At 43.3% G+C, this 72,089-nt stretch overlaps 1 pseudogene; it reads left to right on the forward strand.

Annotated features, from left to right (window-relative positions):
* The first annotated feature begins 32,745 nt into the window (after positions 1–32,745).
* On the forward strand, positions 32,746–34,050 carry LOC144827990 (zinc finger MYM-type protein 1-like; annotated as a pseudogene).
* The last annotated feature ends 38,039 nt before the right edge of the window (positions 34,051–72,089 follow it).

The following is a 72,089-nucleotide window of genomic DNA, read 5'->3' on the forward strand; positions in this document are numbered from 1 at the left end:
CCGTCCTGCCCTCTTTTCTGTATTAGAGGGTCTAAAACTAACCTTGTACTTATGTATGGATCTTGTATCCACATTTTGGATTATGATCTGTAAGTGAAAAAATAATAGTAAAGTGAAAGATATATGTTTGTGTTTGCATAAAAAACATGTTGCTTTGTCACTCTAAATTTAAACAGTGCGTACAGTTAATTGCATGTATAACTAATACCCGCATGTTAGGAATAAATCTCCATAAATTATACAATTAGAATTCACCATTTAAAAACTCGGAATTCACCACCACGTCCATCTCCTACTCAGAGTGCCTTTATACTGAGGAAAACACTAGTGAAACCAGTCAATCTTACCGAGTTTCACTGCAGTATGTGCTCAAGAGGGCGTCGGAGTGAGGGCAGCCCCCTATAGTCACACAGTGATGTGAAATTAAAAGAATAATGCATAAGAGGTTAGGGACAAATCACATAAATAAAGTGTGAGATCAACTGTGCCAAAGATTTCCCCTCAACCTTACTCGCTTTTGTTGTTTGTTATTGGTGTGCGTAGTCTAATATGCAAACATTGGCCCAATCTTATCATCTTACTGTCTTACGCTATTGCAATAAATGTTATAAATGACAGAAGTTCCATTTGAGATGAGACATCCAGTGTGAGAGAGGGAAGCTGTGTATGTAAGTCAGAAGTGGAGTGTTAAGAAAGAAAAAATAGAAGAGGAGACTTAAGATATTGATAATGGGTGGAATAATAGGAAGATATGTCATATTTTTCCTGGATTTCAGAAAGATCTAGCAGAGAACCTTTGGAAAGTAAATGACCAATGGTTATAGTTCCTTTATTAAACCATTCTTTCCATGAGAGAACTCTATTATTTGATTGTAAGTACTTATTGTACTAAATAGGAGTTTGTGAGATAATATCAAAACGTGAGCTAGAGGAAGTAACTAAAAGTTTAACAATGGCTACAGAGTGAGTAAGTATAGGAGAGAAAAAAAACCTTGGGGGGACTGAGAGATGTAAACAGCCTCCCTTAAAGAAAATGGTATAAATTGAGCCACTTCCAACTGACCCCAAACTGTGGACACTTCATAAGCATTCACAGAAAAGGAAGTCCGGATGTGTTTCAATGTAAAGGCAGACGGTGTAGGAAAATTAACTTCTCCTGTATCTTTGGTTTGCTGAAGACGGGCTTATGAAATTTGTGGATTGCATTTGTCATAAGAATTTAATCAAAGAACGGTTTATATTTTTAAAGAACGAGAGTGGAAGAGTAATCAGTAGCATGAACAAGTAGAAATTAACTATCGGTAACAGCATAATTTTAATCGTGGCTAATCTACTGCACCAGGACAGAAATAAAGGAGACCAACCCTCCACGAAAGTAAATTTTGTATTCATTTCATAAGGTTAATTTTATTAGTTTCTTTGATATGATTTGAATATAGAATACTTAAACATTAAATACTTTTTGAATTCCATGTAAACCCAGTTTCTTCAAACATATCTGAGAGGCAGTATTTATTTAAGGGCAAACCACGTATTTATCTAAATAAGCTTATAACCAGATACTATAGAGTAATCATTTAATAATGAAAAACACTCAGGTGATGATGTGTTTGGATTAGATTAATATAACACAATGCCATCTGTGTATGCTGTACATTTTATATTCATGTTCTTAAATTGGAAGCCTGAATGATTTGAAGATCGCCAATTTTTTTCAAAAAGGGTTCTAAAGATAAAATACATAAAACTGGAGAAAGAGGGCAACCCTGTCTTGTTCCTCTATTAAGAGCAAAGTAACTGGATTAATTACCATTGACCCAAATAGAGGTAGAGGGTTCAGAATATAAGAAATAAATATATTAAAGGATACGAGGACTGAAATTGTGCCATTTCAATGCTCCGAACATGAATTTCCAATTCTCCGATCGAAAGCCTTTTCAGCATCAAGAGTTAAAGCAGCTAAGGGGGAGTTCAATTCGGAAGCCAAATGAATGTTACTGAGAAAAGTTCTAGAATTGTCTGCAATAGAATGTCCTTTCACAAACCTGGACTGAGGCAGATCAACTTGATAAGGAATACCAAGTTTAATATGAAGTGCCTAAACGTTTGCCAAAATCTTACAATCTGTGTTGATCAGTGATATAGGTCTAGAGTTACTACAGTGAGATAGACCTTTACCTTTTTAAGGGATCAAACAAAGCATGGTCTCAGAGAGAGAGCCTTGTGTTTTCCCTAAATTTGGAGAAAGAGTAATGAGAAGTAACAACTTAGGAACTAAAAGATGCTTGAAATGAAGAACAAAAGGCACAGAAAAGCCATCAGGCCCAGGTTTTATCCTTTGGAAGGTGATTAATGGTATTTAAAATCTCTTGCTCAGAAATTGAGGTATCAAGAGGGGACGGATCTACAATGTTATCTGGGGGCTTAGGGATTGATTGAAAAAAAGAATCTATCTGTTCAGTTGAAGGAGAGGCTTTGGGGGTGAATAAATTAGTATAGTGTTCTGTGAAACACTAACCCCGGCAGTATCTGTTATAGCAACTATCTTAGACTTTTGCCTTTTTATTTTAAGATAATTAGCCAAAGATTTGCCAGCCTTATTCCAACCACCGTGCATTTTAGCATTAAACGTAAGCAAGCTACAGCAAGCATTGTTGCAGGATTGTTTATTATATTGTATTTTGCCCGTAATAAGTTTAGACAAAGTATCAGTGTGATTCGAAGAACAATATTCTTGTTCTAAGGATTAATTTGTTTTAAAGTTGCACCAAGCCTTTCATTGCCTTCCTCTTTTTTTGCGATAAAATCTATTATAAACCCCCAAGTCCAAATAAAATTCATATGCGTGTCTAAGGGAAGATTATTCTCGAAAAATTCATGTAAACACAATGTATATTGTTCTGTAAATTGTTTGTCAAGCAGATGGGCATTATTAAATCTCCATCTGCATGAAGAGGGTGGGATTATCCAAATCTACTATGGTAGGAGCATGATCTGAAATAAGTATTCAACCTATCTCAGCATGTGTCAGGTATTGAAGAAGGGAGAGAAAAATATATAATCTTTTCTAGGATGGGAGTTGTGAACAGGACAAAAAAAAGTGAATTCTATATCAGGTTAAGAAGTCCTCCAAACATCTATCAGCCCTCTAGAATAAATGGTTCTCCGAAAGGCTGTATGCACTTTATTGGAAATAAACTTGGTCTGAGATTTCCAACCCCTAAAAGGATCCATAGGTTGATTTCAATCGCTACCCACCATAATATTTTCTGATGCATGGGAAGATAATAGAGTGGAAAAATCATTTTGATATAATAAATCTACCCCATCAGGGCCATAAATATTGCATATAGAGAACTGGCTATCATTTATCTTATTATTTAACAAAAGCCATCTACAAACATCACTTTGAACCTCATTCAGCAATTGAATATATAGCGATTTATGAAACAGTATTATAACACCATTCTTATTATTTACAGCAGGAGAGCTAAAGACGTTTCCATACCACTGCCGAATAGGCTAAATCTTGTTCTTTATGATGCGTTTCTTGTAATAAAGCTATTTGACAGTTTAAGTTTGATAAATGATGCAACACCCTTTGCTTTTTAGCTTGAGTACGAAGAACCTTACAGTTCCAGATACACCACATAAGCTGCTCATCGAAGGGACTCATAAAGAGCCAATAAAAAACATTCAATAAGAAACCTAGAGTATACATAGTGCTTTACCAACCGTAGCAGGAAAGCTAAAGAATGGTGGAAGCCAGAATGAACAAAATTGCAGAAAAATAAGCTGTATTGAAAAGGAATATAAATAAAAAAATAAGAAAGAGGTAGAATTAAGGGTAAGAAAAAAGACAAGGAAAAAAGGTGAGCAAAATAACTCCCCAATATAAAAATAGAAGGAAGATGACAGAAAGCTGCAAGACTTTAGCCACTGGAGTAAAGAACAAAAAGGATAATGATGCTGAATGGAGGGAACAAGAAAATACAGAGGCCACTCTCAAGGAGGGGCACCGAGGGTAAGAGAATGTAATAAAAAACATACAATGGAGGAACAATGACTAGAGGAAACAAAATTATAATAAGACCTTTCCAACATAACACCCAAAGAACTTACCAAACATTACAGGAGACACTGTGAATAAACACAACAGGAACACTGGAAAATAGAGACATTAAGGAGAGGAGACAACTTGATCCATTAGACAAGGAAAGACTGGGAACATGCAAAAAAGAAAGAAAATAGGAAAATTAAATGTCAGAGAATGAATGAAGAACAATTATGGTTTACTAAGTTCCATATCTTCTCCTTTATGAATGTGCATGAATTTCTTAGGCTCAGCAGCATCTTTAAAAGTTGTTGATTTATCTTTGTATGTGACTTTGAAGAAGCAAGGATGAATAATGCCATAGCAAGCATTCATGGATCTAAGCATTGCTCTGAGGTCCAGAAATTCATTCTGACGATAAGCAATAGCCTTGAAGACATCCTAACTGAAGAAAATCTTTTGACCAGAACAAAGCATTTGTTTACGTTGTTTAGGTGCTTTAAGGACCATCATTAAATCCGAGTACTGAAGAAAGAAGGCAATGATCCCTCAAGGTTTATGTGAGGTTGGAGTTTGAGTCGGGCCAATCATATGCACCCTCTTAATATTGAGAAAAACAGATTTTTGTAGGCCAATTGTTTTAGGAAAATTAATCTTCAAAAAATGTATCATATAATGGCCTTCAGAACCTTCTGGCATGCCATATATGCGTAAGTTGTTGTGTATGTTATGATTTTTAAGATCCTCCACTAACCTTTTCAGCTGAGTCACCTCTTTAGTTAATATATCAAAGTTAGCAAACACATCTTGAGCATCACTAACTCTGTACTCAACCTCTGAAAGTCTAGAGTTAAAACAAGACTATTTTTACTCAATTCTTTAAGCGCTGCGCTGGTGTCCACCATAAACGGTCTCATGTTTCTCAGTTCATTCACTATGTCCTCCAGTGTCAGAGGCAATAGTGATTTATTAGGAGAGAAAGGATCTTTTTTAACCCTTTTATTTGGATTGTATCCAGACTCTTTGTGACAATTAGTGTTAGAGGCAATAGAAGCCTGTGCTTTTGAAGAATGCTCAGACTCCATATTTACTGAGAGTAGAATTAAAATGAGGTATGAGGTCTTTCTGTGAGCCCAGATGGAAACAAAGAAGGTAAAAACCAAGATGTGCCATTATAATTAAATGCCCTACTATATTGAAAAGATTGATTTAAAATTTGTAAGTAGAGTCATATAAATGGCTTGAAAGGTGCAAAGCAACAAATGTCAGCCTATTCGCCGTTCTGTCATCACCATGAAATACCGAGCCACCATTTAAAATGCTCATATATCTAGCCAAAGAAAATTAGCACAAAATAGTAGAGGGAGAATGTATTGATGAAGAAGTCATCAGTATGAAAAAATAAATTGCCTTTAGGTTGTTGCGGGCGGCGGTTGAGGTCCAAGCAGGTTTCTAGGCGGGGAGTCGCATCGGAGCAAATTGACCGAGCGTGAAGGTTTCCCCCCACCGCCAGTCCATGATGTTCGACAACGGACTTTGTAAAATTTTTTATCTCCCTGAATAAGGCGAGACTTCATGGAGACTCATCCATCATAGGAACTTTTATAATAATCAGGTTGTATTAGTCAAAAAAAATTCTCTCCTTTTCTACACCTTAGGCTAGGACACCTTAGTGAGTGCCCACCAAGGAGTATGAATGAGTGTTTTGGTCCTGACAAATGCTGAGCTGACTTTGGGCTCCTTAGCAGAAACATGTTGACCATCTTTGTTTATTTGTCACCATTGTGAGGACTTATTGGTTCAAGCTAACTCAACCAATCACCAGTCCATTGTTTTTCACTGTTTTTAATAGAGTTAGAGCTATCTTCTCAATAAAATTATTGTCTGATGAGTAGCCCACACTCTTTTTAAGCACCTTTTCAATCACCATTTCAGTTTCTTTTCCAACTTTTAGGGACCCAATGAAGACAACTGGCTACCGACTTTTTCAGTTGGTGCCTGAGGGTCCTTTTTCTACACTAAGCACGTGCACCCTATCTCTTTACTAAATTTCAGAACTCGCAGTCGGTGCAAATTTCTACACCGTCTATTTGCACAACTGGTCTTGTGGTTCATACTCTGTTGTTCATTTTTCATTTGTTTGACACTCTTATGTTGATTGCAATACATGAAAAAATAATGTGCCACCATGGCCCCATGGATGCAGGTCAAAAACAAAATGTGCGTCGTTTCCTGAGGGAGAAAACAAGCTGAGGCTTGCAAAATGGCAGCCTTACTTTAGAGCGTGACAAGAACAGCGGGGAAACGAACTCCACAAATGCAATAGACCAATTAAGGGTCTGTAGACCTACCCAGCTGCTCCCAGGAGCTTCCAATCCAATCGGGTATGATCATAGGAGCTGCAGCCTCGATGTAGCTGTTCTTTCAGGCAAAGGTTCCTCAATGTCACAGAAGGAGCGCTAAAGAGCAGCCATCTTGTCGCACCGCCGCTTGAGGTAGTGAGATGCTTTTGATTCAGATCTGGGCCACACTCTGTGGTTAAGAAAATAGCAAACTAAACTGCTCCTCATGAGGGCTTGAGCCTTTTATTGAAATGATGACGGATAGAGAGAAAAAGGGACAGGAATGCATTTACAAACATCAAATATAAATGCCCCTGCGCTCGTCTGCAACTAGACATTCAATTAACAGAGACACTGTTGAAAGACTGTGCACATACGGATGACAGCAGGCCTCAATTACAAAGAATTATTTACAAACATCAGAATGATGCAATGAAAAAATGTGAAGCTTTACAAAACTGACAAAGGATCCCAAAAAGAATTAGTTTACCTACAGGTTCAGGCTTGAAAAAAAGACTTTCCACAATACCTAATGAGCTACATTGGTAAGTAGCGTCGAGAAATGTAGTTGCTGGTATCTCCAGGGCAAGGTGAAGGGGTGGGAACAAACATGCAACGCAAATTGGGCGAACATCTGCGCGTTGTAGCCTGAGGGAAAAAACTAGCAAAGGCTCGCAAAATGGCGGCTGTTCTCCGGTGCGTGGCGGGGAAAAGAACTCAAAAATTGCTAATAGACCTGTTAAGGGTCTATAGACTTACCCCGCCACTTTTGGGAGCATTCCATGCAGGCCAACATGTACATACGAGCTGCACCCTCGATGTAAGCTTTCCTCCAGGCAAAAGGGTCCTCGGTGCCTCGTGAGGAGAGCAAAGAGCAGCTATCTTGTCTCGTGGCCGCTCACCACCTGTTAATAATGTTTTAAAATTTTATACATATGTTCAACATTTTTTGATTCATTCCCATTCATTTCTATTGGGAGATAGTCTTTTATTTAGCTTCATTTAGCGTCAATTTATTTCACCACTATCTTCTATTTTTAATCTGTTTGTTTTATTTTTAGTCTTTTGTCCTGGATTCAGGTCGCAGGTGCTGTTCGCTGGAACAGGTAATTCCTTTTTTGGGATCTTTTGAGGGTTTTTGAGGGTAGGGGAGTTGAAAGAGGGAGTATTAGAAGTTATGAGGGCCGATTACGAGTTTGGCGGACAGACCACCAGCCCACCGCAGCAGTGGTCGAGAAAACACCAACAAGCTGGCAGCATCCCAACCGCCGCATTACAATGTTCCTACAGGGCTGTTGGTGTGCGGGCAGTGCAGTCATGGTGGAGGCAAGCTTCGGCTCTGAGAAACGGTTGATCATAGTGGTGCCTCCAGCCAGTCAGGCACACTGTTTCCAGGCACCATGTTGTGCATGAAAAACAGAATGCCCATCAACATTGTTGGCATTGGAGGGCACAACTCGGCACCAGCCACATTACACACTGGCTTTTGCACCCTAGAGCCATTTTTTTAGCTCATTACCTGCTATTTTGCTGAGTTTTTCATGTCGATGTCACCACCATAAAAGGTCGGCAGAAAGGCAGGTCGTAATGTGGTCGGCGGTGCAAGAGCAGGGACTACCTACAATTTCCACCTCTACCTCTCCAGTTGCGGTAGCATGAATGGTGGCGAAGGCATCAGTCCCCAAGCCCTGCTCGTAATCTGGATGTCAGACCGTTAGGTATGAAGGCTTTCAGACTGTCAGAAAGCAGCGGCGGTTAACGGACCACCAGAGTCATAATCAGGCCCAAAGTGTTGTCTGTAGTATTGTTGTATATTTAGATATATTATTAGTAGTTATTTTCACTAGGTTGTAGGTTTGGGTTTTCGTACACTGTTTTAGTAATGTATTGTTATATTATGTTGAATTGTGTTATGTTAATTATAGCTTGATGATTAAGTGTGATGTATATATATTTTGGGAATGTACTGTGTTTTGTGGGTAGGTTTTCCCATTACTTACATGTTTTTATCTGCCAATGTTTTCTAGCGGGAATTGGGAGTTTCCATTTTTTTTTTAAGGAAGTAAATTTTGGTTTATTATAAACAATGCTTTTCACTTTGATTTAACTTTTTTCTGGTTTTCTGGAGCGTTTCTATTTGTAAACACTTTTTCTGGATTTTTAAGGTTCTCATATACTTTGGATTGCTTCTAGGGATCTTTATTGGATATGTTTTATTTTTGCATTTTTGGGGGGCTTATTGGATATTATTTTTCTGATTTTTGGTGGATTCATATTTCTGACTACGTGGATACAGAGGAAGATCTGCAGCTACACAACAGCAAGTCTTATTTATTTTGTTTCTTTTGGGTGTAAATGTTATTTTCATTGTTTAAGTAACATTTAAGTGATTGGTATTAGGAATTGTGTTTTAATAATTTTATGTGATCAATTGAGTTTGCTATTTAGTTTTTTACACCATGCTGGTAACATTTTTTGTTTAAATAATTACATCATGTATTTATATCAAACTTTTATTTAATTTGTTAGATTGATGTAATAAAATAATATATTTCTCGTTTACAAAATAAATATGATTTGTTATGTTGGTTTAGATTTTGTGATTTTTTGGGGCTTTGGTAGATTACTATTTCTTTTGTAATATGATTTTGGCTATCATTTCTAAGTAAGGTACTCCTTTTTTAGTTATAAAGAGTTTGAATTCAAATTGTAGCATGTTATATATTTTTTTGGTTTGCTTACTATGTTTATGGGAAATTTGGGTAACAGATTGCTCCATTCATAGTTGATGGTAGCTTTGCTCTTTTTGTAATGCATCTATACATTTTTAGAGAGTAGTTTGAGTTTTGAATAGTGTGGATTGGAAGGCATTGTGCCATCCTTCCACTGCATTGTTTGTGTTGGTTTCCTGTGCCAAGGTGCTATCATAGACATTCCACCATGGTATTTAGAATTTGAATTGTCGTCTGTGTCCGAAGCAATGCAGTCTACCAACCCAAGTGTCTTAGGGCCTTATTATACCCCGGCAGTCGGACCGCTGTATTACCATGTTGGCGGTGAGACCGCCAGAAGGCCTCCGCTAGTATCCAAGATCCCACAGTGGAGTTGGTCTGGAAAGGGACTGTATATGCTCGATGGTGCTGATGCCAGCACCGCTGAGTATATTACACCTGCATTTCCACTGCCCATTTCATGGCTGGGATCTCGCCATAAAAACAGTTGCAGAAATGCTGGTAAGGGTATCCTAACATGGCCCTCAGGTGATTCGTCCCATGGGGGTGTGTGCGGGGGGGGGCAGCTGTTGTGCCCACCTAGAATAACACCTGCATTGTAGCACTGTACGGCATGCATGACATAGTGCATGACACACCATGTATGAACACGCTGTAGGCACTGTCACAGCGGTGGTATGCTGTTTAAGCTTTCCTATGAGCCTAAAATTCCAGCCACCATGGCACAGCCGCAGCACCGCCCGCCCGCCCTGGATTCAACTTGTAACCCAGCAGATAAGTTCACCACAAGCTTCGCAGTTTTCTGGGACCACCCCGGTGGCAGTCCCAATCGAAGACCTGCAAAGTCGTAAAAAGGCCCTTAGAAATATTCATTAGGGAGATTAGTTTGTCTTCTTTCCTTTGGTAGAAATGGCTTTCTATTAGTAAATTGTAGAGGTTAGCTACCTCTGTGACAAGGATGTATGCTAATACTATCTCTTCTTTTTATTTTGAAGGTAATTTGACTGTTTGTAGAATATTCTACACGTATGCAGATTGTTGAAGATGTCGCCATATGCTTTTAAATTATAGTAAAGCCATGTATGTCTGTGTGGGTTTAAGTTTTTGAATAGTTTGAATCATAGTTTGCTTGAAGTCCTCGATTATGTTTTGGGGATAGTAGTTACTTCATGTTTAATGTGGTTTGAGAAGTTGTACTAAGTCCTGCTTTGCTTATTGGTAGTAGGGCATATATAAAAGGGATATTTGTATTTTGATATTCACCTTCTATGTTGTATATCTGAGTGAATGGATTGGTACACATCTTGAACATCCACACCATCTTCCAGGTTTGACAATGGCTTAGTTTTGGTGAGTTATTGTTTTGTAGAGAATATTAGGATTTTTTTCTCATTGTTTAGGTTGTCATGTAAAAGTAAAGGTTGCTCATTATTTGTTATTGTTGAATGTTCAGGTATTTCTATGTTGTGGTACCTTCCAAAGGCAGGTGGAGTATTCACTGGTGGCTTTTTTTGTTCACGCAATTTAACTTTTTAAAGTGGGTAAAGGTGGTAGTTGTTAATGGACATTAGGCAGAATATCTTTAGGCAGATTGGTTGTGGGTTCTTGGGAGCTAATGCTTGCCTTTCTTATATCCTACAGTACTACTCTTACTTCTATTTCTGTGACATTTCTATTCATTTGGAGGTGGTTATGCTCTCTTACATGAATTACATCATCATCTTTTGAAGATGCCCTCCAATAGCATGTATTAGAATGATATTTTGATGCATTTCCAGTTCATATTTTCTGTTGATGTACTTTCTTGACTGTAACTGTAGCCCATATGATTAAGTAACTCCTTTCCTTTCTGGAAGGTTATGGATTTTGCTGTGTCTGTATCTGGAAGTAGTGTAATAGTATAAATATATACAATATTTTAAAGTTTGTATGTTTGTTATTTACATGTAAAATTATGGACCTACTTCTATTTTGTATACTTACCTGTATTTTCTGTTTAGACGTCTCACACTGTTGTGCAGCTTTTCCGTTGGGGGTATTCCAATGTGGAGCAGGTGCTTTCTCTTCTGTTTGATGAAAAAATATACAGTAGTTTCATTTTAAATGTTAATTTGTTGGTAGTATGTAGAGATTGAGGTAGTTAGGTTTAGTTTTACTCCTTATTTGGGTGAGTTTATAGCTTTTTATTAATTTATTTATACTTACTTTCTTATATATATTTGCTGGTTGTTTTTTCTGGCAGTTTATCACTATTCCAAGTTAAAGGGCCTGATTTAGATCTTGACAGTCTTACCATGTCCCACCGCGGAGGTGGTCCAAAGTACTCCATCGAGCTGATGGCGGGCCGCCCGCCATATTTAGATATCCCAGCTAGAGACAGAAGACCATCTCAGCAGTATCTTCTCTGATGGCTAGCAGTACTCCATCGGTATCAGGCGGGTGGGATTTCACTGAGCTAATTAGATGTTACCGTTCTGCTGGCAATGTCCTGGTGATGTAGCCCTGATGGAGTGGGGCAATTGGGAATGGGGAGACAGGTAAGTACTACTTATTTATATCTCAAACACACATATAGGTTGTATATATGTCAATATGTATATGTATGTAATGATGCGCACTGGCCATTGCTCTTACATACAGCAATACAGACTAACAAAATACACACACCATTGACTGTACACGCACACTCATCACAAAAGCCTACCTTAGAATCCGGTGACGAAAGAGCGGCTAAGCATTGTGGTCAAGTAGCAGCAGCACAGCAAGGAACTAGACAATGGCATTAAAGACGGAATCAGTGTTGTGACCCCCATAAAAGGTGAGTTTTCACATATTTTTCTTCATTCACGCCAACCCGAGGTTGGACGTTTTCCCCGCACATTGGTCTCGATGGAGAGGTACTTCGTAATCTGGATGGCAGGAATCTCGGTGGGACTCCCTCCAACAGCCACTCCAGCATCTGACGATATCAACACAGGAGACAGATCCTGATAGAGTCGGAGGAAACGCATCGGTCTTCCTTCCAATGCCCAGCCAACATTTAAATCATGCGGGCGGACCTCCAAGGCGGCAGGCGGGAAGACCCCCAAAAGCGTGACGGCGGGACCAGTCCCGCCAAGTTCTTCAATCAAGCCCTTAGTGTTTTCTTTTAGTAACTCTTTGTAAAAAGATAGAAGTTGGAGAGTCTTTTATTGACTATTTGCTATTTTACAATTATAAGTTTATTAACAAATATGTTTTAATACATTTTAGTTTTACTAACTTGCTCAGGTAGTTGTCGAGATTTATATATTTCTTCTTTAATGGTCTGGTCAGAGAATCCAGCAGAGTTTCCTCATCTTGCAACGTTTGTCATTTTTTAAGTATTTAGTTGTTTAAATGTGGGTGCCTTTTATATTGTTGATTTAAATATTTGTCTGATTTTATTGGTTAAAGTTGTTTAAACTTTGATTTTATTGGTTAGTTTAGTTTAAGAGTGAATTTTTCCACCAGTACTCAATCGATATCAGGCTGGTTGGATTTCACTGAGACGATTTAGATGTTCCTGTTGTGCTGGCAATGTCCTGGTGGTGAAGTCCTGACGGAGTGGGGTAATTGTGATTGTCATTTTTGAAGTATTTTGTTGTTTTAATTTGGGTGCCATTTAAATTGTTGATTTAATTGTTTGTCTGATTTTATTGGTTAAAGTTGTTTAAACTTTGATTTTATTGGTTAGATTAGTTTTAGTGTGAATTGTGTTATCAGTTGGTAAACACTGTTAGGTTTTATTTATAATGTATGAGATATAGTTTGAATATAAATGTATTTATATATATTTATTAATATGTAGGTTGTTGCCTAAAAGTATGTATAGTTAATGGTGACAATATTTTTGTTGCCAATATTTGTGTTATTGATATAAGTAACAAATGATATTTTTAACTGCGATATTTGTGTTCTCAATATTAGTGGCTTTACCAGTTAAGTACAGGAAGTCGGTATTTTGTTATGAGTATATTACTGTTATCGGTAAATATTGTATGCATCGATATTATGTCAATGGTATGATCCTGGGCCAACAATATAACTCCTCCAACCTTTGGGTAATCGTACTTATGCCCAGGTGCTCCTCATGACACTATAAAATAATTTTCCTTCTCAGTACTACTGACAGTATCGATGTACATCACTGAGTTTATCACACAACTCTCAAAGCATTCTTAATTCAACCCTAGCTGCCTCTTTGTTCACCCATCCTTTTCTCGCATATTCTCTAGCTTTTGTCATCACTACATTTTTTCATATGCCTTTTCCCGTTCATTCTTGTAAATAATATTATTATCATTATCTTGTACACCCAGGACCTCGGCTGCACTGTACTTGGTCTACATATACTGATGAACTCTCTGATGTGTATTGGCATTCTGCTAAAAAAACTGCAGTCAGAGTTTTCGCTCCTGGCACACATTTAACATCATAAATAAATGTTGCAGTTGCATAGGTAGCTTTGGAATTCTCCTCCAGGCCCTCAATCAACCCTGAGTAGTCAACATATTTGACAGGCACATGTGATGGCTTCTTTAATGCATATTCCTTACCCCAAATGAATTTACATACATGTTACGTATCTGCCAAGGCTTCTCTCTTGATCACTGAATACCTTTCACCTGGTAGTGACAGTGAGAAAGAGGAAAAGCAAACACCATTTCCTTGTGTGAAAATTCCAACTGGGTAAGACCCTCTCCTAGATCGCTGTTATTGGCGTCGGTGATCAGAATGGCACCGGTCTCATAAGCCTACCGGGATGGTGCTTTGCAAATGATAAGGACAATATCTTATAAATCCTGTTAACAATAATGTAGGGGGAGACAAGGGATTTTTTTTTAAATAATGCAAACTCAGCCTCCCCCCAAATAATCTGGGATACATATAAAGCCTTTTTAAGAGGCTCCTTTACTGCGATATCATTCCTCCAGGCCAAAAAGGTGAAAGAGGAATCTAAAACATTAGAAGCGGATAGTCAGAATTTGCGGGAACAGCTAAAATATGATGAGGGGAACTTAATCCTTTTTAGAGAAATAAACATTGCGAAACATAAACTCGCAGATAATCTAGAAATTCAAATTACAAAAAAAGAGGGATGCCAGTAAACTATCACACCATGAGTATGGCGAGGGCTGCAGTAAACTCCTGACATGGAAAACCAAGGTAGACAAAACAAGAAACTGGATTAGGGACCTCCGATGTTTGAGTACTGGTAATATCATCTCGGAGGATTCCGAAATAGAAGATGCCCTCTTCCAGTTCTTTCAGAGTCTAGATACCAATGAGACCCTCTAGAGGAACCTAAAATGGAGGAATTCCTGTCCGGGATAGTACTTCCCTCCTTAAATAGAGAGGAAAAAGAACAACTTAATCTCCCCATATCTAAAGAAGAGATAATTCAATCGATCAGCTCTCTAACAAGGGGGAAAGCAGCCGGCCCAGATTCAATCCCCAATGAAGTTTACATCAGTTGAAGGGACGAATTGGTTCCGTTCCTTCTCCAGCTTATCAATTCCTGCTTTATTGAAGGTTTGAGCCCCCGGCCTCATGGGATGAGGCCACAATACTAATTTTATTAAAACCGGAAAAAAATCCTAGACTATGTGAGTCCTATAAACCCATTTCACTTTTAAATTGCGATCATAAGATCTATTCCCAGATAATCACTAAACGCCTGAATAAAGTAACGGGTAGCCTAATACACCCAGACCAAAAAGGGTTCATGAAAGGGAGGTAACTTAGCGAATTGATGCATGATTTAATTGCAGCGATAGACATGGCACAGAACTATAAACTACCTTTGGCAGCAATGACATTCAATGCTGCCAAAGCGTTTGATCGGGTCAACTGGGTTTTCCTGTTTAAAGTAATACAACATCTTAACTTAGGTAAAAATCTATTGTTAGCAATTAAAGCCATTTACAAAAACTCTACGGCTAAGATTCGTATTAATGGGAAATTAACCAGGTCGATACAAATAGGTAGGGGTACTAGGCAGGGGTGCCCCCTGTCCCCTTTACTTTTTAATATCTATATTGAGCCTCTAGCATGCTTGTTGAGAGAGTGCCAAAGCATCATTCCTTTCAGTTGTAACGGCTGGGTAAAAAAAATTGGGCTATACGCAGACGATCTTATAATCTACAACAGCGACCTAGAAAGATCTCTTCCAGGGATATGGTCCAATCTACAGAATTTTGGCAAGGTTTCTGGGTATAGCATCAACCAACAAAAAACTGAATTAAGGAAATGGAATATAAATTATAGGAGCACGTACATAAAAAAGAAATGAGATATTTGGGTATTCAAATAGTTCACAATATTGAAAAAATTGCAATGGTAAATTTGGAAAAAGTCACAAAAAAAGTTAGATCACAGTTGCAATCATGGGGGGCTATCACTTTCTCTACTGGACACCATAGCCCCTAAACAACTTAAAAGAATCCCTTCCAAATGTTCCAACCCCTGGTTCAACAGCGATCTTAACGAATAACTGCGGCTCCCTAGACTTTCTAAAAGAGCGTGGAGGCACACCCCCTCATTGGCCAACCTAAAATTCCTATGCCAAAGATGCAGCACCTACAATAGGCTCATTAGGAATTCCAAACCAACTTTCTTCCAAAATCTGCTAGACACTGCTACTAAGAGACCTAAGAAAATGTTCATAATTAACAGAAACCAATCTATCTGCAAAAGCGATCTTTTTTCCACAAACAACAAAGCACCCCCTAACTGTGAAACCTTTGCCTCTTTTTTTACCGAAAAACATCATTATACACTAGTGACATCCAGACCGCCCTCAATCTTCTTCCACCCCAACCCCTCCTCCACCCCTACACAGTGGCCCATATAGCTCACCCGTGTAACTGCCTCATCTCTCCAAAAAATGATGCCGCCTGGTCCAGCTTTATAACCCTCGATGAGATTGGCACTGTTAATCTTCTGACTGTCTTGAAATATTCTAACCACTTCATTGATCTCCCTCCCCTCCAAACTCCTAAATGAGTCTATTCACCTCTTAATCCTACCGTGGACTAAGATAAGTAATGCCTCTCTCACTCAAGGCTCCCTTCCCGACTGCCTCAAACTTTGTCAGGTTACCCCTATCCTAAAAACAAGGCTAACTCCGACCAGTCCAGTCCCAACAACTACCGCCCCATCTCCAACATCCCTACTCTAGCTAAACTCCGAGAAAAATCTGTGCACTCCACAATCATATTGAACAGTTGCAACTCATAGAACATTGTCAAACTGGCTTCCTATCGGGTCACAGCATGGAAACTGCTATGGTCTAGATTGTTGACAATGCCTTTCTCTTGCTTGACCTTAATGAACCTTACCTTGTGTTCCTACTGGATCTGTCAGTAGCCTTTGACACCATCAACCAAGCTACCATGCTCGACATTTTAGAACACAGGATGGGTCTCTCTGGCACAGTGCTAAAATGGTACTCCTCCTTTTTACACAACAGGTCACAGTGCTTCCTAATTATTCACACTCTATATGAGTAGGCTCCACTATCTCTGGGCATACCCAAAGGCTGTAATCTCTACCTGACATTGTTCAGCCTCTACCTGGAGCCCCTTACTGATATCCTCAAATGCTCTCACATCTCCTACCATATGTATGCTGACAACACCCATCTCTACATGAGAATAACATCCCACAACAACATTCACACCCATAATAACACCTTAAAATTAACACACAGTGGCTGACTCACTATCACCTCAAACTCAATGCCCTTAAAGTTGAATTCTTACTGATGGCACCACCCACCACCTCCTCTAACATCAAAGACTGGTGCCCCCTTCTTTTTGCCTTGAACTGCATCCCACACATCCTCGACTCTGCCAAATCACTAGCTATTACTTTAGACCGAGGTCTCTCCATGCAAAAACACATCAGCACCATCACTATCCTTAGGAAACTAAAACGTCTCCTCTCGCTGCTGACCTCACAACAGCGACTCATGCACTTGTGCTGTCGAAACTGAACTACTGTAGCACTACCCTTATGGGCCTCTCGAAAACCACATTTGCTCCTCTGAAGGCTACACTTTTTTTTTTTTTTTTTTTTTTTGTGCAAGACATTTATTGTGTAAAAAACAGAAAGGTTACACTGCGTCACGCCAACAACCCGGAGGCAGGCCGCGATATGGACAGGTGTCCCATAACCATAAGTAGTGTGCAAGGAGTCATACAACAGGGTTGGTAGCATTTCCACAAAAAAGACATCGACCCCTGTCATGAGCAAGGAGTGCAGCAGTGCAAGCATTACAAGGTAAATGGTCTCACATTTTTGTGTGCCGTAGACCATAAATGGATCTCACGTTCTCAGCCCTGCACCGCCACCACGACGAGTGTCAGAGCTTCAGCTCAGTAAAAGAACAAAGCAGATAAAACATGGCCACGTACACATTTTCACCCAATCCCCCACAACAATCGGAGGGAAACAACGAACTATGGTGCAGAGCAGCAACAACAATCATACATCACATCACACTTACGCATGGTCATGTGTTCAAGAACCAAGCAGCAATGGAAGGATGACAATCGATGGCAGGGGCAGGGGCAACGGTGGAATATGTCCAATGCATCACCCACGGGGCGTGGGCAGAGAGGGGGGGGGGAGGGGGAGGGGCAAGGCAAGACAGCGGGTCACCTGGCCAGAGAGGGGGACATTTCGCCAAGTCGGCCAAACACACAGCAAGCGCTTAGCTAGGTAGTTTTAGAATGCCACGCGGCCATCAAGCAACTCCAACAATCATGAACTATCCTGGCAAGGAAATGCATATTGGGGCCAAAGTCCTCACCCCATGTCATCTGAAACGCCCACGTCAGGGGAGTTCACAGAGGCGTCAGATCCCGCTCGCTCTCTAGTCCACTGAAGGAAGGGCTCCCAGATGTCGTTGGGTCTAGAAGCGGTCGGCATTGTCTCCCAGTAATGTGTGAGTTGTGACTGACCATATGTAACGTCTTTAACCCATGCGGCAAATGTAGGCAAGGCGCTGCGACCCCAGTGTATTGCTACCTGGCGTTTGGCGTAAAGGAGCAGCAGAGCGTGCAGTTTCCTATCACAGGGTGTGGTGTCTTTAACGTAACCCAGTAGGCCCAAGAGTGGGGTGGGTTCATCAGTTCTGTGTAGAATTTGGTTGATGGCCTCAAAAATGTTCGACCAGTATTCATTCAGCTTAGGGCACCCCCACGCCGCATGGAGAAAAGACGCATCAGTCCCACCGCATTTCCAGCATGACGCATCAGCGCGGATGCCCATGCGATGCAGCAGTATTGGTGTGCGATAGTACCGGTGTAGAAACTTAAAATGGACAAGCCGTAGCCTATAATTCGGGGACAGTGCCGTGAGTTGTTTACAGCAATATTCCCACATGTCATCTGTCAGGGATCCGTCTAGGTCAGCCGTCCAGGCACGTTTGGCCGTAGGCACAGTAATCGGGGCCTGTTCCTGCATGCAATTGTATAGTCTAGAGACCAGTTTCGCTGGGGAGGGTCGCGATAGAAGATTCTGGAGGGCATCAAGTTGCGGCGGCTCCTCTGGGAACTGGGGCCACATCCGTTTACATGACTCCCGGAGAGAGTGGTACAGAAGCGTGTCCGAGAACGAGACGGGTTGGCCGTCCCCGCTGACCCCCAAATCACCAAATGTCCCATCGGGATAGATGTCCGCGAAAGTGTGCACACGTCTCCCCCGAAGCATGATGGCGTCTCCCCTAGTGCACAGGCAGGGCAGCATCGGGTTGCTCCGCAATGGGATAGCCGGCGCATAAAGTAGGGGGAGTCCCGCCCTACGACGTAGTTCACGCCAGGACCAGCGGATCATTTCTACGGTGTCCACATCCCTCGAGGGGCGTGTAACTTTGCCATACAGCGCCACCCGAAGCGGTAACGGTGCAGCAGCAGCCAATTCCACCGCCACATGCGGCTGGTAAGGGGTGGGAAAAACCCAAAAGTGCAAGAATTGAGCTTGTGCACATAGCGAGTAGAGCTTCAGATCAGGCGCCCCGAGGCCACCCTGCCGCAACGGGAGCGTAAGCAGGGCCCAAGAGGTCCTCGCCTGTCCTCCAGCCCACACCAGATTCAGAAGCAAGGAGCGGACACGCGCATGGAAGCTTGCAGTCATAGGCAGCGGAATATTGACGAACAGATATAAAAATTTGGGGAGAACCACCATTTTCGCCAATGCTATTCTCGCAACTAGTGACAGAGGAAGCTTGTTCCATACCTCCACCTTTCGCTCCAGCCAGTCAACCGCCCTGCCAAAGTTGAGGGACCACAATTCCTGTGTATCCCTGCTGACCCATATTCCCAGGTACTTGACCGCGTCAGTTTCCCAACGCAGAGGGTAGTCCGAGGGAGGCTGAACGGTCGCGTCAGTTAGAGGGAATGCAACTGACTTGGACCAATTTATAGACACGCCCGCCAGTCCCTCGAAGCGTACGAACTCCCGTAGCAGCGGGCTCATATTGTCTGTAGGGTTGATGACGTAAAGGGTGACATCATCTGCATATAGGGATATCAGCAGACTGCGAGAGCTGAAGCCTATCCCTCTCGCCGTGTGGTGTTGTCGCACCCTAGCCGCCAGCGGCTCCATTGCAATAGCAAAAAGGAGAGGCGACAGTGGGCACCCCTGTCTTGTCCCTCTGGAGACGGCAAAGGGCTCGGACACTAGACCATTTACTCTCACCCGAGCTCTGGGCTTGTCATATAGCAGTTTGATAAGAGTGATGAAGTTTTGACTGAATCCCATCCTGCCCAGAATCCGGAATAGGTAAGGCCACTCCAATGAATCAAATGCCTTGGTTGCGTCCAAGAACACAACCGCAGCTTGGACGGAGGGGTGGAGATAATGCAGGACAGAGAAAAGAGTTCTGAGGTTATGTGAGGTGGCGCGTCCAGGAACAAACCCCGACTGGTCAGGGAGAGCGATGATTGGCAACAGCGGCTGTAGTTTGTCTGCAATGACCTTGGCAAAGATCTTTGCATCCACATTTATGAGGGAGAGGGGACGGTAGGAGTCGAGGAACAGGTCGTCCTTGTCGGGTTTCAAGAGGGTGACAATCAATGCTTCATGCATCGAGTCCGGGAGGGTGTTGAGTTCTAGCGCCTCAACGAACACCGAGTGTAGTTTCGGGGCCAGTTCCTCAGCATACGTCTTATAAAATGACGTTGTCAGGCCATCAGGGCCAGGAGCTTTGTTCGCTGGCATGCTCTTGATGACTTGAGCTATATCCTGGACCGTGACCGGGAGGTCCATGTACTGCCTATGGTTGTCGTTGAACCAGACGAGGGCGATAGTGTCAAGAAAACTGTCCAGGGAAGCAGGAGTAGCCGTCTGTCTAGACGTGTAAAGGGATGCATAAAAGTCAGTGAAGGCTTTCAGCACCGCCTCCTGGCCCATAACCAGGGACCCCTCACTATTGTGAATTGTGTGAATGTAGTGTGTGTGCGCCTGAGGGGTAATCAACCTGGCCAACGTCCTGCTTGGTCTGTCCCCCTCCCCATATCTGCGGGCCTCGGCTTGTCTCCCCAGGAACTTCACCTCCCTCTGCGCCTCCTCATTGAAGTCTAGCAGTTTGGTCTTAAGACAGCCAGCTAGCGCCAGCGTCGGGTCCCGACAGAAGGCCAAGTCCAGATCTCTTAGTTCACGTTCCAACTGGGCTAGTGTCCGTCGTATGGAATGTAATACCCCTGCTTGCCTAGCTATGCATTGGCCCCTGATCACCGCCTTAAAGGCGTCCCATACTATGGCCTCTGAGGAGGCTGAACCCTCGTTGTCCAGAAAATATCTGACAATATCTTCTCTAATGTCTTCAGTGAATACCTGATCGGTAAGTGCGTGAGGTGGTAGACGCCAGGAAAAAGCTTTAGAGGGTACATTGGGAACTCTCAGTTCTAGCATGCAGGGGGCGTGATCTGAAAGTGATCGAGCCTGGATGTCCACCTCCCCCACCCATGTCGCAACCTCAGGTGATACCAGCCAGAAGTCCAGGCGGGACCAGGCAGCATGATGACATGTGATACAGGTTCCTGCACTCTCCCCAGGATGACGAATTCTCCACACATCAGTCAACATCCCCTCTTCCATCACATCAAGTACCGCTTGTCTCGCTTTAGCATGCGTTGGTCTACTAACACCCCTACGGTCCAAGGCATCATCCAGCACAACATTGAAATCCCCTCCCACTACAATCAAGTGGCAATCCAGCAATGCAATTTGTGCCCAGACATTTCGAAAGAAATCTGGATCATCCACATTCGGGCCATAGATGGCAGCAAGTATCAGCGGTCTACCCTGCAACGAACCATGCACAATGACATATCGGCCGTCTTTATCCAGTACACAAGTGTGCTCCCGCCAATCCAACCCTCTCCGCACAAGGACAGCCACCCCCCTGGCATAATTAGAGTAAATTGCGGAGTAAACATGCGACCACCTGGAGTGCTTAAGTCTGGGCGAGGGGGTCATGTTAATGTGAGTTTCCTGCAAAAAACATATATCTACATTGTGTCTGACAAGTGTAGAATGCATCAATTTAGCTTTCTTATAGTCCCCAAGGCCCCGAATGTTCCAAGTCCACAATTTAACCCCCCCCATACCAGTAGTTTAACCGGAGCAACCGGGCCCCCACCCCGCCCACCCCCATCGCCCCATGAAGGCCCACATGCCGCACACACATTGACCTATGCAGTATAGAAGAAAAATGACAGATCACTTTGCACCGCACCAGAACAGGTAACCAAACTTTCAACAACCCCCACCGCCCCCCACCCACGTCAACCCCCCAATTAGGTTGCGATAAAACCCCATTCGTGCTTCGTACAGCACCAAAGTGAACTAGGAACAGAAATAGCGGGGGATACCCCATGGGGGCGAGGTGCTCCCAGCTAACACCCCTGAATTCACAGGGTGGCTGCACACTCAAGGATAGCAGCAACCCCCGAGAGGTGCCCGGCATCGCTAAACGGACACCAATGGAATTGCAACGAGAGAAAATTGTCACAGACCTGGGACGCAGCTCACTGTCAGGGTTGTCCCCAGGAAAGGCAGGCAGGTCAGGTCGCTGTAAGCAGTTTCTGCCGGCTCATGACCTACGAGAATCAACCAGACCAACAGTGACAAGCGGCAGAAAAAGGGGTAGCACGGTCCACCTGTTTTCAATTCTCTCAATCGTTGTCGCTCATCTGGGTAGCGTCCTCTTCCAGTCTCGGAGACTTACGTTTGGCGCCAGGGCCACAGATGTGCTTGGCAAATTTCAAGGCCGATTTGGCGTCCGTGAAAAAGTGCGCATCATGATCATGAAGTATTTTCAGTTTGGCCGGGTATAACAAGGAGTACTGGACACCGGCTTGCATCAGAAGTTTCTTCGCTGGTATGAACTCCTTTCTGGCCGCCTGGACAAGGGGAGTGAAATCCGGATAAAACGAGATATGGTTTCCCTTATGAGTGATCTTGCCTTTCTCCCGGGCCAGCTGCAAGATGCGATCTCTGTCCTGGAAGTTGAGTAGTTTGGCCAGTATAGGGCGAGGAGGGGCTCCCGTCGGCGGCTTCTTGCCCAGTGCCCTGTGTGCCCTCTCAACAGTGAATACCTGGGACAGGTCCGGGTCGAAGAGCTCGTGCAGAAGATCCGTAACAAACACCTCCATCTTCCCGGTGTTATCCGTCTCCGGAATGCCAGTAATTCTAATGTTGGATCTCCTGGACCTGGCTTCCAAGTCATCCGCCTTGGCACGCATGAGTTCAAGTTCACGTTCAATGTTAGTAATGTGCTGTTTAGTCTGCTGTTGGAACTCGCAGCATTCCGTGTTTCTGTTTTCCAGGCTGTCCAGCCTTGTCTCATGCGTGTCCACCTTGGACTTAACTGCCTCCAGCTGTGAGGACAGCGTATCCAGCTTGGTATCGATGCTTTTTAGGCTTGATCTGACCTCCAGCATTAAAGCGCCAAAATCAATGTCAGTAGCAGAGCTTTTCGGAGGGGGCGGTTCGGCCTCCGTGTCCATTGAGTGCTGTTTATTCTTCTGCTTTTGGTCAAATGTCAGCCTGGGCTGCTTCGCATCCTTCGTGCCCCCCATCGTGTATACTCGAAGAATTAGCCGCGCTGATCACGCTGTGGCGCTCTTACCGGCTCCCCCTGGATTCAGCCTCACGGGCCGAGCGGGATCAGCTCCAGGCGCCACGCAGCAGATCCGGGGGTCCAACAGTCCTCAAGCGCAGCCAAACTGACCAGCGCCACTCAGTGCTGACTTCAGGCTCAACTGGCAGCGTCCGGCGATTGGGCAGATCGGGGGCCGACTCCGAAGGAAGCAAGGTGAGGGCACCGGCCCGCTCCGGTGCCCGGGCTCGGACCGCTCGCCCTCGGGAAAGAACCTCCTCTCGCTGCTGGGACGGCTGGCCCCGGGGCCCCAGGGGATCACAAAGCAGGAGCGGGCCTCATGGATATTCGTAACATACCCCGGGTTAGCAGCGCTCAATATAGCGACAGCAACAAAATGGCGGCCTCGAGCTCAGTCACAGCCCCCTCCCCCTCCAGGGCCGGTACCTCGGATCTTAGTGTGCACTGCTCCCGATCGTGGGTAGTGAAGTCTTAGTGAAAGCGAATGTCGGCGGCGCTCGGCCAGAGGAAGAGGGCGCCGATGCAATCACTGCGCAGCCGATCAGCGACGGCCCAGTGATCCCCGGGGTCCAGTGGGTAGGCACCGCCGCCGCAGGCTCCACAGCCGAGGGCAGGCGCGGGCGCCCGGGCCGGCGCGAAACACCACCGCCAGATCTCGCCTCCCAGATGCCGATACCGCCGAGGATCCAGTCGATCGATCCCTAGGCCAAGCGCAGCTCATCCGTCAGCAAAACCGGTCCCCTCGGTAACGCTGTGAAGGATTAAACAGGATTTATTAGCGTGCAGCCGGCGGAGCTCGCTCACAGAGCGGCCATCTCGCTGCTCGGTTAGCCACGCCCCCCTGAAGGCTACACTTAATGCAGCAGCTAGGCTCATCACAGGATCTACAAAAAGTGATCACATCACCGCTGACCTTCGAGCTCTGAATTGTCTACTATTCGAGGCCAGAATGCACTTCAGAATGACTTGCATGTCTCATAAATTGCTGCACCATAATACCCCTTCCTACCTGTCCCAGAAACTGACCCTTTTGAGTGGAAACTGACCCTCCAGAATTACAAACTCCTTACTTTTCAAGCCACAAAAATTCAAGAAAAAGGAAACCTACAACCAATCCTTCTCTGGAAGGACCCCAAATATTTCGAACTCTTTCTCTTTGGAGATCAGATGCAACCCATTCACATTCCTCTTCAGGGAAGAAGTAAAAAAGTTTCTATCCAACAAATTCCTCTCTCACCTGGCCAAGGCCCCATTCCCTGTCTATACTCCGACTTCCTTTTGCCCGTTGCGTCTTTGCACTCCGTAAAATGCCTGTGTTTTAGGCCTTTCTTACACTACACTGTCGTGAAGGAAAGGAAGGAGCCAGGTAAGTGAACACGGCGTTTAATTTATCATCAACTGGACCATCAAGGTTGAGCAGCAGCAGCGACAGCAAACACCAACTGACACAGCTCTAACGCTCGGTATGGAGCTCTCACACAGTGAGGTTCCAAACTGAGCAACATTCTACAAGACAAGCATAGATTACTACATGGATCTTCCCTTAAAAAAACAATAAAAAGAAACATATGCAAAAGAAATGAGAAATTGAGAAACTGGGAAAACAAGAGAAAGATAAAGCACAAAGCGAGCTAGCAGGACCTGTAAAGGAAAAGAGAGTTAATACAAATAAAAACAACAGTATCTGAAGCAAAAGAGCTTCTAAAGAAAAAACATCAGACTCTGTAACGAGAACAAAGATTCCTAACCCGAGAACTGCGTCTCAAGCCAGGCTGGCCTGCACATGCAAAACTCCTCTCATCACCTATACTATCCGAATCTTCACCAAAAACACAGCATTTCACGAGAAAACACTTATTCAACCATTGTCCATTCACAAGTTTCACAGAATCGCCCTTAACTTCCACAACTCTAACCGAAGGACCAAACTTGGAACAACCCTTCCTCACATGGACAGGTTTCTTCACACGAACACAATTACCAATGACAATTTCCATCTCTTTCACGTTCTTCTTGCAATAAAAGTACCTCTTCTGCTTATCTTGAGTCATACTTACACAACTCCTCACATAGACATCAGACCACTGTAATACTTTGACACACTTGCTCATCCAACTAGGACAAAAAGTAGTGGTGGCTCTCCAACAATGTAACAACTCGAAAGGTGAGACACTCGTGGTTGAATGTGGAGTGGTATGATAAAACCAAAGCATGCTTTTCACAGAATTAGTAACGATACATCTGTTAGCAAGTGCCCACTGTATGCAATCCCCCAACAGCCTATCATGCGTTCAACTAAACCATTGGTTTGGGGGTGATACAGTGAACTTTTGAGAGGCTTGATTCCACAAATGTGAAGAAACTCCTCAGCCTCACTAGCAACAAACTGGGCACCATTATCAGTCACAAGAAACTCAGGGAAACCTTATTTCAAAAAGACGTCATTTAAAAATTCAACTACAGTCCTTGAGGTCACCTCCCTCACAAACCTGACCTCTGGCCACTTGGAGTAATAATACGTCAGGACCAACGCAAATCTTGAAGATGCATCAAGAGCATAATAAGGACCAACAATATCAAGCCCCAGCTTCACCCAAGGTGCAGAGGGCAACTCAATTGGAGAAAGGGGGGTGCACAACTTGGCAGTCTTATCACAGCTAAAACAAATCACAGATTACCTGACAATTTCATCCACGTCCCTGTCCATGGAGGGCCACCAAAAGGAGAGACGAACCCTTTTTCAGTCATAGTAACTCCCAAATTCTCCTCAGGAGCATGCCTAATTAAAGCAGCTCTCAAACAAAGAGGAGGGACAAGCTTATCAGCTCTCATCAACAAACCATTCTCAATGGACAAATCATCCGCCACTTGAAGATATGTTTAAACTCAAAACTCAGATTCCTCTCCCTAGGCCACCCCATCTCCACATACTTCATGACCATAGCCAAAGAAACATCAGCACAGAGAGCCTGATGCCAGGTACACTCAGAAACTGCACACAACTATGGAAGATCCACAGCCGCAACAATAAACCCCTCCTTGTCCTCCTCACCCAAGGCTTGCTCATCTTCTACAATGACAGAAGAACGTGAAAGGTAATCTGCACATCCATTCTTGCGTCCAGGAATGTACTCAGCACAAAAATCAAACTGTAGGAATTTAGAAGACAAACGTGCAATGCAAGGAGTAAAATCTCTGACATTCTTCCCACTCAGAATAAAAACTACAGGCTTGTGGTCATTTGGAGGCAAAACCTTCTCCCCCAAATGAAATTTCATCACTGTAAACCAGCATGCCAATAGTTCTTTCTCAATAACGGAATACTTTCTCTCAGCGGGACACAACACTGTGGGGGCAAACCCAATGGTTCTAAACTCCCCCCCTTTGTTCTGATACAACACAGCCCCCACACCAACATTGCTAGCATCCACTGTCAAAGTGCATGGCAGAGAAGGATGATAGTGCTTTAAAATTTTAGGTTACAATAGCTGTTGCTTCACCCACTCAAACACGTTTTGACATTCATCACTCCACTCAAATGCAACGTCCTTCATAAGCATTTGTGAAAGAGGCCTAAGCTTACTTGGGAAATCTTGTACAAAATGTGAATGAAATTTACACAGCCCAAGAAAGTCCTTCAGGCTAGCTTTATCAGAGTGAGCCTTTGATTTGATTATTGAGTCTACAAGACTAGACTTAGGGAGAATCCCTGTTAAGTAACTAAGTGCCCCAAGTATTCAACCGGTCTGGTCATGAAAACACATTTGTCTCTACGCAGCACCACATCATTGGACTGGAACCTAGACAACACTTCTTGAAGAATGGCGTCATAGACAACTCTATTGGGCGCAAAAACTAAAACATAATCTTGAAAAACAGATAACCCATCGATCCCCTTTAGCATGTTGTTCATTAACCGCTGAAAAACAGATGCGGCTGACGCAAGGCCAAACGGCATGCGGACGTACTGATAAGTGCCAAAAGGGGAGACAAATGCAGTGAGATGTCTAGATTCAGGAGCTAACTCTACCTAGTGGTAAGCAGAGGCCAAGTCCAACTTTGAAAAAAGAATTGCATCCTTCAAACCTGCCAAAAGTTCATTAATGTCTGGAGAGGATACTATTACACCCAGATCACCTTGTTTAAACAGCTGAGGTCAATACAAACCCTTAATTCTCCATTTTGTTTACGTGCAACTACCAAAAGGGATAACCACAGGGAGGAATCAATAGGTTCTATTATCCCTTTTGCACACAGGGAATTACGTTCATTCTCCAAATCTTGCCTAACACTAAAGGGAACATTCCTAAGCTTGTGTTTGATGGGTCTTGTGCCATCTTTCACTATAATTTTATGCTGATAGTATTTGATCTTCCCAAGCTCACCAGAAAATACGTGAGGAAATGTATTGACAATATCTTCGAGATCTGGATTGTACCTTACAGCAAGGACCAGGTCTAAGCAGCGGCGTCACTAGGGGGGTGCAGGGGGTGTGGACCGCACCGGGTGTCACCCCATCTGGGGGTGACACCAATCTACAAACACTGACTACGACGGCTGGGACAGACTACCTGCTAGTGCAAGAAGAAGCGCACCAGTCACACCACCTCGGCCTGATCGCACATCGTGCCAGCACCATGATCCATTCCGCCATCTGCACACACAGTCACACAAGCCAGGGCAGGGAAGGGTTTGCAATTCTGTGTGACGATTCGAAACCGAAGCCGAACCGAACCCAGTAATGCATTACCAAATACATTACCAGGCAATGGCATGAGCAGCGTTGTTGTTTGTTTTAATAGTTTTCCAGCATCAGTTTGGGTCCCAGGGCCGTCAATCTTAGCCCTACTACCAATGACGTGACGGCCCTGGGACAGCCCCCGCGTGCTGTGCGCAGTGCGGAACCTTAGCCGCTCTGACGCGTCACCGCGGTCACGCGCCCGCCAGGGAGAGTGCGTGCGCGCCTGCGCGGTGGTGCGTCGTGTCATGAGATGAGAATAAAGAAGAACAATTAAATATGACGACACGACATCAGAGAGACCACCGGCCCGACTCCGACACTATCTTTTGCTGTGTCTCTCCTTCAAATTTGGAACGGTGAGACGAGACTGCTGTGTGTTGTCACAGAGAGAAATATCATTTTAATTTATAATATACTGTATATGAATACTGTCTGACTGCATAGTACTACTAGTAAGTTAAACATGTGGCAGCGCAGTGGCACACAAATGAAAACACGGCCCTGAGAGGGCCCTCTTCGGGTGGGTCACGGGTGCACCACCAGCCAGGCTCAAGCTGGCTTTCTTCCTATGCCCACCACGGCACCACCACACATGCCCTTTTCGAGGCAGCCCAGCCCATCCCACCCTCCAGCACTTCCAGTGCCTGCTTTATTGCCAAATTTGCCAAGTCATTCATTGCATATTATATCCATCCAGTAAAGCGTGCGGCCGGTTTCGAGGATTTAACCCTTCAAAGGCAGGGATGGGTTTTTAATGAGCTGCTGGCTGCGTGCCTATTAAGCTCTAGGGAAAGGTTGGAAGCAGCGGACTGTATTGCAGGTGTGTTAATAGACACAATTCAATCTGTGAATACAGTGAATATTATTTGACAGGCACTGGTGTGCAGGCCTCGAGTGGGAACAAAACATTTCATGTCTTTTTTTTGGATATACCAACCAAAGGCCAAGAGCTCTGCCTAGAAGTTAGAACCTAGAGTGACGCCGGCCGCAGCTGCTAGACAATGACAGCCTGCTCCTGCTGCAGTGCTGCCTGATCGCGCAGACACCGGCAGTGATGCACGCCATAATTCTATTAGGCATTAAAAGGCTCGTACCTCCATCTCAAAAACACGGATCCCTGTGCGTCCTGAGACAGTCCAACCCCTGTACTGAGTCGAGAACAAAGGAGCAAGGTGACAGACGATCTCCATAGGAAAAAACCCGATACCCCTTGTTAAGGACTCAGTGCGTGAAATTGGAAATATTGAATTGCAGGCACAGGGCACTCACTAATTAGAGTACCTGAGAAGTGCCGGTGCTCTCCCATTAAATATGTTACAGCAGTGCTGCTGAGAGGTGCAGATACTCTACCCTTCACATTAAGGAAGTGCAGGCACGCAGTACCGGGTAGTATCTTCCCATTTAAAGCACTTTCCTTTTCTCTAACCACTTCACCGAGCCCCTAGAGAAGACTCCACCGAGTCCATCGCCCTGCCTTCTATTTATTCCCTGCGTAGCATGCCCCCCAGAGATGACCTCTGCCTTCTACTCCTGGCACAGCACTGCCCAGAAAAGAAGACGCCTTGCCTTCTACTGCCTGCATAGAGTCCCCCCTCGGAGATGACTCCTTGCCATCTACGCCTTGCATGGCATGGTGTGCCCAATGGGGGTGATGCTCTACAGAAAGACTATCAGATTTTGTGCACTTGATCCTCTTCAGATTAACGCAGTGGGCGTGTGTGGACAAATATACCTGGCTGGGTGGGAATATAACGATGCTCTCCAGTTGACAAAAAGGGCACCTTGGCACTGGCAGATCTTTCGAGTGAGTGTTGCCTGGGACTGCGCGGTAATGGCATTTTGTTTGCTTTGATACTTGCACAAGTGCCACCATTGCCTACGAACGTAACGTTTGTTCTTGTGCTCGAGTGTCTACCATATATTGCAGTATTATACGTACCTCTTCTAATTATACTTTGTTTTCTCTCGAGCAGACTTCTCTTTAAAATAGTTTATTGCAGGGGATTAGACTGTAGACACCTGGTTCAGAGAGATCTTTGTTTACCCAACAAATTCCAAAGCATTGTAGCTGTAAGATAACTTTGGTAGTGAATAATCTGTGTGCAGTCTAGTTACAGCCTTAGGCCGGCCTCACTCATACAAAATATAAAGAGACAGAGTTAAATGTGATGTCCCAGCTGCAAAGTGAAGCATGCACCATGCAGGTCACAGATTTGTATTTTATATAGGAAGCTCAGCGAGTTACTGCTTTCATTGCAGACATTCTTGAGTGAGATAGGTCTCAGGTTACCACCTTGTAATATACCTGCTTAGTGAATTATGAACCATCTTTAAGGAATTGCATGGATGGTAACTGCAAGGTATAAGTTTAGAAACAGTGCTTTTTGCTCAGTATTTAATTATTCAAATTTTTTACAAAAGTGTTCCTTTAGTAATAAAGACGCATTAGTAGTAATTGCTTTTATACACTGTTATTAGTTTAATTACTCGTGTAGATAATTCATCTAGCATTCAGTCAGTGGATGTGAAGCTCTTACATTCAGGGATTGGAAAATTCAAAACCTGCCTTCAGTCATCTTTTAAGGACTTGTGTAACCTGCACACATGTCACTTTTTCCTCCTGTAATGCACCGTGTGCAACCTCATGTATTTTGTTTGCTCACAATTGTCACTTTTGCCTCTTGTAACTTAACGTTTGCTTTTGTAATTTGTTCACTTGTAATTTTCTCCTTATGTTTCATTACTGTTCCTATTGTGAAGCGCTCTGACACCTTTGGGTAAAGTCTGCGCTATATAAAAACGCATAAATAAATAGAAGACCGGAAGACCCGGTCCGGCCCGCCCTTCCAGCCTCCTAGGCTAGTACTGACCCTAGCGGTGCATTGTGCTTGCAGTTGCACCCGGCCGGCTGCATGATTCATTGCTCAAGGCAGGCAGGGAGCAGGCCAGGCCTTTCCTTGAACTCGCCGTCACTTCACTTGCAGGTGGTTCACTTCACAGTTAGTTCGCTTCATACGTATACTATGAAGTGAACTGCTTAAGTTTGGCTGAAATATGCCTGCTTTGCTGGCCGGTCTTGATCCTGCTGCCTTATTCTCCATCCTGGCAGTGGCAGCTTTGAAAGATGAGAGAGGGACAGAAAAAAAGAGGTAGAGAAGGAGAGGTGTAGTAAGAAAGAAGTAAGACCGTGAGAGAGGTGAAGGGAAGAGTGGTAATTTTTAGGACAACACTCTGGAAATTGTTCCGACCAGCGCCACTGGCCTGGGTGCCCTCGTTTGACATTTTCATGTTTTATGGCATATGTGCCTTAGTGTGACGTTTCCATGTTTTATGGCCACGGTGCCTTTGTGTGACATTTCCATGCTTCCTGGTCTGAGACTAAGTACTCATTTGTGACATTTCCATGCTTTCTGACCTGAGGACATTTCCACGGTTAATGGCCTGGGCTGGGTGCCTATATGTAGCATTTCTACGGTTTATGGCATGGGTGCTTATGTGTGACATTTCCATGCTTTCTGGCATGCTTATGTCAGGTCATCATTTACGATTTACTCTGGTTTGAAAGTTAATACAGCTAAATATGTAATGGAAAATGTGTTGTGCACCATTTTGGTCTTTCTTATTTCTTGAGGAGACAACTCCCCCAACCCCCCAAACACCTCTAGCAGTCGTTAAGCACAGGGAAGGGGAACCTCCTATCAAAAACTCAATATGCGGCTGTAAGTCATTACAAAGCAACTCCCCAGTACCTTGACTGCCCTTCACCTCGGCCGGGGCCATTTAGTATTCCAATGCCACTCGTAGCTAGGGCCACTGGATTTATGCAGCAGAGCAGGGCCACATTAAGTGGAGGGTTGATTAAATTATGGAGAAGGAAAAGGGAAATCACCTGGCGTAATGTGGCACAATTCTTGATAGGGTGGTTCTATTCTGAGTATTTTACACACAGTATAACTGTCTGTTGGTAAAACTGTTAATTCATTAGAAACACTCTAACAACCAAACACAGTAATTTACAACTGAATGATGGCCAGTCCACCTCTACGGAGGGCCTTCTTCACTGGAGCACTTCTCACGCGTTTTTATTAACTTTTGATTTTCTTCACGAAAAGACAGAATTCTATTTTTACTAAAATCTACAGGGTATGCAGCAGGGCCACATTACACAAGGCTTGCAACAATGCCATGATTCCCAACTGTGGTTAACCAAGCAGAAATAATCATTCTACTGAATTCTATATTTTCATTTGCAGTGCCACTGCCTGTCTTTATTCTTAAACCGGCGTTCTACTTTATATTTTAACATTTTGCCAAGGAAGCTTATGAAGAAAATGCAATAATGAGCATGTTTGTTCAGCGGGTAATAATACTCAATCCCGGCTTCCGTCTTTTACAGGCTTATTATCGTCGATAACATAGATGACAAGTATAAAAACAAAAGAAATGAACAGCACAGGGCGACTCACAAAACGACCAAGATGAAAACCTCCCAAATCATTTGCACGAACCACTCGTACTACAGGTGACACTGACATCCTGCATTTGACTGGACCCACTGTTTCATCAGCCCATGCCCAGTACACGTGCTTAAAAACACACTTTGTTTTGGATATATTATATCAATCATGCCACATGGTATACATACATCAAAGAGGCCAAGTGGATGCCAGCAAAGAAAAGCAAAAAAGGAAAAAAATGAATCTGTCTCAACGCTACGTGGATCCATGCTTCAATATGTCAAGAGACCAGATGATGGCCAGGGTAAGAAGGCGGGTTCATCAAAAGACACAGATCCTCGGCCACCAATTGATAACGCTGATTCTGATGCTAGTATGCATTCTGCAGAAGAGGAAGGAGTTGAAGAAAAAGAAGAAGGAAAACAAGGAATGGAAATTCAAATGGATGAATTTGAAGCAGAAGACAGTACTGAAAATGACTCTGACCATGATACTGTAAATGAGACGATGAATGAGGTTTAAGGCGAAAATTGGAATATTTTACATGATGCTTCTTTTTGGAATATACCAGTTCCAGATCATTTGCGGGTTGAAATCATCAAAAGAGGAAGTGCTTCTTTCCAGAACAAAGATGGCCCTTTCAGAATTGCGACAAGGCAAGATCCAAAAGCAAAAGGAGATGTATGTTCGCCAGCTATCAAAAGAGTGGTTTCACAAGGTGTTGCCAAATGGCGAGAAAGTGTTGCGATCATGGATGGTTTACTCACTGGTCAGTGACAAATTATATTGTTTTTGCTGCCGACTCTTTGCCGCTAATCATGCCACAGACACAACATCCAAATTTGTGACTGGATTTCAGACGTGGTGGAAACTGAGCCCGAAAGTGCATAATCATGAGACATCCGAAGAGCACTTACATTGCCTTGAAAATGGAAAACATTAGCAGCAGGACTTAGACTGCACAAAACAATTGATGCCGAAAGTATTGCTTTGATGGACATAGAGAAGAAAAAGTGGCGAGACATTTTGCACAGGTTGCTTGATATCACATTGTTTCTTGCCAAGCAGAATCTGGCATTCCGGGGCCACAATGAAGATGAATCTTCATTGAATAAAGGAAACTTTCTTGAAATGGTTGAGATGCTTTCTAAATATGACCCAGTGCTGAAAGAGCACTTAATGAGATTAAAGCGAAGCACATGTAAACTCAAAGCATCAGTATCTTACCTTGCACCACAAACTCAGAATGAGTTCATACATGTCCTAGCAAATCATGTGAAGGAGAAGCTTGTCATGGATATAAAGTCTGCCAGGTATTTTGGGATCATGTTCGATAGCACACCTGACACATCACACACTGACCAAATGTCCGAAGTGATCAGATATGTGAAAATGCAAAATAGGAAAGTAAGAGAAGTGGTTCTGGGATTTTTCCCTTTAAAGGGGAAAAAAGCTGTTGACCTCAGTTCTGATATTCTTAAAAATCTGGAAAGTGATGGACTCGACATTATGATGTGCCGCGCTCAAGGTTACGATAATGCTGCCACTATGGCTGGAATCTGTGGTAAATAAAATATTACCCTGGCAGAATTTCTAGGCATTAACTAAATATCATGCATCAAATGAGAGACAGGATCCGTGGTGTCCAAGTTAAAATGGGCTTTATTCCAATAACTCGAGTCAAAGGGAGAATATGTTCCATCACCACTGAGGTTCAGGAAGAGTAATCTAACATTCAATAACAATGAACAGCATATATACAATTTTCTCCTTGTACATAGGAAGGAGCGCTCCAGGCCGAGCAAAAAAGAAAGAGATAAGAGCATGTGGGCGTACACTTTATGAGTCATAGGTAGATGATAGGTAGATGTCATAGGTGGGTGGGTACTTAGGGGAGGTGTTTGCATGACCAGCTGGAACTCTGCCCTAATTGTGCAACTTTGAGCATGGGGTGCAAATGACGTGTAAATGGGATGAACCTGACTTTTGGCTTAGCAGAGTAATCTCTTGTGTCAGGGCGACTTGAGCACGTCTGGTACAACTGATGTCTGGAGTCAGGGGATGTTTTATCTGAAACAGAGGTTCATCGCTAGAAATATAGAAAAAGCATATATTTCTCCGTTCATTGCATGGGGGCTGAGACAGAGAGCTAGGCCTTATCTGTCGCAAACGGGTTCTGTTTACATTTCCTCACCGGGCAAGGATGCCACTCTGTACAGCAAAACAGATAACTGTTATTCATAACACTGTCTTGGCAGAAGTTCAGAAAGTGGTTCAACCACAATAAAATAAAGGGCTCAGTACGATATTTATTTAAAATGCACAATGCAGAATGCAAAATACATGGGCCTTTATTTTAGCTTAACGTTTGGGAGACTTTGATGACGACTTGCAGGACATGTTTGCAGAGGCCTAGTGATTCAGGCCACTACGAGAAATATGCATGGGTGCCATGCACATGAATGTAACATAGGGTGTATGTAGTGGACATTATTTGGTCAGGCAAAATATCATTTTCCACAAATCCATGGGGGTGTACAAGCCATTTTGAAAAGAAAGAACAGGAAAGCTATTTTTAATGGATGTTTGGACCATTCGCTAAACTTGTGCGGCCAACACTCTTTTGCTGAAAATGCTTTGTGTGTGACTTTTTTTGGAACTCTTGAGACAATGTTTTCCTTCTTTGTTGCTTCCACTCACCGATGGGATGTTTTAATGGACCACACTGGAGTCTCAGTGAAAAGACTATCAACAACACGCTGGAGTGCTCATCATGCTGCAGTAAAGGCAGTGAAAGAAAAATTCAATGAATGTGTGGCGGCAATCGAAGCTCTATGTGATCCAGAGGAAAATTTAGACACAAGAGGTACAGCCCGAGATCTTTTGCCTGCTGTCTGCAATTTCACGTTTCTGTGCTACCTCTACTTTTGGTGTGATGTACTTGAAGAAGTTAATCTTACACAGCTGTACCTTCAGACTAAGGGCTTAACTCTTGACAAGGTGGTGAAAAAGCTAGAGACGCTAAGACTTTTTCTGTACGAGGAGCAGCGCAATCATCTAGTGGAGAAGGCAATTGAACATGCGCTTTTAAAATCAGACCAATATGGAATTTCAGTAGAGAGCAGACTCCGGTTCAAGAAGAGGATGCCAGGTGAGAAGACAAGAGATGCTGGACTAACTCTGCAAGAAGAAAACAAGAGGGCGATGCTTGAGTGTATTGATCGTTTCCATTCTGAACTCCAGATCAGATCAAGAGCCATCAATGAAGTAGCAGCCATGTTTGAGGCTGTTCAAGCCAAGAGTTTGATATCTGCCACTGAAGAAGAGTTACTGGTGTCCATTCCAAAATTGACCACTTTCTATGATGAGTTATCCGAGGGAGAGCTTTTACTAGAAATACCAAGGCTGAGAAGGCACCTGAAGGCAGCAGAGATTGATCTCGGAGAAGCCAAAGACTGGTCATTATTGGACGTTTTGAAATTCATAGCTGAATGGGACTTCCTAGAATCTCTCCCATATCTCTCATTGAGCCTACAACTATTTCTTACGATCCGTGTGTCTGTGGCTTCATGTGAAAGGAGTTTTTCAAAGCTGAAGTTTATAAAGAACTATTTGCGATCTACCATGGGACAGTCAAGGCTTTCTGATCTTGCAATATTATCAATAGAAAGTGATTTGGCGAAAGGAGTTGATTTTGATGAAGTAATTAACAAGTTTGCAGCTTTAAAGGCCAGGAAAGGAAAATTCTGATTAGTCTAGATTTAATGTGACATTGTAATTTGTACTGTTGCTTACTATTATGGCAGTTGCTGATTGTGCAAACCCAATGCAGAATGGTTACAACCTTATCTCCTGTAACAGTAAAATTTAAAGTTTAATGTTAACATAAAATTAAAAAAGACAGTAACATATTTTCTATGTAATTCTTAGTTCTTAACTTCTTCCAATCTTTTACCTCCGACCTTGTTGAATTAAATATTTCTTCAATGGCCTTTATAAATATAGGAACTACATTTACAAACGTTACTAAGGATTCTGTATGGTCCCGTTATTTGCCATCTGTGTCCACTGGCGGACTCGGAACGGAGGAGGTCCATGCAGTAAGTCGTGAGGGGGTGACACCATGAGTTACCCGCACCGGGTGACACCAACCCTTGTGACGCCACTGGGTCTACGTACCATGCCAAATAACCTTTGTTGAAACCAGCCTAGAATGTTTAAACCTTTGTGTGTAACAAACAATTTTCCTGCAATCCTACTTCCCCTGAACTCCATTATATTCTCAATGTACCCAGACAAATTGATCTCACAGCCTTCGTAAGAGACTGCCTAACGATCAGGGGGTAAGAGGGACCTTGAAGGCCAAGTCTTCTCAAAAAGTTCCTGCGTGATTATTGAAATACAAGCACAAGAGTCAACTAAAAGTTTCAGAACCTTGTACCCAACAAGGATCTTGACATAGTGATCAACACATAGCTCCGGATTGCCCACCCTGACCCCGTCATCTTGTACTACTAACAGCATGTCCCTAAGATCCTTAGTAACGAATTCTTCATCAACACCAAGCATGCTTTCATTGACAACACACTTGACTGATCAGGATTGTGGGGATGTCTTGCTCCTACCAGCTTGACACACTACAAATACTACAAGTCACAAACTTAGCTGGGCTTTTGCCACCTCTCATGTGTGACTTGTACCCTCATCTAAAACAAATGTTATGTTGAGAAAGAAAAGCATTTTGCTTTTCACCAAAACTGGGACGTGGTCTGTCAGAGGTTTCACAGTCTCTGTCCTTAAACTCCTTGACTTTTACAGCACAAACTCCCTCACTGTTTTGGTCTCCAGCTCCTTTGCCGATAATTGAGAAGTCTCAATGCTTTTTGCCACTCTAATAGTTTCATCCAAAGTTGGATTCCCCATTGAGAGAATGTTTTATCTGTACAATGACAAATACATTGATTTTGCACTAACTGGTCTGCAAAATTCTCAAATTGACATTCCGACACTAACATCCTCAAAGCAGTAATGTAATTATCAACATCTTCACCAGTGTTTTGTACATGTAAAAAAAAAATAATTGTGACGTAAGACAACTAGACTGGGTTGAACATCAAACCTTGTCTGAAGTCTTTTAACAGTGTCTCGGTACTCTTCGACAATGTTTTCTTCATCAATGAGAGATGGTGGAAGATGTTTCAAGATTGCTCTCCCTTCAAAACCCAAGGGATGCAGTAAAAGGTATTTCCTGCGCTCAGGTCTGAATAGAATCGCACCAATTGCCTCGAGTTATGTCTCTAACCCATTAAACCACTGTTTCCATTTGATGGGTGGGTCCCCAGGTGTCTCCAGAAACAGTGGAGGAGGTGTGACGGCTTGCATATTTGAAAAGACCCAAAAAAAACTGGTAAAAATGAAAACCACAAACAGATACATTTTGACAGAGTATTAAACTCTCAAAAGTGAAAGGCAAAATTGTCTCCAACGCAATGCGCACTCCCAAAAATGTTAACTTTGAAAGTCTCCAGCACAAGGCGCACCCCCAAAAATGTTAACTTTGACCAGATAAATCACTGTGCTTACCAACTTGTAACTAACCAGCATACAACAGTACTACACACTGGTTATACTTTGCTGCACACCAGTAGGTCACCATGAAAATTCTGTCTCTATGTAAACACTGCACTTTCTTACAACAGTACCTTACACTGGATGTACTTGCTGCACGCCTGTACACATACAAATTGCTGTCTCAGTGGTACTCCCAAGGCTTTGTGACGTTTCCAAACACCAAAACCCAGCAAATAGGCTGTGTGACGTTGCTTTCCTGCCGAGTAACAAAGAAAGCTTTGTGACGTAGGGACTCTCTAAACGTTCCCTATTCCTTGAAACTGGTGCGCTGGGAAGTGAAGTCCACATTCCAGACTTGAAACACAGCGACGCAGTAACACTACGTAGGTGTCCTGACGTCATGAACGCCTCCACGTCATCCTTGTGAAACGCAAGACTCCTCTTACATTCCAGGTCGTGCACTGACCTTAATTTTGATCGCTCTGCCCACAATGCTGTGATGGAGTGTTCAAACATGTTCCTCATCAACACGGACAGTAACCACGATGCAGCCCCACACCGAAAATGTCGAACATCAATATGACAATTGAAGATATGGACACTTGACCCGAGACATGCAGGTTCGTGTTGATGGCCCAGCACTCATCGTCAAAAACTATGTTGTGAAGGAAAGGAAGGAGTCAGGTAAGTTGAACACAATGTTCAATTTATCATCAACTGGACCATCAAGGAAGAGCAGCAGAGGCAATAGCAAACACCAACTGACACTGGTCCAACACGCGGTACGGAACTCTCACACAGTGAGGTTCCAAACCGAGAAACATTCTACAAGACAAGCATAGATTACTACATACACCCCTCACGTAAATCTATGCATCACTACCATGAGGAAACTACCTCAGAACCTGTATGTATACTGTCTATCATATTCTCCTTTGATTTATTGTTGGTATGTATTTTTATTTGCACTGTCTTACTGTCCATGGGACTCTTCTTTTTATCATGTTGCTATGTATCTTTGTTTATGCATTATGTAACTCTCCTACTGTACACAGTTTACTCCTTTTTACTATTACTATATGTATGTGTGTGTGTGTGTGTGTATATATATATATATATATATATAGATATATATATATTCACAGAAAAAACCATAGGTTATAGACCATATATAGTTAGGAATTAGCATTTACAAAACCTTGAAAATTCACTGAAAAAACCATAGGTTATAGACCATATATAGTTAGGAATTAGCATTTAAAAAACCTTTTTTTTACTCACACAAAACCATTGAAATTCCATATATAGTTAGTTGTACTAACTATATATCGCGCACCCGCAATCCACTGCTGATCATGTCACATATTACATCATTCATGACATGGTCAGTGACATCACTGATGACATCACTGATGACATCTCAAATGACATCACTGATGACATCACTGATGACATCTCAAATGACATCACTGATGACATCACTGATTACATCTCAAATGACATCATTGATGATATCACTGATGACATCACTGATGACATCATTGATGACATCTCAAATGACATCACCAATGACATCACTGATGACATCACTGATCACATCTCAAAAGACATCACTGATGACATCACTGATGACATTATTCATGTGATAATATGATGAATCTCTTCAGACTCTAATAAAAACTTAGATACACTCAGTGTAAACAGACACTCACAGACTGTCACTCTTCCATGGAGTTACTCACACACCTAGTCAGTCATGTAAAGAATCAATCACACCTCCATTTCCTCAACTATACAGTTATACACACCTTACTTATTCAAACATATACTAACACATATTTACTCTCTTATACAATCCCTGATACAAGTTCACAATGATCCATACAGCCACTCACACATTCACTGGCTCTTATGCACAGTTATTTATATATGTCAACTCTCACATGTACTGTGTTTTACATATGTACTTCCTTTGACATGTAGCACTGAGATATCCATTCACTCGCCAATACACTCAATCAATCAATCAATGACACTTATAGAGCGCGCTACATACCCGTAGGGTCTCAAGGCGCTGTGGGGGGGGGTGCCGCTACTGCTCGAACAGCCAGGTCTTCAGCTTCTTCCTGAAGGAGAGGTGGTCTTGGGTCAGGCGCAGGTCGGTCGGGAGGGAGTTCCAGGTCTTGGCGGCCAGGTAGGAGAAGGACCTTCCTCCTGTAGTCGCTCTTCGGATGCGGGGGACGGCGGCGAGGGCGTGGTTGGCTGATCGGAGGTGGCGTTTGGGAGCGTAGAAGTTGATCCGGCTGTTGAGGTAGCTCGGGCCTTGGTCGTGTAGGGCTTTGTGTGCGTGGGTGAGGAGGCGGAAGGTGATTCTTTTGTTGACGGGGAGCCAGTGAAGGTCTCTCAGGTGTCCGGTGATGTGGCTGGTTCGTGGGATGTCGAGGATGAGTCTGGCTGAGGCGTTCTGGATCCGCTGGAGTCTCTTCTGGGTCTTGGCGGTGGTACCGGCGTAGAGGGCGTTGCCGTAGTCCAGTCGGCTGGTGACGAGGGCCTGGGTGACGGTCTTCCTGGTCTCGGTGGGGATCCACCAGAAGATCTTCCGTAGCATGCGTAGGATGTTGAAGCACGCCGAGGAGACGTTGTTGACTTGCCTGGTCATGGAGAGGGAGGAGTCCAGGATGAAGCCCAGGTTGCGTGCATGGTCTGTCGGTTTGGGTGCGGTGCCCAGGGCGGGAGGCCACCAGGAGTCGTCCCAGGCGGAGGGTGAAGAGCCCAGGATGAGGACCTCCGTCTTGTCAGAGTTCAGTTTCAGGCGGCTGGTCGTCATCCACTCGGCTACCTCTTTCATCCCTTCGTGCAGGTTGGCTCTGGCGGAGGCTGGGTCGTTGGTCAGGGAGAGGATCAGCTGGGTGTCGTCGGCGTAGGAGAATATGCTGAGGTTGTGTTTGCGTACGATGGCCGCGAGGGGGCTCATGTAGACGTTGAAGAGGGTGGGGCTCAGAGATGATCCTTGAGGGACGCCGCAGATGACTTCGGAGGCCTCTGACTTGTACGGTGGTAGGCGGACTCTCTGTGTTCTTCCGTCGAGGAAGGAGATGATCCATTCCAGCGCCTTGTCCTGGATTCCGATGTTGCTGAGGCGCTGTACTAGGGTGCGGTGGCAGACCGTGTTGAATGCCGCGGAGAGGTCTAGGAGGATGAGGGCCGCTGTATCTCCGTTGTCCATCAGGGCTCGGATGTCATCGGTGGCGGCGATGAGGGCGGTCTCGGTGCTGTGATTGGCTCGGAAGCCGGACTGTGAGGGGTCGAGGGATCCGTTCGTCTCGAGGAAGGCGGCCATCTGCTTGTTGACGGTCTTCTCGATGACTTTCGCAGGAAACGGGAGGAGCGAGATGGGGCGGTAGTTCTTGAGTTCGGTGGGGTCCGCTGTTGGTTTCTTGAGTAGAGCGCTGAGTTCGGCGTGTTTCCAGCTCTCAGGAAAGGTGGCGGTGTCGAAGGATGTGTTGATGATGTCTCGCAGGTGGGGTGCGATGACAGCGTCGGCCTTGTTGAAGACGTGGTGAGGGCAGGGGTCGGTCGGTGATCCGGAGTGGATGGAGTTCATCGTGCGGATGGTGTCTTCGGTGCTGATCGGGGTCCAGGCGTGGAGGGTGGTGGTGGGGGGTGGTTGTTCGGTCATGGTGTGCGTTGGTTGGTTGTTGAAGCTGTTGTGTATGTCCACGATCTTGTTGTGGAAGTATGAAGCGAGGGAGTTGCAGAGGTCTTGCGATGGGGTGATGTCGTTGTTTCCTGCGCTGGGGTTGGAGAGCTCTTTCACGATGTTGAAGAGTTCCTTGCTGTTGTGTGCGTTGTTGTCCAACCGATCCTTGAATGCTGTTTTCTTGGCGGCGCGGATCAGCTGGTGGTGCTTCCGGGTGGCAAGCTTGAAGGAGGTCCTGTTGTCCGGTGTAGGTTCCCTTCTCCAGACTTTCTCGAGGGTTCGGCAGTTCTTCTTGGAGCTCTTGAGTTCGACGGTGAACCACGGTGCTTTCTTGCTGCCGGGTCTGCTGGGCGGGGTCCTCAGAGGGGCGAGTTCGTCCGCGCAGTTGCTGATCCACTTCGTGAGGTTGTCGGCGGCCTGGCTGGGGTTCGCTGAGCTGGCGGGAGGGTGCTGGCTCAGGGAGGTGGCGAGCTGGTCTGCTGTGATCTTGTTCCAGCTTCTGCGGGCGGCCTGTTGCTGGTGGTGGTGGGTCGTCGTTCTCTTGAAGGTGAAGTGGACGCAGCTGTGGTCCGTCCATTGAAGCTCTGTGGCGTGGCTGAAGTCGATGTCTGCGCTGGAAGAGAAGACTGCGTCGAGTGTGTGTCCGGCGAGGTGGGTGGGGGTGGACACCAGCTGCTTGAGTCCAAGATTGGCGAGGTTGTCGAGCAGGGTGCTGGTGTTGCGGTCGTTGTTGTTCTCCAGGTGGAAGTTGAGGTCCCCCAGGAGGATGTAGTCAGCGGAGGGGAGGGCATGCGGGCTGACGAAGTCGGCGATGTCCTCGCTGAATTGTGTGCGTGGTCCAGGGGGTCGGTAGATCAGGGTGCCTCTGAGGGTGGTGTTCGGGTTGGTGTGGATCTGGAAATGTAGGTGTTCGGCGGTGGTCAGGGTGTTGTCGGTGCTGGTCGTGAGGCGGATGGTGTTCTTGTGGATGATGGCGATGCCTCCTCCCATCTGGTTGGCGTTGCGGTCCCTCCGGATGATCTTGTAGCCCTCTGGGATAGCGATGGCGATGTCGGGAGCTGAAGAGGCGTTCATCCAGGTCTCCGTGAGGAAGGCAACGTCAGGGGCTGTGGCGTCTAGGAGGTTCCAGAGTTCGATGGCGTGTCTGTGGACGGAGCGGGTGTTGAGCAGGATGCACTTGAGGTGGGTGCTGCTGGTGTTCGGCTTGGCGGGTGCAGGGAAGGTCCGGATGCAGGTGAACTTGCAGGCGTGGCAGCTGAAGGGTCCGTGGGTGTGCTTCGGGGCGGCTCGGTGACATCCTGGGATGCGGCCGGTGTTGAGTGCGATGAGATCGACGGCGCTGTAGGTTCGTCGGGTCGGCTTCCGTCGGTGGGGGCCAGGGGTCCTGGCGCTGGGCGCGATCCGGTCGCGGATGGGCGCAGACGGGCTTACCTTTGGCGCGCCTTCGGCACACAATCGGCGCGCCCGCTGCGCGTCAACGCTGCGCGTTCGCACGGTCGCCATATATGGCCAAGTGCGCGGGTGGGCGGGGCAGCTGGGAGGCGGGAGCGGGGAGGGATACAGAAGGCAAAAGGGGCGGGGCTTAGCGGCGGTGGCGGGAAGCGGGGAGCGGGGAGGGAACAGAGGGACAGAAACTACAATGCTGACAATTTAAGGAAAAAGACAATATTGCACAGAATAAAGCAATACAGATCTAACTTAAGCCTAACAGAAAGACAGCTGGGCACAGGAGCTACCACGGACCTCGAGGCTCGAGGGAGGGGGCGTGGTCGGGTGGCAGCAGCTGGGCAGCGAGGCAGAGGGCGGAGGGGGCACACGCAGCAGCTGGTGGCCGTGCGGCGCGGGGGTGTCCTACAAGTAGGTCACACTCACCTGCGTCGCACGGTCGCCATATATGGCCAAGTGCGCGGGTGGGCGGGGCAGCTGGGAGGCGGGAGCGGGGAGGGATACAGAAGGCAAAAGGGGCGGGGCTTAGCGGCGGTGGCGGGGAGCGGGGAGGGAACAGAGGGACAGAAACTACAATGCTGACAATTTAAGGAAAAAGACAATATTACACAGAATAAAGCAATACAGATCTAACTTAAGCCTAACAGAAAGACAGCTGGGCACAGGAGCTACCACGGACCTCGAGGCTCGAGGGAGGGGGCGTGGTCGGGTGGCAGCAGCTGGGCAGCGAGGCAGAGGGCGGAGGGGGCACACGCAGCAGCTGGTGGCCGTGCGGCGCGGGGGTGTCCTACAAGTAGGTCACACTCACCTGCGTCGCACGGTCGCCATATATGGCCAAGTGCGCGGGTGGGCGGGGCAGCTGGGAGGCGGGAGCGGGGAGGGATACAGAAGGCAAAAGGGGCGGGGCTTAGCGGCGGTGGCGGGAAGCGGGGAGCGGGGAGGGAACAGAGGGACAGAAACTACAATGCTGACAATTTAAGGAAAAAGACAATATTACACAGAATAAAGCAATACAGATCTAACTTAAGCCTAACAGAAAGACAGCTGGGCACAGGAGCTACCACGGACCTCGAGGCTCGAGGGAGGGGGCGTGGTCGGGTGGCAGCAGCTGGGCAGCGAGGCAGAGGGCGGAGGGGGCACACGCAGCAGCTGGTGGCCGTGCGGCGCGGGGGTGTCCTACAAGTAGGTCACACTCACCTGCGTCGCACGGTCGCCATATATGGCCAAGTGCGCGGGTGGGCGGGGCAGCTGGGAGGCGGGAGCGGGGAGGGATACAGAAGGCAAAAGGGGCGGGGCTTAGCGGCGGTGGCGGGAAGCGGGGAGCGGGGAGGGAACAGAGGGACAGAAACTACAATGCTGACAATTTAAGCACTTATGCACACAGTCAACCGCCCATACAGCTGTTTCCACATGCACTTTTGAACCCATACATCTAGTGAATCAACTGCTCACACATCTATGCACAGAGTCATACACCTCCCAGCCACCCACACACACACTCAGTCGCCCATACAAATACTTGGGCAACCAATCAATAACCCATATAGTTACTCATATAGTTACTGATCAACACATGCAGCAGTTTACAGAACAACAGACATAATGATGCACAAATTAAGACAGTTTAGTCACTAACCCATGCACTCAGTGAGACACATTTAATCACTCACTCATACAGTCAGTCATGCACCTACTAAATCCTTCATCCAGACACTTATACATCCACTCATTCTTCAATATGTAAGACATATTTTAACTTTACAGAAACATACAGTCACTGGATGTTGTCATCAGTGATGTCATCAGTGATGTCATTTGAGATGTCATCAGTGATGTCATCAGTGATGTCATTTGAGATGTCATCAGTGATGTCACTGACCATGTCATGAATGATGTAATATGTGACATGATCAGCAGTGGATTGCGGGTGCGCGATATATAGTTAGTACAACTAACTATATATGGAATTTCAATGGTTTTGTGTGAGTAAAAAAAAGGTTTTTTAAATGCTAATTCCTAACTATATATGGTCAATAACCTATGGTTTTTTCAGTGAATTTTCAAGGTTTTGTAAATGCTAATTCCTAACTATATATGGTCTATAACCTATGGTTTTTTCTGTGACTTTCAATGGTTTTTTAATAGCAAATATCAAAAGCTTTAAAATGTATTCTTCTTTAAATCAAAAAATATATTTTATATGTTTATTAATAAAAAAAATTATGTATTTTTTTTATTATTTTTTTTTGTTTCGCTCCCGGTCCGCGAACCGGGTCGCTTCCCGTTAGCTCAAAATGGTGCCGCAACCCGGTCCGCGAACCGGTAAACGTTCCGTTTGCGCAACTGCCGCGTTAGAAAACAACATCGTGACGCGTTGTCGCGTGAAACGTCATATGACGCGCCGCGTTAGCGTACCCGGAAGTGAACCGGTACGCGAACGAGGCGCGAAGCGCCGCTTCCCGGAAGCGATCCGGGACGCGGCCCAAAGCGCGTAACGTAAACACAACAGGTCATGTGACTTGTTAATAACACTTTTCATTGGTTCATTTCACTTTTAGTTTCATAATGATGTAAGACTAGGTCATGTGACCTAAAAGTAACACTTTTCATTGGTTTAGAACTATTGTTTTTCCCAAATGATGAAAACCCCTCCTTCTTTCCTCACTCTGACTTTCATCTTTGTGAGAGGAAGACCCTTTGTGATCACTGAGCAATGGCTTCATTAGTAGCTTCAGCTGGTGCTTCCCCACCACCTCCACCACCTCCAAGGAAGAGAGGACCACCTGCTGAAGTTATCATTCAGCAAGAGGAGGAAGAAGAGGAAGAGCAGGAAGAGAGGCAGTTTTTGCGTGAGGTGCCCAGGAGGTCTCATGTCAAAGAAAATTATATTTGGCAATTTTTTTAATTTCCCCAGGGCCAAAAAAAAGTCAATGCCCGGTACGTAACTTGCCTTATATGTAAAGAACGTCTGTCCAGAGGGACAGATAAAAAATATAGTTACGGGAATTATACAATGCATTGCCATATGCAGAGGTGGCACCCTATCAACTACAGTGCTGCGCAGGTACGTGACCAGCAAGATAATCCCCCTTCTATGGCCAGAAGATCAGTTGTACAGGAAGTGACGGGACCAGAGGCGAGGGAGATGGTCCCAAATATACAAATGAGGTTCGGGGAAGTGAAACAAGTGTGTGTGCGTTGTAACGAATTCATTTGCTACAAAGAAAGTAGCATCACTCTGATCAACAGAGCTATCGACAATCATGATTGTCCGAAACGCCCCAGAGAATAAATTCTTTTTTTTTGTTGCTCCTGTTGGGCCCTTTTTAATGAATCGTTTTTGTTTCCCCCACCCAAAAAAACCCCCAAAAAAATATAAAACCGTTCAAAAAATACAAAAAAAGTAAAAAAATGTTCAGAAAAATAATAAAAAAAATATAAAACAACAAAAACAATTTAAAAAAAAGTTCTTATCAGAACTACCTCCCCTTTATAAAAAATTGGTAGAATATTTAGCACTCTGCCAACCTCTATTTCTTTTGGTTCGCTTCCCGGTTCGCTCGCCGGTACGCGAACCGGGAGCGAACCCAAAATTTTTTTTAAAAAAAAAGAAGAGTAAGTATAAGGGAACAGAGAGTAATGTTAAAAGAAAGACAGCTATAGGGACTAAACCAAAGATACTGTTTAATAGATCTATTTACCGAAGAAAAGATGGAAGAGGGTATAATTGAGAAAAACAAAATAGATAAGGAAGTGAAAGAAAAAAAAGGAGAGTAGAGAATGTGACTGAATGATTAAATTAAGATTAAAACATTGGAATAACAGAGAGAAAAAACAAAATGCAGAAAAGAAGAAGTAACAGAAAAGGAATGATTGAAACAGCAAAGAAATGTAAATAACATAGGGGCATATTATCAACATAGGCGATAAAAGTTTTGCTGCTTTTATCGGCAGAAATCTGACGCTAAAGACGCTTTTGCAGCAGTTTTCTGCTGATAATGACTGCTTTTATCGGCAGAAAACTGGTGCTAAAGCCGCTTTTGCGGAAGAAAACTGCCGCTAAAGCTACTTTTGCGGCAGTTTTCTGCTGATAAAAGCAGCGATAATTTTATTGCCTGTGTTGATAATATGCCCCTTAGTGTGCTTGAACAACAGAGAGAAAGCATAATGAACAAGTAGTGAAAGAGTGATCAGTCAGAGACAGTGAGAGTAATAGAGATGGAGTGAGTGAACAAGAGTGAGGAAGTATGAGAAGAGAGGGACTGACAAAAATAGTGGAAGGAGTAGAGTAAGTAGGTAATAGAGAAAGGAATGAGGAAAGTAGCAAAGGCAGGAAAGTGAGGGTTAAAGAAATGAAGTAGTGAAACTAATAGAAGTTAAATGTGATAGAAATGTAACAAAAAGAGTACAAAACATTTACCTTATAATTGTCGTTAACTTAGTCACTTGTTATTTTTATACTTTCAATCTGTGAAAGAGAGAACAAACATTTGAAAAATATTAAAACATGTATTTAAAAATTAGAAAAGACAAGGGAAAAGATTGAAGGACAAACAGTTTTTCAACAACTTTGACACTTACAGAAGCCTCTGCTTCTCCATGCCCCTACACAGTCCTAAAAATATACATTTTAAACTAACAGTATCTTGATGCAGATGAAGTGAGGCCTATCTTGCAACATGGTGCATCTTTTGCACTGCTGCTGTCTCACAAACGTGATGCAACGGCAGCGCAAAAGAGGTGCACAGCCATCATAAAACTGTCCCTAACATTTTAAATGATTGTTTCAGGATGCCAATAAGGTGTGTCCTATCCAGAGGTTTGTTTGAGGTGAGGCCTACTCAGGGTTGCAGATGAAATTTACGCTTGTTGAAGAGTACAGAGGAGATAATACATATCCATGTCTACCAATGAAGTGAGTCATGTCCACTTCCCTCTTGAACAAAGGCCAGACCTCCTCTGTTTCCTTGGACAGGCCTAAACTTGATTTGCACAATGTGATGTGTAATGTTAGGAAACACAGGTGATGTAATTGAAAAACGTGCAATTTCTTTTGCTCATTTCACAATCACATCAATTGTGTTTCCTTTGCTTAGGTATCTCATTGTGCAGACGTAGTCCAGCATATGAAAGAGTACCCAGAAGTGCAGCACTGCATGCAACAACTTTGACACTTACTGAAGCCTCAGCTTCTGCATGCCCCCTACACAGTCCTAATTATATACATTTTAAACTGACGGTATCTTGCTGGAGATGAACTGAGGCCTATCTTGCAACATGGTGCATCTTTTACACTGCTGCTGCGTCACAAAAGTGACGGAACAGCGACGCAAAAGAGGCGTATAGCCATCATAAATCTGCACTTAACATTTTAAATGATTGTTTCTAGATGCTGATAAGGTGTGGCCTATCCAGAGATTTGTTTCAGGTAAGTTCTACTCAGGGTTGCAGATGAAATTTAGGCTTGTTGAAGAGTATAGAAGAGATAATACATGTGCAGGCCTACCAACGGAGTGAGTCATGTCCACTGCACTCTTGAACAAATGTGAGACCTCCTCTGTCTCCTGGAACAGGCCTAAACCTCATCTACACAATGTGATGTGTAATGTTAGGAAACACAGGTAATTTAATTGAAAAACTTGCAATTTGTTTTGCTCATTCCACAGTCACATCACCTGTGTTTCCTTTGCTTAGGTATCTCATTGTTTAGATGTAGTCTATCATATGAAAGACTACGTAGAATGTGAGCACTGTATGCAACAACTTTGACACTTATAGAAGCCTCAGCTTTTCAATGCCTACTACACAGTTCTAAATGTATATCATAAATACAAAAAGTACAGAATTAATTATACATGTTAAATGGTTTATTTTTGCTGTTCTCAGAATTTATCAAATTTCACTAAAAATAGTGACTTGAAGGTATTCATCATATAACAGCGGGGAAAAAAAACACAATCAAAATGATTGTGTTTAAAAAACCCATATAACATAACCAAACAGAAATCAGAACTCCTGAAAAGTAACTTACTTTCCATGACGTCGAAGGATATCCTATGAACAGCTTAAACTCTGTTGGGCTGCTATTATTTTCAGCCCGCCACTTTCTGAAAGAAAAGCTCCATCGTTTTGAAAAATATGTTACATACAATAAATGACTTCTCGCTCTCTACCGCACGTTTCCACAAGGCCAAATCGTGTAAGAGCCATTTATAACTCTTGGAATTCTTGTAAGCAAATCCCGTCATTTTGTATTTCCGCAACTTTCAGAAAGAAAACGTTCAAGATCACTTTCACAATCCTGGACTAGTAATATCTTACCCTTCTTGCTCACTCATGTTCTACATTTCCTATGACACTGATACTGCTTACTATGAAGCAGACTTACACTACCTCTATGAGTACTACAATTATTTAATTCTCTACATCACTTTTAATCACAAAGCAATATAAAACAGTAGATAAAATTATATCAACCCCTAGAATCATTATACGCCAGTTACCTACCCTAAATTCTCTTTTCTGAAAACAGAAAGTAAGAATATTTTTAAATAAAAAGGCAACATTGTATCGTAGTCAAATGGGAATAATTTCCGAAACAGCAAATTCTTTTACATTTTCAATAAGCTGTGTAATAAGCGGATCTGTCAAATGACCATCATGCCATATAATAGCTGCAGTTACAAATGTTCTTCCTAAAATCAACGACTGTGTAGCCACAACATTTGTAATTAAAGTTGAAGACTTACTTTCATCAGGTTTATATAGTTGGATTTTCAAAATGACATTATAATCAAAAGTTTGGACCAATAATCTAGACAGCATTGCAGACTTACATTCCCTCTACTCCATGTTTTGATTGGCTGCTTGAATTAGCTTATAAAAAGAAACAGTTTTTCTGAACTCATACAAAGTGCATTTATTTTTCCGTGACGTCAAGTGTTATGGTAAGAACACCGTTTGCTTTGGGAAATACTCTGTTGTCCTTCAACTAATCTCTGCCCACCACTTTCTGTCAGAAAATCTTCTTTTTTTCCAGGAACTATTTAAAACTCAAAAATAACTTTTGACTCTGTACTACACTTATCCTCAAGGCCAAATCGTGTAGGAGCCATTAGAACCTCTTGAAATTCCTCAGAGCAAATCCTGAGATTCCTTCCCTAAAATTTGGGTTTTAAAAACACCAGGTAAGAATTTTTAAGGTCAAAAGGCAATTTTTTTTTTAAGTTAAAACAGAATCATTGCAGAATGACCAGCCATTTCTAGACTTTAAATAAGCTGTGTAATGTCCTGATGTTATTGAAGGACCGTCATGATATATAATTGCTGCAGTTACAAAAGTCCTTCCTGATATTGACAACTGTGAAGCCACAAAATTTTTAATTAAAGTTGTCAATTTTGTTCCATCAGGCCTACATCGTTGGAACATTAAAATGACATACTGGCCATATGTTCGTATAAATAATGTTGACAACATTTCAGACTTACATTGGCTACACTCCATGTTGTGATCGGCTGCTTTTACTAGCTTATTAAAGGACACTGATTTACTGTCTGGCAAAGTTAAATATATAAATCTTTCTGAGTCTACACTAGTAGTACTTGATACCCTACAGTTCTCGCAGTCATGCTGCCATTGATAAGAAAGCCCAAACAGGTGATCTACATCTACACCTTCAGCATGCAATACATCAAGCATATACATTAAAAACTCCTGACAATCTTGCTGAATATTTTGAGAGAATTGTGTTTGACCTGAACATCTGTCTAACAGATTTCGAATTTCAGACACACTTTCTATTTTTGTTCTATCAGTGCTACATTTCTCTAACACAAACTGCAAAATCTTTGATCAGAATTGACCACAATCTCTTCTTTTACATTTTCTAGAGAAAACAAAACATTAACCACTACATTAGCATAGCAGTTGACACCAGAACTGTTTTCAAATTGAAAACCAACAACATCTTCAACAGAATCCTTTTTCTTTCTGCTTATAATTTCAGGTTCATCGACTTTTCGTCTTTTTGCTACAACCTCCCTACTATTGGTCACATTTCTTCATTTCCGGCCTACCACACGTTTCTCAAACAAAGGATATTGAGGCAAATGTGGCGCATACTCTCTTCTTAACCTATTGTATTCCTTAACACAATCTAGATCCGCACAAATGTTTGTGACATCACACTCAATCAAGTACAATCCCGATAAAGTTCTAACTCGTGACAATGCCACATATGCCATACCCTCCTTGAACACAGAACTGCCAATATTCACCAATGCACTGTCTACACTTAAACCTTGCGATTTATGGATTGTCACCGCATATGCCAAGCAAACAGGAAACTGCTTACGGCGAACATATAAGTCTTTCACAAGCAAAAACCTAGCAGAGCAACGACCAATTAGCTGTACTTCCTCAATGCCATCAAATTTAATTTTAAAAAATTCAATTCCATCTCTATTTCTGTATTTCACAAAATCAACAACATTACCCATTGATCCATTTACCAGACCTCTTTCAACATGTAAATTCCTTCTTAAAATGATACGGCAATTTAAGCACACATTCAGAGTCTTTTCAAAACCCGCAGTTTTAGATATACTCTTCTCTAATGAATCCAATTTTGTTTTCAAATTCTCAGACAACATAATTGTTGATCCCATATGCTCTACTCTGTCAATAGCTTCCAGTTTCACAATCTCTTGGTTTTCTAAATGCAACATTTTGTTGTTGAAGATGGCACATTCTGCAAGAGTTGGCATCAAACATATTCCAGATTTCTTCTGAGTAATTTTCTGAAAAATATTTTCAGGCACAACGTCTTGTTCTGGATATAAATTTGACAGTAATCGTGCATGTAAAGCTTCTTTCCCATGCTCGGTCACTTTTCCAATTCTAACATCTTGTAGAATATTCTTGTAATCTTCATCCTTCGCCTGACGCATATTTTCATGCAGTTCAGCATAATTGAAGTTTAACCATATATTGACGTTGCCAATGCTCCCTAGGCACTTCCTGGTATCTTCATGCGTGAGCATTTTGAACACAGGTTGTCCTTTCACTGGTGTCAGCTGCAGAAGATCTCCGAAAACAATGATGTGTTTGCCACCAAATAACACATCATACTCTGTTTTAAGAACTTCTTGCATTCTCAAATGCACAAAGGCAAGCATGACATTAGAAACCATGCTTACTTCGTCAATGATAAGAAGTTTCATTTTCCTCAAGACTCTTGAAACTTCACAACAAGCATCTCCAGATAACTTGTGGTATTGTAATTTGTTATCATGCTCCACTGGCAGCATCAGTAGACGATGCAAAGTAATACCTTTAATGTTATGTGCTGCCAGTCCAGTTGGAGCGGTGACAACACAAGACAGCGATGACTCAGTCCTTTCCTGCAAATAACATGAAATTGCTTTAATGAGGAAACTTTTTCCAGTTCCCGCTTCTCCACTCACGTACAGTCGGACAGGCTTCAACGACGTACATGAGCACTCTTTCTTCTCATGACTTAATCCATGATCAATTTGCTTGGTAACTTCGTCATATATTTTCCTCTGCTCAACGTTGAGTTGTCTTTCCAAGTCTTCTAAGTTAACCACATCCTCCTGAGCATGTGCCATGGCTCTTTCCACTTCATTCATGGCAGTGGCAGCTTCATTTTCGATAACAGGTCCTCCTAGTGGATCCTGACTCAAGGAAACAGAACTCTGACTGTCCTGAGAACTGTCTCTGGCAATCTCGGCTGCAATCGTTGCTTCCTGCTCGATTTCCGCATTCAACATTTCTAGATATTTGGGAAAAGCAGGACATTCTATGGTCTCCTTGGCGGCAGTGAAAGAGTCTTCGTAACAGAGGAAATCTCCAAGCAGTTCCTCTTCTGCACGCCAAGGCTTGAAAAGTTGCAAAAGTGCTAAATAAAAAAACTCCTTTTTTTCAGGAGATTCGCCACTCAATTTTCGATGGTTTACCAAGTGGCATTTTCTTTGCTTGACCAGACATCCCTCACTTCCAATTACAGCATACACTCCTTTATCAATATCTTCTTTGATGTTCCTCTTGAATATGTAATTTTGTAGAACCTCATACAGACAAACATTCTCGAGGTGACTGCTTCGATTTGGATAATATGTATCCAACATGTTGGTCTTCAAAATATCGGTACTGTTTGGCTCCTTTTCCGCAAAATACTCAATTTCCCGCACAGGTTTCAGAACTCGATTACGCGTTGCAGCAAGACCAAGACTCGCCCAAACGATACTATTAGATTTGGCATAGAGACTTGCTGAAGACAACCGGTCAGAACATTCGTAAGCTCCGATTTCTCGATGCAACAACATCTTCAGACTGAAACTGTACAACTTCTTACTGAGGCTCTTTTCATGGGAAATGTCCTCCCACATATCCTTCAATTCTGTCTTTTCTTTTTTGGTGATGTAAGATGTCACATACCGAGCCACAGCCATACAGTTATCAGCCACAAACTGTATATCCATGTTAGCATTCCACATGGACAAAATCACTGGGTTGTAGTCGTTGATGTACTTGGACTCTTCTTTCCTTTTCAAATTGTATGTGTTTTTAGGTGATTTCTTCATCACATTATGTCGAGTTGAAGACATCAAACTGTTCACTCTTCCTTTAGAAATCACCGGTCGTGGAAAGGCGAAACGACATTTGGTGTAGAACTTGTCCTTGTTTCTGAATTTACGACGACAGTACTTTCCGCAACGATGGCTTTGGAAGCGTAGAACTTGTTCTCTTAGGCTTTTGTCCTCCTTTGCATTTGGAACAGCACATGTAGAATACTGTTCTATGAAACTCATCACTAAGTCTTCTGGATCTGTTCCAAATTTAGGTGCATCCTTGATCCACAGCAGCATATGTATATGAGGAGCACCTCTTGCTTGGTACTCCTTTCTCCAGAAGAAATCCAACACCTCTCCAAGAGGTGGATTTCTCTTGTTCATGATGAAAGACATCATAGCTTCAAATCTATGATTGAAGTACCTGCATACATTCACTGGATCCAAAGAGCACAGTTCTCCGGGTGTCTTGAATTCAATATTTTCATTGTTTCCATTTGCCTCTCGTAGAAATTCAAGTAAGTCTTCCCAGCCATACTCGGCACAGCTCAGAGTGAGGAACCATGTGGGAGTTCCTAAGTTCCTCAGCATACATTTTAAATCACCATGACGACGGTACCAGTACTCATTAGTACCACGCTGACACGCCATGAGATTAATCAGGTGACAATCCAAAATACTGTCTTGGACATTGACTTTATCCATAAAGTCACTTGCCGAGATGTTTTGCATCTGTATACCACTTTTCAAGATGTGGTTCACTGCATATGACAGTCCAGACAGATCGCTTTCAAACAGTAGATGAAACAAATAGGGAATGCATTTTCGAAACCTAGCATCTTCTGCATACAATCGTAAAGTCCGGTATTCAGAAGCAGGAATTTGATGAGGTACCTCATCATATCTTCCTCCTTGACCTGTTGGAAATAGCTGTGGGAAACACCGAGCTTCCAAACTTTCCTCCCAAACACTAATGGGACTCCCTTTGGCTTGTTTCATTTGAAACAACTCAATAGCATTCCCCATGACTTCCTTGGAATGCAAAGGATGAACACTATAATGTTCATATATTTCTTCACTTTTAGAGGGTTCTACTTTCTCAATTTGACAGCACACAAATCGCTATCCTCTTCCTCACTTACTTCCTCTTCTGCAACATATACATTCTTATAGTACTTATTATTTTTTTTCAAATACAATGTTGCCTTTTTGACTTTCCTAACATCCACTAAATCTTGCCATATTTTCTTATTCTTTGTCGGAACCCCATTAACTAAAATAACCAGAGGTTCCTCTTCCACTTTTTCTACTCCAATTGTGTTGATGTTTTTCTTCAAATCTAGAGGCAAATAAACAACTCTTCCCTTTAATCCTCTCTGTAAATCTGATGGAGGCAATTTCCCTGTCTTTGGCTCCATTCTTACAATAGCCTGAAAGGGATGGATACTTTGAATCAAAATAGATTCATAAGTATTTAAATCCTTCAATTCAGAAGGAATCTCAACCAATTCTAGATTATTATGAACCGCTCTAGCAGGCATCTGGTTTTGATTTAATTTGTTACAACAATAAGTACACACACGTTGATCCTATCCCAAATCAAAACAATTTTCTACCATCAAAGTATGTTGCGAAATCCTTCCATTCACTATTATTTTCCCTTTCACTTTTTGCATATAAATCCACTAACTTAGTCTGATTCTTATAATAAGTGCGTCGACAACACACACAAGTGAAATTAGGCCTCTCACTTGATTTCACCTGAAACGTGGCAATTTCCTTCTGAAAATTATCTGTACTGGAAACCTGTACACTATCTTCCACATTACCCTCTTCTTCTGGGTCAATTTCAACATTCTCCTCTTTACTTCCAAAGTAACAAAACTCAATTTCTTCACAAATATTTTTCACATCTATTTCAGAACCATGCAAAAGAGCAGCGCATAATTGTTTAAGCATAATTGCTGGACTCTTAGCATAATACAACATTCTAACTAATTTCCTCACTTTATTATGATGCACTGCTAGCATCCTGAAATGATGAAAAACACTCTGGCATACTCTCCTGGAAAGACAAGCCAGTGAATGACCATGCAAACCTGTCACTTCTCTCACTCTGCAAGGATCTAATTCTTGCAACAACATCATTTTCTGCTTCAAACTTTTCTTATTAAATGTCCGTACAAAATCACAAAGCAAATTGATGGAATCCTGTTGTATACTGCAAATACTACTACACTTCCAGGTGTACACAGGACCCTTAGGACGTCTTCCTAAAACCTCATTACCTAACACCTCTTCTGTCTCTGTTGTCACAAGTTTTTCTTTTTCAACTGGACAACCATCTTTCACCTCATAAGCTCGACCATTGGTGTCAACTGCATGCACCAAATCATTATCCTGGAAATAACTCTCCTCATTAAAAAATGCCTCACAACTTGAACTATGCATCCATTCTCCGGAAAAAACTTCAAAAAATTACTACGATTAACTATTCTCTTCCATCTACTATTTCTTTTGAAATCATAAATTGCCTTGTTTAGCTTCCTAATTCTATTGATTATCAAAATAAATAACTTTCGTTTAATTTCAAATGCCTGATCAATAACTTTCTCAACTTTTTTTTATCTCTTATAAAAAACCACTTTCTGTTGACCTTTCTTAATATTTTTTAACAAATTGCCAATTATCCTGTTGCGGAACATTCGTTTACGAATGTCCCTAAACTGTTGTTTCCTTCTACTATCATGCACAGAGTTATCTCTTGCTCTAGCAGTAACATTTTTGATTGGCCTTTCCTTTCCGTTTAAATTGCTTCTCTTTTTCTGGACTAAAACATTTTCTGTAGTACTACTTTTTTTTTTACAAATGTTTCTTATGAATGATTTCGTGGTCTTACCCGGTGCTTTCTTGGTGACTTGACGATTTTTTATTGTAGAGGACTGCTGCATTAATTGATGAACCTGCTGTCTTTGACGTTTTGTAGCCTTTCTGATTCTATCCTTAGACGGCATTCTCAAAATTTGAAATAAATAATACCTCTATTTTTGAATGGATAAATGAATAACAGATAGCTCAATAAATAAGAGTCAAGATTCGAGGTAGTAGGAGTTTTGCAGGTTTATTACAGCATAAAGGACAGGAACAGGACAACCTGCACAGGAGTAGGATGGCAGGGCCTGACAGGGGGGCCCCGACAGCTGCCGGGCAGGATCTGGGATGAGCGCGCTCGCATTTAATAACAATACACAAGTATATATAGTAAAACAGTTGCATTACAGTACATATGATAGGCGGAGCAGTGGGTGTGGTCAATAGCAGTCGCGAAAGATAAGGGTGAAAAATGGGTGTAACAGGGGCGTATACATAGACATGTGATGCAAACGTAACAGAATATGTCATAAATGGGGCGGAAACATGGAGGGGGCTACCTAAGGAGCCGGGACCTCTAACCTGATGGTGCGCGCAAACTGGCAATGACGTGTTACTAGGAGAAGCTGGGGGCTACGAACTCTGTGCTAGGAGCAGAGACTGAAGTCTGGAGAGTCAGGGCGACATGTACCTAAGCAGTATCTAGTATCTGATGTTTAGAGAACATGTTGATAGAATCCAAAAAGTTATCGGGGTAAAGGCGAACAGACTCTAAGACTGGAGCATGCATTATTCTACATGTAGTGCGTGATGAAGAATATTAAATGACCATTAAATGCAGTATTTCTCTTACATGGAGACGTAAAGGCTAGACAATGACGGAAACTATTGATGCGGTTCAGTAGCTTAGGAATGCAGAGAAGGAGGGCTGGACTGATAACTAGAATCATAACATACTCTTGGCAGACTCAGAGGCAGAGCCAGGCTGAACCGGGCACTGTGAGGCAGGAAGTAAGTGAAGGGTCAGGAACACAGGTGGGGGCTGTATCGCTCCTCAGCGAGGGCTTCAGGAGACAGGAGCTGAATCTGGTGTCCGGGCCCTTTTGAGGCCTAGAAACGGGGACTTTACAATGGAATAACGTGCACACTGAGAAACGTGGCAACGTAACTTTAAATAGGTCTGATATTCGTAGTATTCACGAGAACTGGAAACTGACATACTAGAGATGGACACAACTATAATTGCGTCTTTAATCGAACATGGGGAATACATATGCATATTAATCATGCACACATGACATATGATGGAGGACGCGTAGGGACACAGAACATGGCAAAATTTACTTTTCCACATTCCCTCCTTGTCACTACGTTTCCATCAGGAAACATCAATATTCATGATACCATCTATCATTTCATACAGTATCATTTGCTCGTCTCGAATTTTCTTGGAACGGGATTTAGAACGGGGCTTGGGACTAGGAATACAAGAGGTAGCACAAATGCCGCAAATCGCAGGGCCACATTGTATACAGAGGCAGCAGCTGAATATGATCGCTACTGCAATACCTAGAAAGGACAAGACTTTCCATCCCCAGGCGGAAATTATATTCCAGAACCAACCGGACCATGTCCAGGTGCCTGGATCTTGGTGTAACAGATGGGCAATTTTATGGAGTCTGGTTATAGCTGAATAAACAGACGGCGCGTTATTTGGAATGAAAATGCAGCAACTAGATCCGATGACTCTACAGGCCCCGCCCCTATCGGCCAATATGACGTCAAGGACGAGACGATTCTGTAAAACGACAAATCTCATAGCAGATTGCTCTTCGGTTAAGTTACCTAGAGCAGAGGCAGTCTCATTGACTACTGCTTCAAGGGTTCTGGTTAATCTACGAATTAGCTTACTATTCTGGATAGGTCCTATAAAGAAGAAGAAACCTCTATTGAAATCTGTATACTGTTCTAGAGCAGTTTCAGTATAATCGACAATGGGGGACTCCCTTCTATATCTAATGTGTACTAGATGTGTGTTTCTATGATAATCAGATGGAGCTAGGAAAACAGGTGGCAGTAGGAAGGCAATGTAACAGGTTCCCTCCCAATCGAGGGGCAGACGAACATATGCGGTTTGACCACAAATAAAATAAGAATGACGTGAAGCTTTGAAAATAGATTTCCCACTGTCACTATATTTGATAATAGTAGTACAATCGCTATGTCCTACATGTACGGAACCATTATTTCGGACACATAATTCGCCTTTGACTGGTAATACTGAAATAGCAGGTAAGTCTGGAGTGGAATCAGACTGAACATTCAGGACCATGAAATTCGAAGAATAATTACCTAAATTGTAAACTTCGTTTTCTAGATCTAACCCTGTTCTGTGGGGAAGACCTTGCTTGTCTGGGAAACATGTACTGTCAAGAAAAGACATATCTGTTGAGGATGACGTTAACGTGGACCATGCTCCACACGAACCATTATGTGAAAATGGATAAGGAAAGAGTGGCAGAACTCCCTTCGGGGTCTGGAAAGGGGGGAGTCGACCACACACCCAACAATTAGTGGCATTGCTGGTCTGGTGTGAATAATGTAACATGCGGATAAAAGAATTGTTACGCATAGCGAGGCGGTAAGAGAGTTCATGAGGAGGCAGATCACTAAACGTGTGCTCTACTGTAGCATTAGAGGACTTATTTACATGAGAAACTGGAAAATACAGATAAAACGCATAACTGGTGCAGGAAATCATAATGCTGAGAAATAATATGAAACTTAGAAAAACGATACATCGGATTGAGTTTTGACTAACTCTCTCACTATGGGGGTCTATTTTATACATGTCAGAAACCGGTCTAACCGTTTCACCTAGGGGAGGACTTAGACAATCAAACTGGCTGACTTATTTTACTAGACCTTAATTTCTTCTTATACTCCTGTTGCGGAGTTGTCTCTAACAGGGAGGGTGCAGTATCATTGTCTTTTGCGGGACAGTCCTTAAGAATAGTACTTTGGCAGTCCTTTAAATCCTCGGAAATGTTCTTTGAGACTGGCTTCAATCCATAAAATCTTTTGATGTGTGAAAGATGCACCCAGCCTTTGCGTCCCTCCAACTTCACGGCTGTACGGGTGGCCAGGAGGACCTGTCGGGGCTCCTTCCAGCGAGGCTCCAGCGGACTTGAGCGATCGAAATTTCGCACTAGGACCATGGATCCGGGAACGATTTCATGCGGTGCCACCTCGGTATTGTCTGGAAATGCGGCGGCAACCTGTGAACGACAAGAGTTGAGGGCAGACATCAAGGAAGCTAGGTAATCTGTCAGCATATTACTTGAAACATCGGTAATACTTCGGGGTCTAGGAGTACCCCACATGTTAGGGGGGCGGCCGAAAACGACCTCATACGGGGACAGACCTGATCTGGAATGTGCGACCATGCGCATATAGAACAGGGCGACTGGCAGAGCTATTAGCCAGTCCACACCTTTCTCTTGACCTACTTTGGCAATGCGAATTTTCAGGGTCTGATTATGTCTCTCTACGAGACCGGCTGCTTCAGGATGGCGTACACAATGGAACTTCCACTGGTACCCTAACAAAAGGGAAACATGTTTCATAAGTTCAGATGAGAATGGCTGGCCGTTGTCAGAATATACGACCCTAGGGAGTCCGTAACGGGGGAAGAACTCACGAACCAACTGCTTGGCAGTGGTCACGGCTGTGTAATCTGGAACTGGATATGCCTCCGTCCACCTGGACAAAGCGCATACAACTACGAGGACATACTTGAAACCTCGACATCGCTCCATCTGAATATAATCCATCTGGAGGACTTCAAAAGGGTGGTCAGGGGGTTGGAATCCACCTTGTTCCACCGGAACACTTTTACCTGGATTAAACTGACAACATATCATACAGGTACGGACTTTCTGCTTGGCTGCAGCTCGTAAGTGCTTGTTGAACCAAATGTTCTGGATACTGTCTAACATAGCTTTTTCTCCTAAATGTGCTGGACTATGTGCGGTATTGATAATGACTTGAACCATAGAGTCGGGGAGAAACCATGTGGCTCTACCCTTCGTTAACCATCCTTGATCTGTCTGGACCCCTCCTTGTTCGGACCATTTCTTGATTTCATCGGGAGTAGCATGTAACTGGATATCTATGACATCTTGTGTAGGGTCCTTAACTGTCATACAAGTAGTCGGATCTGGAGTGTGTGTCAGTGTCATGTTAACTGGAATGTCTGGAGTCTGAGCTGTAAGCTTGGCTGTGCGATCTGCTAGATCATTACCTTGAGAAATAGTGTCAGTGACTTTCGTATGTGCTTTGCATTTCATGATAGCAATGGATGTCGGTAAGTGTATTGCATCTAACAGAGCCTGAATAAGGAGACCATGCTGAATCTTGGTTCCATGAGAAGTCATGAAACCTCTCTCCCGCCAGAGCACTCCGAAGTCGTGTACAACTCCGAATGCGTAACGTGAATCGGTGTAAACATTAACTTTCAGGTTCTTGGCGTGTATGCAGGCTTGCGTCAGAGCAACTAGCTCTGCTGCTTGAGCAGACAGGGTGTCAATGCGGTGTGTCTCTATAACTTCGGTGTCGGTAGTCACTGCATACGCGGCTACTAGTTCTCCTGTACTTGTTCTCATGCATGAACCATCCACATAAAGTGTCAGGTCGGGATCTGGTAATGGAATATCTGTCAGATCTTGTCTTGGCTTTGTCATGATGTTAACTACTTCCACACAGTCGTGTGTGGCAGGATTCAAAGTAACTGATGGTAACAATGTAGCAGGATTTAAAACGTTGCAGCGTCTGATTTCTATGTGTGGCTGGAACAGTGTCAGTTCATAACCTGTCAAACGTGCAATTGTCAAGTGCTGAGTTTGTGTTCGGTTTAAAAGAACTTCCACGGAGTGTGGAACTTGTACTGTCAGGGAGTGTCCTAAGACTATGGAATCACTTTGTCTGATAGCTAGTGCTGTGGCTGCAACTGACTTAAGGCACGCAGGCAGAGCCTGGGCTACAGGATCTAATGTGCTCGAAAAATAAGCACAGGGCTTGTACTGTCCTGCTTGATCTTGTGTGAGAACAGATAATGCTGTACCTTCACGTTCAGTGACGAAAAGTGTAAAAGGCTTACTGTAGTTCGGTGTTGCTAGAACTGGAGCTTGACATAGGGCTTTCTTTAACTCATTGAAACTAAGTGTATGTTCAGATGTCCAAGGGAGGACAGTCGATACGGCTGCCTCCTGTGCCGTTAACTGTATCAGTGGTTTAGCTAGAAATGCATACTGAGGAATCCATTGTCTGCAATAAGAAGTGAGGCCGATAAAAGCACGTACCTCCTTCTGGGTCTTGGGCTGAGGAAGACTCGCTATTAACTGGATACGGTCTGGTGTCAACTGCCTACCCCTCTTGGACAGTAAGTGTCCTAAGTAGACCACTTGCTGGACACAGAATTGAAGCTTCGAAGGGGACACCTTGTGTCCCATCTCGGCTAGGAAATACAAGACTGTAAGGGAGGCTCGCTCGCAAGCACGTTCGGAACGGGCTGTGATCAGTAGATCATCGACATACTGGAGCAGGGCAGTATCAGTTGGCATGTGAATGTTGTCTAGTTGTCTCTTGAGTGCTTGACTGTAAATACTAGGACTTTCTGTGAAACCTTGAGGAGCGCGTGTGAACATATAGCTCCTTCCATTTAAACAAAATCCGAAAAGAAACTGGCTGTCTGGATGAATGGGGACACTGAAAAACGCGTTCTTGAGGTCTATGACAGTGAAAAATGAGGCTTCGGAATCAATGGCTGTCAATAGGGAAGAGATATCTGGGACAACTGGGTACTGAGGAATAATACATGTGTTAAGCTCTCGGAGATCAATCACTAATCGATATACTGGAGGTGCATTTGGATCAGTACGTTTCATGACAGGAATGATCGGAGAATTACATACATTGGAGTCAGTTTCTACAATTACTCCTTGAGCCATGAGCTCATCAATAATTTTGGATAAGGCTGCTACAGCCTCAGGTGGCAATCTGTACTGTCTGATTCGTGGCAGGACTACACCTGGCTTGAGAGTCACACGATGGGGTGTGATTTGCATATAACCAACATCAGTTGTACCTTGCGCCCATAGATGCTGCGGAACATTAGACAATCTCGGATCAAAATCTCGTAATACATAGTGACCCTTGAAGTCACGTAGGAACAATCGTATTCCCTCTGGGGAACAGCATATAACTGCACCTAACTCTTTCAGTGTCTTAATGCCTAATAGATTTTCTGGACATGACTTAGTAAGTAATAGATCAGTAGTGCGGGACAATGGACCTACTTCTAGAGTGACTGGCTTTGATATTTCATTTACAATAGGTTTTCCTGAAAATCCAAGGGAAACATTTCTAGAGCCTGAGAGCGGAGCCCCTGGAACTTCGGCGTGGCTTATAGTGGTCCTACTTGCCCCTGTATCAATCAGAAACTTTCTGTCTTTCCCTAATACTTGACTATGAACATAGGGACCTTCTTGATCTACAGGTATCTCGATGAGAGGCAAGCCTACCTCCCTCTCCAGGCTGTTTCATGAATACGGTTGATACTCTGGATACTCTGACTGTGCATACTGGTACATCTGCCGTGTAACATGTTGTGTTGCAGCGATGGGCTGCGGTACAGTAACTGTCTGTTGTGCATTCTGTGGCTGAGAAGTCTGTGAAACTTGCTCTTGTCTAGGCGGACGTGGTCTTTCTTTAGTCTTACCGGTAGCTATGTTGTGTTTCAGAACTGCACACTCGTTTATAAAATGACCTGGCTGTTTACAATAATTGCAGTTCCCTTTAACGGGAGCTGCAGGATGACTGGCTTGATTTGGTCCCCTTTTCTGACTGTCTTGAGGAACAGATTGTGCAACTAGTACTTTCATTTTCGTGTCTTTCATACGTTTTCTCTCGTGATCTTGCTCTTCTCTGATTCTATTCTGGTGGTATTGAAGCATCTGTAACATCTGGGATGGGGTATTAGCTTGCCAGGTACTTTCGACTTTCAAAACTCGATTCTTAACTTGTGGACTTGAATTCTCGACTAGTTTAGTAACAAAAAGATGAGGGTATGACTCGCTACTCGTCTTGAGGCCACTGTTTATAATAAAACATTTTTCAAATCTAGAGTAAAAATCACTAGTGTCTTCGTCTTGTTTCTGTTTACATGCTGAGATTGCATCCCAGTCTTCCTTTTTAGTTGCTAATAGTCTGGGCAAAACTTGTATTAACAGTTCAGGTAATTCTTTACATTTATCTCCAAGACCGGTACCTGGTACTCGTGCCTTATCTTCGGCTTCTAGAACTGCCCAATCGATCTTTTTCTCTCCCAGCTCCCATTCTTTTTCCTTGAGTTTCTCATATACCCCTGCGGGCAACAAGACTTTTAACATTTTAATAATATCTGGATACGTGTATTCTCCCATACGGAGCATGTCTTTTAATTCTCGGTGGAACCCTGCTGGATCTTTATCATGACAGGGAATTAACTTTTTCATCTCTAAGAGTTCCATCTTTGTGATAGGGGTGTAAACAAACACTCGTTGCATTTCACCACCCTCTGTCTTAACTGGATGCACTTCTCGTAACGGATTCTGTCTGTCTATGTAAAAGGGTTTACTTTCTGGGGGTGAGACATGAACAAAATGCGGGTTCAAAAACATACTATATTTGTGGCGCTGTTCTAGAATGACACTAATTAAATCGGTACCTAAACCTTTCCATTTATACTGGAGTAACTCATTCAGGACATCATGTAACGGACCTGGATCAGAATGTTGACCCTCATACAATGTAATGAGGTGCTGGATCATATACATACCCACCAGTCGTTGCTCGGCTGGGGGCATTTTCAGAAACATTTGTGCCACTATTTCGTCTGGAAAAGTGGTTGAATCAGTAATCCATCGGACTGCTGATCGGACTAGTTCTTGTTCATGCATAGTACTTAACTCACTATAACCGATTCGTGACTTCAGAATGTGATCGGTAGCTTGAAATACTTGTTCTAGAGAACCTTGTTCTGGTGTTGGACGATGGAAAGTTGACTTGTGTTCTAGGCGTAAATGGCGATCTGGAAATCTAGATTTTCCTACATACGCTATTCTGGCGGGATTCTCGTCGTCTACCTCTTCAGTAGAAGAGTCATTTTCTTTCTCGCTTACTTGTGCTGCTTTACGTTGTTCGTGTAACTTTATTATTTCTTTACGGATTTTCTTGTACATACTCTCTATACTACTGATAGTCTTATGCTTACCCTCGGCTATATTATCACTCCACCTTGTCAGCATTTTCATTTCGGCCTGATCTTTAGTCGGGGAATCTTGTTCTCTTATTAGACAATTAATCAGGAACTTTAATAACATGAGCTGGATCTCAGCTTTCCTTTGAGACATGACTTCACTAATACTTTCTGGATCATCCCCTGTACGGATGAAACGATATATTCTGTCTAGATCTTCTTTCATATCTGGTAGGGTGACTAGATACTCGGTCACCTTTCTCACGCGTAATGAATATAAAACCATATTATCCTCGCCTGGGACTGGATCATAGCCACATTCGGTAAGGGCTTTTCTTATTTCTGCAACAGACTGATGTCTGGGCGTACGCTGTGACGCTTGTGCATGTAATTCGACTAACGTTAAACCCTTGTGTGGCGGCGGGGTTCCTGGAGGACCTCCCCCTGCGGCCCCTAAACTAGAGTCGTCTACTGATGCTCTTCGTCCTGGCAGAGTGGGAAATGGAAATGCAGGCTGGACTTGTATGGCGGGCTGGACCAGGGGTACCGTAACAGGTACTCCGGTGTCTGGAGGAGCGGGAATTGCCTGATTTACAGGGACTGGCGGAGCAGGAACAGGATTTGCATATTCCGGGACTGTGTCGTCCAAATAGGACGAGATGAAAATATCAGCTGCGGTCGGTTTGTGACGTAGCTTAGTCGGAACTAATGGTGGTGGGAAATTACTGGATGCCTCTGGGGTTGCTTTTGGCAAGCCCTCGGCAAGAAGAGGATACATACCCTTGATGAGGGCATGCCTCTGTCTGTCTGACTGTTCTGTTTTAACTCGTTCACCTATCTCGATTAATTCTTTTTCTTGTGCTCGTTCCAAGGATTCTCTACTTAGTTCTGACTTTCTGATTTCTTTTTCGGTTCTTTTATGAGATTCTTTGCGCCATAACTCGATGGCATCTTTCTGTGACTGTCTGGCTTTCTTTTTCCATAATGCTTCTTCTACTCGCATGATGCACTCGGCATCCCATGTGCCTGATACAGGCCATCTATACTTTTCTTCTAACTGTTTGGTATACTCTACCCATAAATCTAGATATAATATGGCGTTTATGCCATGTTTCTGATACATAAAATGACCTGGACTGTCCCTAGGCGGGACAGGAACTGCTTCTTCTAGCAGACCCTTTCTAGTTTTTAACTGACGTAATCTCGAAAAGAGGGACATTGCAAACTTGAATCTGAACACAATACAATACACGAGGAACAATAACAATTGAGAAAACAATTCAGGCATACCACGACATTGAAAATACATTGAATAACATTATGAAGCAACAGTTCGGACAGAATACTACCTGGAACACTGAGAACAGAAACACATGAATTTCTCGAGAACGGAACAGACTAGAATTACTGGATGCGCTGCTGAAACAGCACGGAACATACCGGTCCCATAAAGGGACGCATCAAGACCCGTATCCACCTAGGTGAACACTTCGTTTCAGATCTGCGTACCCAGACCCATCGGACCAGAGACAATTTAGATTGACCCTGTCTAGATACTACCCCAGCAACGGTACTCACCGGGCAGCAAGAACGGAAAGCCTCGGACTGGACTGGACTGCTTCGACGCCGGACGGACGAACTTCGGACTTCTGTTACGGGTGGGCCTCCGGATACCTCGGACCTTGGACTCTCGGCTTGGGCTCTGGTCGGGACTCGCCGCGTTCCTCCACCGCCTCGTCTGGATGCTGGACCACCTCCTCCGTCTCCTCCGTGGGCCTGAGGGATACTTGAAGCAGAAATATCTGCACGTGCACGGTATGGTTCCGTCACGGCTGCAGAGGGTCAGGGGGCCGGCGTGGCTTCACCGGCGCGTGGGGAAAGGGCAAGTCCCTATTCGGGCGCCATTATGTGGTAAATAAATAAATAATACCTCTATTTTTGAATGGATAAATGAATAACAGATAGCTCAATAAATAAGAGTCAAGATTCGAGGTAGTAGGAGTTTTGCAGGTTTATTACAGCATAAAGGACAGGAACAGGACAACCTGCACAGGAGTAGGATGGCAGGGCCTGACAGGGGGGCCCCGACAGCTGCCGGGCAGGATCTGGGATGAGCGCGCTCGCATTTAATAACAATACACAAGTATATATAGTAAAACAGTTGCATTACAGTACATATGATAGGCGGAGCAGTGGGTGTGGTCAATAGCAGTCGCGAAAGATAAGGGTGAAAAATGGGTGTAACAGGGGCGTATACATAGACATGTGATGCAAACGTAACAGAATATGTCATAAATGGGGCGGAAACATGGAGGGGGCTACCTAAGGAGCCGGGACCTCTAACCTGATGGTGCGCGCAAACTGGCAATGACGTGTTACTAGGAGAAGCTGGGGGCTACGAACTCTGTGCTAGGAGCAGAGACTGAAGTCTGGAGAGTCAGGGCGACATGTACCTAAGCAGTATCTAGTATCTGATGTTTAGAGAACATGTTGATAGAATCCAAAAAGTTATCGGGGTAAAGGCGACAGACTCTAAGACTGGAGCATGCATTATTCTACATGTAGTGCGTGATGAAGAATATTAAATGACCATTAAATGCAGTATTTCTCTTACATGGAGACGTAAAGGCTAGACAATGACGGAAACTATTGATGCGGTTCAGTAGCTTAGGAATGCAGAGAAGGAGGGCTGGACTGATAACTAGAATCATAACATACTCTTGGCAGACTCAGAGGCAGAGCCAGGCTGAACCGGGCACTGTGAGGCAGGAAGTAAGTGAAGGGTCAGGAACACAGGTGGGGGCTGTATCGCTCCTCAGCGAGGGCTTCAGGAGACAGGAGCTGAATCTGGTGTCCGGGCCCTTTTGAGGCCTAGAAACGGGGACTTTACAATGGAATAACGTGCACACTGAGAAACGTGGCAACGTAACTTTAAATAGGTCTGATATTCGTAGTATTCACGAGAACTGGAAACTGACATACTAGAGATGGACACAACTATAATTGCGTCTTTAATCGAACATGGGGAATACATATGCATATTAATCATGCACACATGACATATGATGGAGGACGCGTAGGGACACAGAACATGGCAAAATTTACTTTTCCACAGAATCTGTGGTAAAATATAATAAAAAATGTTATTAACCACTATTACCAAACAGTAAATCAATAACAGTCATCAAAAACTTAACACACTACTTGACATTTTTACATAGAATATTTTTTAGTGCTTTGGCAAATTTAGAATACACAAATAGCAGAAAAGAAATGGAATGCTTCTACATTTTACCTGTGCTGTTTTATATGTGAATCTGATCTAATTTTATGAGCATATTTTAATATTTTATTGAAGACACTACACATAACCTGTTTTTGAAGGTGTGTTTAATTTTAAATGAAACGGTTTACATTTTTACTTTTCATTTATTGTAAATTTTAAAAATAAATGTTTATAGTTCCATAGGCTCAAGCAGGTCAGCTTCCCACCCTATGTCATACAATTCTGACAAATCGGCATCCTCATCATGTTCTTCATCATCCTCAGGATTTAAATCATCCAAGGGATCTACTACCACTGACGTTTCAATTACAAGTTCAATGATAAGGTCGAGATCAACTGATTGCTGATTATCACTCATGGTTGATGTTGTCGTTATCTTTAAAGAAAGAGAACAACAATGAGATGTTGCAGAGTAAGAGACAAATCTCAGAGATTATAATAGTAAAATTGATTAACAAGAGTAACATTTTGCAGCTATTATTTAGCCATGTCCAGCGATGCTGAGGAGGTGAGGCCTATGTCCAAGTTTTCAGTGAACAGGACTCATCTCTTCTTAACCTTGGATAAGCCTCACCGACTCTGTGTCCCCTGCTCATACTTAAATGTAAAGGGGCAGATTTATGTTAACTGGCGCATCCCCACGGATGCACCAGTTAATGTGCACCGCTGCTCTGCCACCCATAGTGTGCCGCATTTACAATGTGGAGCACCATTGAGCAAAACCAGCACAGATGCGTCACGCATCTGTGCCGCAAAAGCAGCACATTGCAGGAATCACGTCATGAGCGCGACATGTCTACTGCAATGCACAGGAGGAAGCCTCACATTGCATGGTGCATCACTTCGTATGCCTGTTTCAAACAGGTGTAAGGATTTGATTCGGCAATGCTATAAAGCTGACTCAGTGAAATCTTCTAAATTTCACTGTGTTAGTTTTACAGGGCTTTCATGCAAATTAATGCATACCTTGCAACAAAACACCTATATGAAAACTGACGCAGGTTTCATATGGCACAGGACTTTACAGCATGACACATCTGCCTAGATGCATCAAGTTGTAAATATGTCGCCACATAGCAAATCTTTTGCACCGCCGCTGCGTCACAAAAGTGACGCACAGTGACGCAAAAGAGACATACACCTATCATAAATCTGTCCCTAACATTTTAAATGATTGATTCAAAATGACGATAAAGTGTGGCCTATCCAGAGGTTTGTTTGAGGTGAGGCCTACTCAGGGTTGCAGATGAAATTTAAGCTTGTTGAAGAGTACAGAGGAGATAATACATGTGAAGGCCTACCAATGAAGTAAGTCATGTCCACTTCACTCTTGAACAAAGGCCAGACCTTTTCTGTGTCCGTGGACAGACCTAAACCTCATCTGCACAATGTCATTCGTAAACTTAGGAAATACAGGTGATGTAATTTAAAAATGTGGAGTTTCTTTTCCTCATTTCACAATCACATCACCTGTGTTTCCTTTGCTTAGGTATCTCATAGTGCAGATGGACTCTAGCATATCAAAGAGTACACATAAGTTGAGCAGTGTATACAACAATTTTGACATTTACAGAAGATTCAGCTTCTTATCTTGTTGGAGATGAAATGAGGCCTGTCTTGCAACATGGTGCATCTTTTGCATCACTGCTGCATCGGTTTCATGTGGCACGGGACATTACAGCATGACACATCTGCCTAGATGCATCAAGTTGTAAATATGTCACCACATAGCAAATCTTTTGCACCGCCGCTGCGTCACAAAAGTGACGCACAGTGACGCAAAAGAGGCATACACCTATCATAAATCTGTCCCTAACATTTTAAATGATTGATTCAGGATGACGATAAGGTGTGGCCTATCCAGAGGTTTGTTTAAGGTGAGGCCTACTCAGGGTTGCAGATGAAATTTACGCTTGTTGAAGAGTACAGAGGAGATAATACATGTGAAAGCCTACCAATGAAGTAAGTCATGTCCACTTCACTCTTGAACAAAGGCCAGACCTCTTCTATGTCCGTGGACAGACCTAAACCTCATCTGCACAATGTCATTCGTAAACTTAGGAAACACAGGTGATGTAATTGAAAAATGTGGAGTTTCTTTTCCTCATTTCACAATCACATCACCTATGTTTCCTTTGCTTAGGTATCTCATAGTGCAGATGGAGTCTAGCATATCAAAGACTACGCAGAAGGTGAGAACTGTATGGAACATGGCTATGTAAGTCAAATAATCAAAATCTAAATTTGCCAAGCACACATGGGGGCGTATTTACAAGTACCTTGCACCACAGGGAAAGGTCTTAAATTAAAATGGGAAAAATAACATCAGAGAGACTCAAAGGCCTTATAAATATGCCCCAAGCAACCTATGAAGCTCTAGCATTACATATCAAGAAACCTAATTGATTTCAAAAATCGTTTTTAAACACATCATCTAAATCAATTATATACCTACATTCATTGGGAAGTGACTTAAAATGCCCTAAGACACATGAAAGCGTTTTTTTTAAGCCCTTGCTCCATTTTTAGATCACTTTTAACATGGCTATGTAAGTCAAATAATCAAGATCTAAATTTGCCAAACACAGATGGGGGCGTATTTACAAGAACCTTGCACCACAGGGAAAGGTCTTAAATTAAAATGGGAAAAATAACATCAGAGAGACACAAAGGCCTTATAAATATGCCCCAAGCAACCTATGAAGCTCTAGCATTACATATCAAGAAACCTAATTGATTTCAAAAATCGTTTTTAAACACATCATCTAAATCAATTATATACCTACATTCATCGGGAAGTGACTTAAAATGCCCTAAGACACATGAAAGCGTTTTTTTTAAGCCCTTGCTCCATTTTTAGATCACTTTTAACATGGCTATGTAAGTCAAATAATCAAGATCTAAATTTGCCAAGCACAGATGGGGGCGTATTTACAAGGACCTTGCACCACAGGGAAAGGTCTTAAATTAAAATGGGAAAAATAACATCAGAGAGACACAAAGGCCTTATAAATATGCCCCAAGCAACCTATGAAGCTCTAGCAGTACATATCAAGAAACCTAATTGTTTTCATAAATCGTTTTTAAACACATCATCTAAATCAATTATATACCTACATTCAAGGGGAAATGACTTAAAATGGCCTAAGACACATGAAAGCGTTTTTTTTAAGGCCCTTGCAACATTTTTGGGTCACTTTTAACATGGCTATGTTAGTCAAAGAATTAAAATCAAAATTTGCCAAGCACAGATGGGGGCATATTTACAAGGACCTTGCACCACAGAGAAAGGTCTTAAATTAAAATGTGAAAAATAACATCAGAGAGACTCAAAGGCCTTATAAATATGCCCCAAGCAACCTATAAATCTCTAGCAGTACATATCCAGAAACCTAATTGTTTTCTTAAATCGTTTTTAAACACAACATCTAAATCAATTATATACCTACATTCATGAGGAAGTGAGTTAAAATACCCTAAGACACATGAAAGCATTTTTGTAAGACCCTTGCACTATTTTAGCGTCACTTTTAACATGGCTATGTAACACAAAGAAACAAAATCTATTTGTAAAACACTTGACACAAATCAAAATTTTAAATACACAACTTTCTTCATAATGTTCTCCCTAAACCATACTATTCTCTATCTAAATTAAATGAATCTTTTCTCACCTTAGCAAATACTTTATGAGTTTCAAAACAGTCTCAGAAACACACCACTTTGTCTTTAGCAGAGCAAAAGGTATGCACTCCAGAGTCTGCAGCTATAAAAAGCACAGAAAAGCTGTAATTCATCACACATATCTCTCATGTCACCCAATCAAAACTCTTCCCTCACTTTTTTCA

The sequence above is a fragment of the Lissotriton helveticus genome, chromosome 4_1 (assembly GCF_964261635.1).
Source record: "Lissotriton helveticus chromosome 4_1, aLisHel1.1, whole genome shotgun sequence".
NCBI lineage: Eukaryota > Metazoa > Chordata > Amphibia > Caudata > Salamandridae > Lissotriton > Lissotriton helveticus.